This window comes from Pelmatolapia mariae, linkage group LG3_W (genome assembly GCF_036321145.2).
Source record: "Pelmatolapia mariae isolate MD_Pm_ZW linkage group LG3_W, Pm_UMD_F_2, whole genome shotgun sequence".
Lineage (NCBI taxonomy): Eukaryota > Metazoa > Chordata > Actinopteri > Cichliformes > Cichlidae > Pelmatolapia > Pelmatolapia mariae.
In genome coordinates this window covers 54,230,524-54,295,445 of record NC_086229.1, presented here as the reverse complement: position 1 = coordinate 54,295,445, position 64,922 = coordinate 54,230,524, and the positions used below count along the sequence as shown (strand labels likewise).

The 64,922-nt window shown below is 39.5% G+C and overlaps 3 protein-coding genes and 1 long non-coding RNA gene across 4 annotated transcripts; 2 read left to right on the top strand and 2 right to left on the bottom strand.

Annotated features, from left to right (window-relative positions):
* Nucleotides 1–4,343: 4,343 nt before the first annotated feature.
* On the bottom strand, nt 4,344–14,330 carry LOC134623763 (butyrophilin subfamily 1 member A1-like). The gene is made up of 4 exons (XM_063468784.1): nt 14,240–14,330; nt 13,564–13,902; nt 6,900–7,181; nt 4,344–4,570 (listed from the first exon to the last, which is right to left on the bottom strand). Exons 1-4 carry the CDS (start codon nt 14,328–14,330, stop codon nt 4,344–4,346), a joined length of 939 nt encoding a protein of 312 aa, XP_063324854.1.
* Nucleotides 14,331–15,003: 673 nt separating this feature from the next.
* LOC134623762 (butyrophilin-like protein 2) lies at nt 15,004–36,441 on the top strand. Its single transcript, XM_063468783.2, has 9 exons — nt 15,004–15,026; nt 16,727–16,966; nt 27,601–27,647; nt 31,867–32,217; nt 33,858–34,139; nt 34,223–34,561; nt 34,657–34,932; nt 35,546–36,128; nt 36,423–36,441. Exons 1-9 carry the CDS (start codon nt 15,004–15,006, stop codon nt 36,439–36,441), a joined length of 2,160 nt encoding a protein of 719 aa, XP_063324853.2.
* Nucleotides 36,442–51,173: 14,732 nt separating this feature from the next.
* LOC134617069 (uncharacterized) lies at nt 51,174–52,767 on the bottom strand. Its single transcript, XR_010091496.1, has 3 exons — nt 52,581–52,767; nt 51,600–51,768; nt 51,174–51,269 (listed from the first exon to the last, which is right to left on the bottom strand). It is a non-coding gene; the product is annotated as an uncharacterized LOC134617069 (long non-coding RNA).
* A 1,876-nt stretch (nt 52,768–54,643) lies between these two features.
* LOC134617058 (tripartite motif-containing protein 16-like) lies at nt 54,644–56,498 on the top strand. The gene has a single exon (XM_063462227.1). It carries the CDS (start codon nt 54,694–54,696, stop codon nt 56,383–56,385), a length of 1,692 nt encoding a protein of 563 aa, XP_063318297.1. The 5' UTR covers nt 54,644–54,693; the 3' UTR covers nt 56,386–56,498.
* Nucleotides 56,499–64,922: the final 8,424 nt, after the last annotated feature.

The following is a 64,922-nucleotide window of genomic DNA, read 5'->3' as shown; positions in this document are numbered from 1 at the left end:
ACTGGATATTTCCAACCCACAGCCTTGGAAAGACATTTCCAGTGGGAACAGTTCAGTCACACATCATGTGGAAGGATTGAAGTAGAAACTGAGTTGAAAAACATGTTGGAGACACTGAAGACTGGAAGGATACCAAAGACCTCTGAAGTAACAAAAAACATAATTTATGGAGACTCTATTAAAAGATTATACATTTGAATTAAAATTTTAATTAAAAATAGCTCAGTGATCATGAATCTAATTCAAATTTGGTCTCATTTTATTCTATCTGATTAAGAGAGCAGAAACAGCTGCTGAACAAAAACCTTTTCTTGCCACAAAGCCAAACACTGAAGCAATGACTTGAACTAATATCAATGTAATTTTCACAGCAACCAGAAAAAACCCCTTATCACTGTATTTCTTACATTTGTGGATTTCATTGATTTTCTTCTTGTTTTAACTTTTAATAACTTTCCTGTAAAATTTATTTTATCAAATTTTATTTTGCTTGTCATCTCAAAAAATATTTTTTATCTGACTTCTACTATAAAAGTATTATATTATTATTTAATTATTGCCACTTTTGTGCTTTTTAATTTATTTCAAAGAATGTTCCTGTTTAATCTCAGAGCTGACTCTTTCTGCTGTTGTGCCAAATTAAAGTTGTGCATGTTTGTGTTCTTTGTATTTCTGTTCTGTTGTGTATCTTTCAGATGACCTCAGACTGCTGTTTCATGCCCCCCAGTTATTACGGCTTCATACATGACATTAATAATGCCCACAACCCTAAAAGGCTAGCAAAATGCAGCATGATGAGACTGAGGAACCAAACATTTATCCAGCATAGACAAGAGCACTCAGTGTGATAAACTATGCTGTGAGGACATCTCCACTCCCATTAATATCACCTGAATCAGCAGAGCTTAAACACCGATACTCCACGGGCACCCAAAGAGAGGGGCCCATAGCAACTGCACAAGCTGAGGGACAAACAGACCTGAAACCCAAGAGGGACACCAGACTTGTGTGCCGCAGCACACCCCCATTGGCACATGACAATCAGTTCCCCAAGGTGTCCACCTGAGCACCAGAGAGCCAGGCAAAGGACAGGGGAGTGGACTCAAAGGGAGGACCCCAGGACTGTACCACACAGGTCCGCACAAAGCAAGGGGGAGATCAAGGCTAAGGGAAGGGAAAGAGAAAATAAGGAAGAAAAAAAAAAAGAGCATCACAGAGCCAAGTCAGAAAGTCTGAAAGGACCAGCAGCCTCCACTCCTCCCAGGTCCTCCCCAGAGTCAAGAGACAACATGTCTGTGTTGTTTCTGTTCTAAACTAACGTTTTCTTTTATTACAAAACCTCGATTAGTCAGTTTGACAGACATAAAATAATATTTTTGTACAAACAGGCTGAGTCCCAAAGGGACTATTAGCCTAAAACTTGGCATGTCTAGGTGGGTTGTGCAGTTTATGCTTAAAAAGGAAACACTCCACACCCAGCCGAGTTGGAAGAAACTGGCCAAGGTGGAGGATGAAAGAAGTAGTGGCAGGCCTAAAAATATCTACAGCAGACTGACCTGAAATAGGACCTGAGACGCAACTGTCTGTTGATCCAGCTACTGTTTCCTGAAGCCCTCATCAGATATGGTCTCAGTGGCTGTCAAGAAGCCAAGAAACAAGCAGAAAAAGCTGAACCATGGCAAATTACACAAGAACTGGACAAAAATACAGTTTCAATACATCTTATGGAGTGATGACACCAAATTTGAAATGTTTGGTTTAAATAATTGTCAATATGCATGGAGGACTGTCTGCAGCTATCTGTGAAACACGGTAGAGGCTCTGCCATGGTTTGAAACTGCATTTCAGCCGGTGGTGTTGGAGACAGAGAAGTACCATCAGATTTAGATCCACAATGTAAGACCACCTGGAAAGCATCTGACTGGTGCTGACAATTGACTATTAGTCATGGATTGATATAAAAAAAAAAAAAAAGTCATGGATTGGCCCAAGAAAAATATCCCTCAAAAAGCCCAGAGAACAATTCCTGAAACTACTTAAAAAAAATAAAAGTGGCCCAGATTTCTTACTTTCCTCCAAAATATAAAAAAATGAAGGGTGACTCAGAACTTTTGAACAGTACTGTAGCAACTGCTTCCATGTGGAGTCGATTCTGCTTCCTTTCTTGCAGTACATGTCTCTTCCCAAAGTCCTCTGTGGAAAAACCTTGTATGATTACTAAGAATTACAGTTTATATCTGCTATAAACTATCATTACCCACGAGAGTGGTGCTTTTCCCATGCAACCTGATTCTGCAGTGTGTATTCAGTAAAGACTGTGTTTAGTGTGAGACACAGCCTGTGAGGTTTTCACATGGGTTGCTATAAATACAAAACTTTCTGTCACAGTGGATCAAATTTAATCTCTGACCCTGTTCTTTAGGGCTTTAAAAATTGACTCCATGTTTCATTTAGTATGACCTTAAATGAGAGACTGAGCCCATAAACTTACCAGGACAACATTTACAAAGCTCACTTCATGCTTCGTCACAGCTGACAGCCAGGTGTTGGAGGCGTGATGATTCAGGCACCTTACAGCTATTGAGTTGAACATCAACTTCTCTGTACACCAAAGTATTATATTAAAGCTTGGCTGAAACTGGATCATCAGGGAAAGTGATCCCAAGCACAGCAGCAAATCTACACCACTGAAAGTGAAAAGAACCAAAGTGCAGCAATGAGCCGGGCAAAGTCCAAACCTGGGCCTGACTCAAATACTGTTGTGGGACCTTCAGAGAGCCGTGCATGAACAAATACTTGCATGTCAGGATGTAAAGATGACCCATAAAATCATACCAAACTATTACATCAAGTAAATCCTGCTGTGCGTGGTACTGAATAAGAGTCTGTGCTCAGTTTTTCACAGGACTGCTTCTGTAGTTTGACTTATTTTCTATTAAATAAACAACAACAAGGCATAATATGTGCTTTTGTTCATTTGAGGTTTTATATAAACAATTTTAAGAGCTTTTTTATTTTTCATTTTTTGTATGTCCTGTTATGTAAACCCTCAGAATGGACAGCGTATGTACTCTCTGTTCAGTGGGTGTATTTAGTCAGACATAAATACTGTCACAGCTCGACTGTGGAGGCAGGATAAGGGAGGAACTTAGAAACTTTATTTACAAAAAACAGAAATCATATACAAAACCAACAGAAACAACACACTCCTGCACAACACAAAAACAAACATAGTGCCTGGATGGCCCATAAATGTGGCTTTAAACAGGAGACAATGACACACATTAGAGAAAACAGATGAAAACATGTGTGCACACTGTACCATTAAACAGTAAATGAACTTTCTAATCCACACTGACTCATTTAAAAACACTCTCTGGTGCCTTTGGGATCATCTGATTGTGTTGGTATCAACAAATCAACAATCATGACCCTCTAACCATCCATTAGCTTTGACAGAGATACAGTCGACGCCCAAAGAAGAACCACAAAACCAAATGCACGAGAGGAAGGTCACATCAACAGGAAGTTCCACATTTTATATTTCTGAACATCTTTTTATGTCCTCTGGCTTGTTTCTGTGCTGTAAAAACAACCTGCTTTATCCTGGAATCATAGCAGCAGATTGCTACATAGCTCCCTCTAGTGGTAATACAGAATGTAACGTGTTAACCTAACTGGAAGTTAACTGCTGATGTGATTTGGTGCTGCATAAAGAAAAGTGGAATGAATTGTCAGCCGATAATCCAAAACAAAAACAGTATCTTCTGAAAGTGAAACGCAGTTAAAAACATCACGAGTTTGGACTTTTCTATCATCCTCTGATCATCTTTGTAGGTCATTGCATCTGTAAACACCAGAGCTGGAAAAGTTTTGAATGAATTCTGACAAAACTTTGCAGGGATTCAGAGTGGGGTCATGTTTGATGGTTTACTGATGGAAAACTAACAAAAACAAGCCTTAAACCTTATGATTCTTACAAGTGTGGTGTGTATCGTTAACATATAGAAAGTACATTTAAAATATGATGTCACATTTGACCTCTGACCTCACTTTTACATTTCACATCTGTCTTTCTTTCACGTTGACCCCAAAATGTGTTAAATCTTTAAAGTATTGTCAGGGGAATGAATGAGTTAGTTATAAATAAATGTTAGTTATAAATATACTGCAGTGTAATATTACATACTAAGTTCAAGTCATTAATGCCCATTTATTTACAAATACTTATTATACTACTCCAGTGTAATGTTAAATAAAAATACACTATTCTTACTTAAAAGTAAGCACTGCACAGACAGTGAGCTGCCTGAGGTTTGTGCTCTCAGAGAGCTTCTTGTTCTTTAGTTTTCACTGCTGGTTAAGGCTGACTGTGCCGTAATCTGAGTCTCTGTTTCCTTGTTTTCCTCGCCCTCTTTGATCACCTCACTCATGTCAACAGCAGATGTGTCGTCTTCCAGCTGTTCTGATGGCGGCTCTTCTTTTATTTCTTTGGTCTCGGTGTCGTCAGCAGGAGCTCTGCTGCGTTTTTGTTTCATTGTTTTCAGCTCAGTTTCATTCACCTTGGTGTCTAAACACAGAAAGGAAAAGTGTTATTCATATACATGTGTTTGTGTGTTTGAATACAGCTTTCCTATTGTAATTTTTATGTAACCATAAAATACCTGTAACTGTGTGGGAACATTAAAATAATAGTATGCATTATCAATCAATCAATCAATCAGTCTTTATTTATAAAGCACTTTTCATACAAAACAAACTGTAGCACAAAGTGCTTTACATGGTTAAAAGCAGCCCACCCCACCCCACCCTCCCACTCATCCCCCGCACTCTCATTAACAGAAACGGTCATGGATACACCCCCCCCCCCCCCCCCCCCCCCACACACACACACACACACACATATACACACACACACACACACATATACACACACACACACTTAAAGAGTAAAATTGGGCTGGGTACGCATTAGCCAAGTGAGGAAACACTATCACAGGGAGCTGTCTGCACCGGGAGCCGGTCACAGACCGCAGCCTCCAGGCTGGGCACACAGCAGGAGGGCGGCAAAGAAGCCCCCCAGCCAGGCTGAGAGGATCCACAGAGCCCCAGCAGCCACGGTCGATCACAGCCCCGGTGCAGAGAGCCCCCTCCGAGGAAACACTGGAGATATGACCTAATAAGAATATAAACAGGATAAAAAGATAAAATAAATAAGAGTGGGATACAATATAAATATAAGTATAAACAGAGTAAGAAGATAAAAAATGAATAAGAATACAATCAATAGATATTAGGTAAAACTAATTAATAATATAAATAGAATAACAGGATAGAATAAATAAGCATAAAATAAATAAGCGTTAGTTAAAAGCTAAATTAAAAAGGTGGGTCTTGAGCCTGTTCTTAAAAACATGAATGTTCTCTGCAGCCCTGAGCTCCTCCGGCAGGCTGTTCCACAGTCGAGGACCATACCACTGAAAAGCTGCCTCTCCGTGAGTATGTGTCCTGACTTTAGGGACAATCAAAAGGCCAGTACCAGAGGACCTCAGGGTCCGTGAGGGTTCATATGGTAAAAGCAGATCTGAAAGATAAGAAGGCCCAAGACCATTAAGACATTTAAAAACCAATAAAAGAACTTTAAAATCGATCCTGAAACACACGGGGAGCCAATGCAGCGATTGTAAAACCGGTGTAATGTGGGCCCGCCCTCTGGTCTTCGTCAGCACACGAGCTGCAGAGTTTTGCAAAAGTTGCAAAGGTGAAATATTCTTTTTGGGGAGACCAGAGAGCAGGGCATTACAATAATCAATGCGACTGGTAATAAAAGCATGCATCAGCATCTCCGTGTTAAAAAGTACAGGGCCTAAAACCGACCCTTGAGGCACACCACACCACAACATGTCATTTTATGGATCTTAGAGGAGCATGTATCCATACACACCATAAAAGTTCTGTCTGAGAGATAGGAAGTGAACCAGTTGTGTACAGCACCAGAGAGGCCCACCATGTGTTTCAATCTGTTTAAAAGTATAGCGTGGTCTACTGTATCAAAAGCTGCGCTTAGATCCAGTAGCACCAGGACTGTGAGCTTTTGGGAGTCCCAGTTACATCTAAGATCATTTAAAACCTTTAGGAGAGCGGTCTCTGTGCTGTGGTTCACCCGAAATCCAGACTGAAATATTTCTAGGATCTGTTTATCATTCAGAAAATCATTAATCTGAGTAAAAACAAGTTTTTCTAAAATTTTACTTAAAAATGGTAAGTTGGATACAGGTCTGCAGTTATTAAAGCAGATTAAAGCATTAGTCATGCATTTGTAGATTTATATTCCTGTTCAACCCCGCTGACACTCCCTCTGATCCCTCCTGCTGATTAAGATCCTGTAGTGTTACATTTATCCCTGCACCACAGTGTAAAAATATTTAGCAATCATAAACTGTAAACTGAGCATAAGTGTGAGAATAAAATATTCATTCAGGTAAGATAATGCTGAAATAATCACTTGTTAATTTCCAAAATCCAGAGCAGCATTACTGTCCGTGAATGAATGTATGCAGACTTCTATAGAGGGAAGCAAAGCTAACACTGTGCTGAATTTAGTCTCAGAAATTCAGCCTTTCATACTCCAGGAAATATAGAGAAGGGAAACAAACGTGTGACGCACCAGGTTTTTTTGATAGTATGAAATTCCAAACAAGAGCGATAACAGCACCAACGTACAGCAGGCAAACGATCACGATCATGAAAGTGGCCGATGGTTGTTTTGTGACAGCAGAACCTTAAAAGATAAAGAAATAAAAGTTTGTCCTGTAAAACTAGTTCTGATTTGGTTCAAACTGCACATGATGAGGGTGAAATAATAAAATAGTTTGTTTCTGAATGTGAGTCATTATTACCTGGAACATGTATGTGTGTCTCTCTGCTCTGGTTGGTGTTCCTCTGTTGGACTCTGCAGGTGATGTTGTTGCTGTGTCTCTTCTCCACAGTCACTCTGCTGCTGACAGTATAGAGGTCATCAGGACCTCTGACGGTCTCTGTAGGTCCAGCAGAGAGGAGGTTTCCCTCACCGTCCAACCACAGCAGCTCAGGCTCTGGATACCAGCCTGCAGACTCACACTGTAACACCACCCTGCTGCTGTCATTTGACATCACCTTTATGATGGGTGTAGAAGTTGACCCTAATGAAGGGAGACAGGAGACAGGACTGAACCATTGCATGCAGGGTAATTGGATAGACCTTATTCAAAGCTTTTTCTTCATGTTCACCTCTTTCGTCACAGTAAAAAAAGAGTTTGATGTCTCTAGATGCTTCTATAATTAGTAAAATACATTTTTAAAAATAAAAATATTACCAGTGTTACCTTGTGTTACGCCACCAGCAGAATTGGTCTTTTAGGATTCATATGCAAAAAAGCCAGTTTTTGTCTCACACATTGAAACTTCTCCACTCCGTAGAGCTTTACAAGACGGGTCCTGGATGAATATGATGAAGAGCAAGATGTTCATGACTGAGGTTCTAGAAACTGCCAAACAACTGCTCACAGGTCTGTTCACTCATTTGAGGCTGAAGAAATATGCCAGAGAAGCAGAGGCCTGGAGAGTAAATGGGCTCTCCAAATATTAATCCAAGGTATACTCTCAGCTTCAAGAGAAGACTAGAACAAGGCCTGCAAGAACATCTGGGAGAAAGGCACATCAAACAACACTAACAGCAAGTGTGTGACCTAAGAGTAGACCACAGACAGTCAGTCAACATCAGAAATGCAGATAACTAACAACGAGTCTCCAGAATGAAGAGCTGGACAGCATCAGGACCTGACATGATCCATGCCTACTGCCTGAGAAAGCTAATGGCATGCTGTGATTGCAGCACAAATAAGCAGGTTACCAACAGCAGGTACTCATCCAGAATGACTAACACAGTGAAAACCAATGCTGATTATTAAGGATCCCAGCACTATCGTATCACACCATCAACAACAGGCCGATTAGCTGCCTCTCTACAACACAGAAGCTCCTCTCAGGCATTGTAGCAACCAAGCTGAGTAGACACGAGTCAATACATGAATAAACCAGCAGGCCCCAGCTCCTGGGTGACCGAGTAGTACAGCTGGACCTCAAGACCAGGTAGACCAAGCTGAGCACTGCCTGGATTGGCTTCAAGAAAGACTATGACTCAGAGCCTCACACATGGATGCTGCCTCGGTGCATAGCACCGTACAAGGATAATAGTGCACTTTTATACATACTATTTCATAAGAGTCATAAGATACTCAGCTGGAGTAACAAACCTGTCACATTAGAAGATAGATGTGACTGATGTAAAGACAGATACAGATCATTATGCGTGCAGGATTCCACCCAAAGTCCAGTATCCTGATGCTCTATGAGCAACAGAGAAATAGAGGGTGAAAATTCATGTGACAGAACCACAATCCAGGATTAAACACGAAGCATCCATGAATACATCAGGAAAATGCCCCCCTGAGATCAGCTGCTTCAAGACTCCATCAACAAGACAGACAATAAGGAGGAACAGGACAGAAACTGTCATGGATGACCAAACACCTGCACTGTATGTACCATCGACAGATTGAGAAAATGGCTGATATCAAGAAATCCTACGAGTGGTTGGAAAAGACCACCTTACAAGACTGTACAGAGGCTCTGATCATGGCACCACAAGAAGAGGCCCTAAGCATCAGATCTATAGAGCTAGGACTCTACCACAGCCAACAGGACCAGAGCTACAGGCTGCGCAAAGGTGTCCCAGAGACTCTCTTACACATAGCAACATGAGGTAAGGTACAAGCTGGGAATGAGCACAACCAAGTGTCTGAGATAGTGTACAGGAACATCAGAAGTTTGCCATGATATGGATCTGCCCAAACTGTAGCTCTGCTAAGTTGCAGGTATCTGCTGTATATATTTACCTCTGCAGAAGAGAAGTGTTAGAAGCACCAAAACAGCAGTGACGGCTGAGGGTCTCCAGAAGATCCCCTGAAGAGACATCCTTCACTTCTTATCTGAAAGTCAAAACAAAAGGCTTTTTACTCTCTTCATCTCTCAGTGCATGCTAACGGTCTGATATCATGAAACTGTTTCAGTAATATAGTTATTTCTAGAAAAAACACTTCCCTTTTAGGTCCATTCTAAATTTGTTTTCTGTTTTTTAATGAGTGATGTTCAGTCTTTATAAAAAAAACACAAAATAAAGGTCATTAAAAAGATCATCATTACTGCATTTAATGAAAAGATATGATCAAAATTATTCATCAGAGATTTGGGAAATTGTTTTGTCAGAGTTCAAATAAAATGATTAAAGTAAACACAAGAACAAGTGTCTGAACTTTCTCTAAGTGAGCGCTCAAACACATTTTAAAGTTTGTTTGTTTCTGTAATGTCACTCCTATCACTTTGGGTGAGGTTAGGAATGTTGACCGACCAGTAAACCAACAGCTTACAGTTTTCTCTTTAACACAACAGAGCGGTACAGAGGCCACATCTCTGCAGACACTGCACGAGTCTGCCAATCTCCCGATCCACTCTCACTGCGCTGCTATAAACAGAACCTTGAGATACTTGAACTTGTCCACTTAGGTGTTAATTTTCATTCCTCTCTCTGAACACTGAACTGCAAACTGCCGCAGAATGAAGGCTGAAGATCTTCACTTGAAAAGCCAACAAAAACACGTGAGCCACAGAAATGAAAAACCTCGGCTGTGTGCAGAAACTCTGTCTGTAAAGATTATAATCAGAACTGTGACATATTTCCAGCAATGGAAGCCAGACCCTCGCTTAGACATCAACACTGGGCCTGAAACCCCACAGTCCCTGAAATCAGAGGTTACTCATCACATGATGTACAAACCCTGTTTCATTTTAGATTCAGGATCAATATGGACTTAAGTTCATATGAATATAAGTTCAAAATGAAGTTCAACATGGACTGAAGAGAACATATTTTATGTCTTCCTTTAGTCATAAAATATGACTAAAATAAAATATCTTTGGTCGTCCCTCCCCGAGCCTGCTTCTACCACAGGTTTTCTTCTCTCCCTGTCACCAAGTGCTTGCCCATAGTGGATCGCCAGGGTTTCTTTGTATTATTGTAGAGTCTTTACCTCACAAAATAAGTGCATTGAGGCGACTGCTTAAATCAATTAATAAATGAATGAAATTAAATTAGACGCACATCTTTCATGCTTTTATTCTTTGACATAGAACATTAGCATCTGTCTTTCACCACTTGTCCTCATGCTTCGCTTTCATCACAGACAGAACAAAAATAACAACATAAGCGTGGGAATCTGACTCCACCCCAGGACGCTCTGTAAAGCAACAGGGTGGTTTTATAGGGTAGGTTTGTGTCTTATTCACGAAAAAGAAAAACATCTGAAAAAAGAAACACAGTTCTGTGTTTTGTGTCTTTTTGACAAATTACTTCTAGTAAAAATTAAAGTAATGTGGACAGAAAGTCTGCCTTTATAAGAGAAAATTTGTTAAGACCATAATTCATCTTTAAACATCATTTTAGAACATGTTTGTTTATGACGCTGCTAACGCTGAAACATGTCCGTTGTGTTCACCTGTTCATCGGTCTGCTAAGGCTGGATGTGCACCATCGCACTCACCAGGAACTCTACAGCCTATCAGTGAAACAAAGACACACGCTTACACAGACACACAGATACATTATTATATATTAAAAAAAAAAGGCTTACCGCAGATAAAGACTCAGTGTAACAACACAGTGGTGCAGACTGTAACTCCTGTTGTCCTGAGTTTTACAGTAAATCAGTCGTTATATAGTCGTTATGAGAGCTCAGCAGAGATAAAAACCAGCAGAAAGGCAGTCTTTGGGCTCTGCTGTGGTCAAACTGGATGCTCCGGTAAGTTGGCATCAGATTCTGAATGAAACGAGTTTTTACTTGTCTTAACTGCACAATCTGGCTTCAGATTACACAAACTGTGAAGCGTTACTAACAGAGACTGCTGCAGGTCATAAATCTCACAGATGACACACTTACAGTGTGTTATGTGTCGCAGAGTTAGAAAGACAGCAGATTTCATTCTAAGCTGATAATAAAACCATTAAATCCAGTGATCGCCGTCTCTGTCTTACAGTGTGAGTCTGTAACCTGTGAGAGAAACCCAGCGTGCGTCACACTCTGATCGCCCTCGCTGTAATCACATCAAAGTTTCAGATCCAGCTGAACATTGTGCTAAACTAAAAGTAAAACTGCAAAACTAAAGCCCTGTACACATAGACATCATACACACACCGCGTATTTTTATATTGCATGCAAATACTGTACATCTTGTAATTGGTGTGTGTATGTGTGTATATTGTATATACAAATATATACACTTTTCAAAGACACTATATGAATCTAATCTAATTCAGGCTGTTGCTCTTCACTCTGAGAAAGGTTATAAGGTCACTTCCAAACAATCTGAAGTCCATTTTTCTCCAGTGAGAAACATCTTTCACAAGTGGAAGCTTGCTGCCAACCCCTCACACCTCAGTTATAAGCTGTGACACTCGTTTGTGCACAAACTTAAATAAATGTGATTCTGAACTTCATCAGTTGTGCAGCACAAAGCACAACTTGAAACTGGATGGTCTATAAACATGGCTGTAAACAGAAGGCAATGACACACATGAGGAAAATAACACACTAGAAAAGCTGAAAGCACGTCCGTCTGTTCAGTCTCAACAATCATTAACTTCCTAACATCCACCAGATAATGTGGAGGTAGCTGACAGACTCAAAGAAGCAAACGCATAAGGAAGGTCACATGACTCATTTTACATTTCTGAACTTCCTCTTTAAAAGTGATCCACAGGCTGACGTGCACTCTGCTTTATTACAACAGTTAGATCTGTGGCTCCCTCCAGTGGGTAAAGCCTTTACCACACTATGCAGTGTGTAAGTCTGGAAGTGAAACAAACTGCAGGGTTTTTAGTTTTTTCTGTGAAGTCACTGCAGTTCCCTCATAGATGAAAACTCCTGAACACATCACAAGTTTGATGTTTTCCGTGATGTGATGATGAAGTGACGATGAGCAAAGAAACAGAGTCTCAAACATGTTTGATGTCTTCTGTGTCTCACGTCATGCACGTTACGGCGTCAGCTCCTCGAAACTTTGGATGCAGCATGAGAGCTAAAGTTTAAGACAAACGGTCATCAAATTTTAGCTTTTTTGTTTGAACCACTTATTCTGTACTTCTGTTTCTTCTATTTCTTTTCCTTCTTGGCTTCTTTGATCTCCTCAGCAGCAGATGTGTCGTCTTCCAGCTGTTCTGATGGCGGCTCTGCTTTCATTGCTATGATCTCGGTGTTGTCAGCAGGAGCTCTGGTGCATTTTTGTTTTGTTGTTTTCTTCTCAGTTTCAGTCTCTTTGGGGTCTACACACAAAAATGACAAAACAATATAAACATGTGCCTGGCTGCCTGGTTCTACTGCAGGATTCTTCCTATTAAAAGGGAGTTTTTCCTCCCACTGTCACCAAAGCACTCTCACTCATAGGGGTCATATGACTGTTGTGTTTTTCTCTGTATGTATTATTGTAGGGTCTACCTTTCAATATAAAGTGCCTTGAGGCGACTGTTGTTGTGATTTGGTGCAATATAAATAAAATTGAATTGAATGTGTTTGTTTGAATACAGATTAACATTATATCAAAGACATCTATAGAGTGGAACAAAGGTGACACTCTGCTTTATTTATTTCTGCTGAGTATCATAAATCAGGAGTGTCAAAAATCATTGTCTGATTATTGAAGAGAGGGGAAACAAACGTGTGACGCACCAGGTTTTTTTGATGGCATGAAATTCCACACGACAGTGACAACTGTACAAATCCACAGCAGGCAAACGATCACAATGATGAAAGTGGCCGATGGTTCCTTCCTGACAGCAGAGCCTTAAAAGATAAAGAAATTGAAGTTATTTTTGTAAAACTAGTTCTGATTTGGTTCAAACTGCACATGATGAGGGTGAAATAATGAAATAGTTTCTGAATGTGAGTCATTATTACCTGGAACATGGATGTGTGTCTCTCTGCTCTGGTTGGTGTTCCTCTGTTGGACTCTGCAGGTGATGTTGTTGCTGTGTCTCTTCTCCACAGTCACTCTGCTGCTGACAGTATAGAGGTCATCAGGACCTCTGAGGGTCTCTGTAGGTCCAGCAGAGAGGAGGTTTCCCTCACCGTCCAACCACAGCAGCTCAGGCTCTGGATACCAGCCTGCAGACTCACACTGTAACACCACCCTGCTGCTGACATTTGATATCACCTCTATGACGGGTGTAGATGCTGACCCTGATGAAGGGAGATGGGAGAAATTACAGTAATCTGCTGCACACGTTACAAGAGAACATTTGGATATTTACTAACTGTGTGTGAGATTATTAATATCATTACTTTGAATTATTTATTTACACTGGAAAAGACAAATAATGTCACATATTCCAGAAAATTTTTAAAAGATTCTTTTGTGCTAATAAACTTTGACAGTAGGAATTAGTCATAACAAAATTAAATAAAATAATCTTACCAACAATGAGATGAACATATGACCTTTGACCCAGCTGTGGAATGAAACATCTGTACAGTCCTTCATCAGACAGCTGTACTTTGGAGAGAATCAGTGAGATGTCTCCATGATTCAGATTATCAAAGGACAGTGAGGTTCTTCCAGCGTACGACGGCTCTTTCAACTCCACATTTTCTTCATTTTTGTCCCACATGTAGATAAACCCTGGTGTCAGGTCAGTTCTGGCCCACTCCAGCTGCAAGTTTGAAGCATCCACAGGATGCTCCAGAGAACAGGGTAAAACAACATCATCACCCAGCAGAGCCACTATTTGCTTTGTTGGAGCTTCCTGAGAATAACCTGAAAGAAACACATCAGATTTGATTTACTGCTGTAGGATTCAGATGAAAGGCTGATAGAAGCAACACCTCAGACATGGATGGATCTCTGCACAGACCTCAGAGTCTAAAAGATTCTGTTCTTTATTTAAACTCAGAGAGTAAATAACACAAAGAGCAACAACAATGCAAATAAATGACATTTGTACCATTATGGTAGTTATTTGATCCCATTTTTCTGTGTTTTTTATTGTGTAAAGAGGCTCTCTGTGTATGTGACCAGGGCTCCACCTCTTCACAATCTGAACATAAACATGTTTTTTCCAGTCTGTAATTCTATTTGATGCCTCTAAACTTACCTCTGCAGAAGAGAAGAGTTAGAGACAGGGCAGCATTAATGAAGGAGGAGAGTCGAAGTGTAAACTGTCCAGAAATCTGATAAAGAGCCATGATTCACCTCTGAAAATTAACAAAAATGCTCTTTATCTCTGTCTTACAGGAAGCAACAGTACAATCCTTTGAAACATTAAACATTACAGTCTTAAATATGAATGCTGAAATTAGGAAAAAAAATACTTCAACGAAACACTTTTAGAGACACTGGAAAGAATTTCTTCTTTGTTCAAAGACTTTCTGTACAGATTTCCTCTCTGGTGCTCTTCTTCACCTGCTTCCTGTTCCCACAGCAGCAGAGACGGTGTGTGTGAAGATCAGACTGAGCTCCTGAAGAGCATTACTCATTACTGTGAAAATGAAAAAGCAAAACAAGCTTCCTGTTACTATTTTGTCTGTCACAGAAACCAAGACAACAATGTGTTTTGTAACGTAGCTTTTTCTAAACCCTTTAAAATATCAGAAAGTACTGGGGACAGCTCCTACGCCTCTACATGTACTTCTGGGTTTTCATGGCTGCTTGGATTTGAGGATTGGCTTATTTACACTCATTTGGTTAAATGAGATCGTTCAGATTTTTGTAAGTTTTGATGCTTTTCAGATTTTCTTTTGTCTGTTTGGGTCTAAAAGAGCAATACTGAGCAACAACTGTCTCTCACTGCAGTTTTCTAGTAACTCCTCAGAAGGAGAGTCAACAACTCTTCAGTCTAACAATGTGGACACAAACAAAATGGTACAGAAGAATCCATTGCGGTAAATTCTACAAAATGGTGCGAAATTCAAAACCTGGTAAAAACTGGAGTCTCTCTCCCAACACTGACTGACTTCATCCGTAGTCTTCATACAGACTCCAGTGGTGGGTGTTTACTCACTCAAGCTAAGTGGCATTAGACAACAGTGAAAACTCATGAATGTGATCTTGAGCTTGAACCACTTTCTGTCACACTGAAACTGATTCTCTGATAAAACATGCAAGAAGGAACAGCCGATTATATTGTTGGTTTGTGGCAGGGATGTGACGATGCAGAAAATAAGAAATCCTACCTCGAACAAATGTTTTTCAAAGCACAGGAATAGCAGCCTCTGTGTCTCCTGCTTCTTCTAAGTATTGTTGTTGGACTTTGAACAATCATAGCTTTTGCTGCTCAACCCTGGATTGACTCATACATTTGTACAAAGGTTCCTGAATCATTAATCATTACAAAGTTATGAACTCAGAGATTTGTTTTCTTTTTTTATATCATTTTATTTAACACACACACATAGCCACACACACCCACACACACACACAAAGTTGTCTTTTCATATCTTTGTGGGGACATCTAATTGACATAATGCCTTCCCTAGCTGCTTACCCTAACCATAACCACAATCATAACCTAACTCTAACCCTGATACTAAAACTGCATTTTGAGTCTCAAAAATTCCTTCAGACTTATGGGGACGGGGATTTTGTCCCTATAAGGGCTGCTTGTCCCCAATAGCACAGTAAAATTCCAACTTTTGGTCCCCACAAAGATATTTAGCCATGGTACACACACAAACCAATTCAAAACTACATACTGCATATTTTGGAATGTTTCAATGCAAATTTCAGAAATGTTATGAACTCTTTATTGCTGCTCTGATAAGAGCAGAATTCCAGACTGCAGATAAGATCTGTGCACTACTGACAAGTGAGTTTACGCCCTGTAACAGTGGCATAAATAAGTTATTAAAGGTCAGAAGTAACAGAGTCAGAGTGATACTGTGTGATTCTGAGTTTAACCAGTTTTGAATGTGTTTGTGTGGTTGTTGTTTGTTTGTTTTTTTGTAGAGTATTTGTGTTTAAAGTTTAGGCAAAAGGCCGGAAGACTTCAAGAAGTGTTTCTTAGGAAGTGTGGAAAACTGTAATATAATAGGTGTAAAGTTTAGGTTGCACAGTGTGCAGTAGTATAGTCTTGTATTGCACTACAGAGACCACTTCAACATGATTAAGACTACAAGTGGTCGAGTATTTCACCTTTTAACCTTTTCTGACTTCAGCTTTTTTCTTGTGCTTTTCTCATGTTACCACACCATCCTGCTGGGCCCTGCTTACACCCCAGTCATCAAGAGGATTAGAAAGGTCACCAAAAACATCAAGCAGTGGACAGAGGAAAGTATCCTCACCCTACAAGGATGTTTCGAAGCCACTGACTAGGACAGCCTTCTTTCTCCCTCTGATGACATCGGCGAACAAGTCAGCACGGTGACATCATACATCTCCTTCTGTGTTGACAACATTATCCCCTCAAAAACAGTCTCCATGTATCCCAACAACAAACCCTGGATCACCAAGGAACTCAAGGAAATCCTTAATAAAAAAGAGGATTTTCTTCACCGGCTCTGCTATGGATAAAAAAGGAAGTCAACAGGGAGGTCAAGAGGGCCATAAAAGTGGCCTCTGTGAATACTGTGGTCACCACCCGCAGAACCATCCAGGTGGAGGGCAGCAACCCCTCCTCCCTCCCTGACGACCTCAACGCTTTCTACACCAGGTTTGAGATGGTGGTAAGAGATGGTGGTGACCTTCTCCAGAGGGATCTGGCTGCTTCAGTCACCACCACCATCCATGGGAAGCCAGTGGAGGTAGTTGAGGAGTACAAATACCTGGGAACCATCTTTGACAACCTCCTGATATTCTCTGCCAACACAGAGGAGATTCTCAGGAGGTGCCACCAACGGCTATACCTCCTTAGGAAACTCAACTCCTTTGGAGTCAGCACACCCATCATGATGACTTTTTTACTATGCCTTCCTGGAAAGCATGACCTTCTCCATCACCTGCTGGTTCCACTCCCTCAGCCTTCAGAACAAGAACAGACTGCAGCACACTGCATCAGTGTGCTCTAAAATCATTGGCCTGCCTGTCAGAACTCTGGCACATGTTTTCAGGCAACAGGCCCTTAGACAGGCAGCCAAAATCATCAATGACCCCTCTCACATGCTTCACCCCGCATTTCAATGGCTCCCCTCTGGGCGACGCCTCCGCTGCATTTCCTGCAGGACTGAAAGGAGGAGAGCCACCTTTGTCCCCAAAGCCACCCTGCTTTTTAACTCCAGCCGATAAGAACATTTCCCACACCAGAAACATAAATTACTCTATACTCGTCTTATACTACCGACAATTTATTCACTCTTAGAGTTATTTATTCACCTTTCAGTCACTTTAATTTTAAACTGTCATTTTAAAACTGTACATTCTGTGTATTCTGTTCTTATTATTCTTATCTTCAACGTTATCTGCTCTGTCGTATGTTAATTGCCCCTTGGGGATAAATAAAGTCTTTCTGATTCTGATTCTCATGTTTTAAAATTCCTAAATGGTGTCCAGTCCATGTATTTTATGTCATTTTCACTTCTGAGATTTACATTTTGGACTGTTTGTAGAGACGAGGATGTCAACATGTCTCACATGCTTCCTCTTTTTTAAATTACACTCTAGTCATTAGGTTAACAACATATCACCACACAAACAGGGCCCTGAAGGCCTTGGGAGGTACATTAGTCAGTGGCTGGTGGGTGCAGCTGCTGCAGTAGCCTCATTCACCCCATTACTGCTACCTGCCCCTCAATTTTATCTGCAGGTTAGACATTAAGGGTCTTGGGGGTGATCCCTACGTGTTAACAACATTCTAGTTTTCACACACTCATACTTACCCAAAGCAGTTTGAATATTTCTTTTTAAAGATGTCGTTCATTTTAAAACATAGCAGGTGTTAAAGTAAATATGAGTCAAATAAGAATGTAGACAGGGGACTTCAGCATTAACTACATAACTAAAAAACACAACGTAGAATTAATTGGTGGGATTACATGAATGAATGACCAATTTTAAATTATGAACCAAAATATGCCTTTTAAAATGGTAAGGCGGAACGTGGCTATTCTAAAACAACAAATGAGGACGTAAACGTAAAACTAGGAAATAACGCTTCTGCGTTTTGACGCAAGTGAAGTTCTAAGCGTGTTGTTTGTTTTCGGGAATCAGAATAGAAATATGCACTTCTAGTGCACATTTTTTTTTTTTTTTTACATATTATTATTTGTTTCTGTTGCTGTTTCATCACAGTTGGTGGCGGAAGAGTAGGGTTGGGTACCACATCGCAGCTGTCGGGATTTGTTGCTTATTCTTAAAGTGACAACTCGGTTTCGACCAAATTCACCAAACTCTAAAAGTGTCAGAGCATCGCGTCATCCACCACACCATGGAAGCACCAAACCAGCATATTAGAATAAAAATACAATAAACGTGTTTACAATAAAACAAAAGGGGTTTTTTTTTAATTGTGATACAGCACACAGTGCCTACTGCTGCAAATGTAAATTATTAACATACTGTACATAAATATACACACACACACACATAAAATAGAATACACACTTTTAATTTCAGACACACACATCTGGCTCAGAGGCATCTGCTGGTTTAACACGTGGCTAAAACACAGCTGCACCTTCAGTGCTTCACTGGTGCTCTGGTGGATGTTAACAGCTTTTAATCACACACAAGCTTCTACATTTTTGAAGTGTGTGACACATTTCTAGATCATCTTTAATTTTGTTCCACAGACTGAAACACATCGTGTTCACTTCAGGGTCTTTCATTTCCTCTGGCTCTTTGCTGCTGGATGACAACATTTTGATCTGTGGCTCCCTCTAAAGGTAAAACCAGTATTACACAAATTCAAACCTATCAGAGACTTTTAGCAGACGGACCTGTGGCACTAATCTGAAAATCCTACGTCACCTTGTTCTCAAGTTATGATGTTCACACCGCGTGCACGCTGGGGTGATGATATAATGCAGACACTACAGCTGTTGCACCAGAATGTCTGACTAAGGAAGGTGGTTCTGTAGATACAAGGGGGAGCAGGTGACTCAGAAACCCAAGGCACAGAGATGATGTAGGTCTGATCAGAAAGATTTTACTCCCAGGCCAGGGAGCAGGAACATAACAAACGCTTCACAGATCTACAAAGTACAAAATCAACAACAATAATCTGATGAAGTTCTGCTGTGACAAACATGGAAACAATGATTTTTCCTCAGCATGAAGGAAATAATGAAACCATCAGAGAGCTGTGCTGCAGGACGCCTTTATTAAGGCCGTGCCATTAATAGAGTTCATTATTAGTTACTAATTGAAACAAGACCAACTAAATAAAATTATTATTGTGTCTCATTGTTCTGAGATCAGTTTCTGGTTTTGTTTTCCAACTTAAACTTGAATAAATCCACTTTGTTTCCACATTCAGTGAAATGAAGGTGATCTCAGTACTGACCAAGACCACTGTGATGATGATTTTGTTTCCATGACTTTCATCATGAATCTGTTGATCAGACTTATTCAGTATCTCTGCAGTCAGCACAGTTAAGCAGCCACAGTTTGATCATCCACCAAAATCTAAAGTCAATTTAAACAGCTCACAGAAAACTTGATTCACTGAAAGGTTTTGAAATCATGAAGAAGAAACTGGATGGTTGTAATTTACATGTGAGCTCTAAAAAAACGTGTCACATTAGAAGGATTTCAGCCTGTAAACATCCACAGCAAACATCCACTCCCACTGAGATCTGCTACATGATCAGTGTGAGAAAAAACTGATGACATTTTAACTGTGTCCCTCCTGCAGATGGAGCTCAACATCAACTAATAACACAGATGTTACTTTAAACATTTATCAGCTCAGTTTGGAAACACAGAGACTCTGAAACAGTTTCAGGATTGTCCTGCTGGAGAAACAAAGCAAAACCTGAAAAATGATGAAACACTAACTACTGCTGTGTTTAACATAGTCATTAGGTATTTACTGACATCTGTGGTTTGAACTCAACACGGGAAGTGAGCCTTGTATGTTATGCTGCGGTCTGACTGTGTATTTCCTTGGTCGTTAACCTGTCAACGTCTACTTGGCTACTTGATTTTGAAAAGTGGATGGTTGTTAAATTCCATGTGAGCATTAGAAAAATAATTCTTGAAAAATATCTCTCAGCATTACTTACCACTTAAATATAAAATGTATAATGTATAATATAACAAAGTAGAGTCTGATAGAAAGAGATTTAATTACCTTTAAGAAAACTGAGTGCAGGTCTTGTCTGAGAAACACCGTGTTTAAGTTTTCCAGTGTCAAAGTCACTGACAGCTGTCATCACCTACAACATGAAGGCATCTCAACATAAACCTGTTTACTTTGAAGCATCCAAACTATGAAAGCCGAGAACAAGAGACAGTCCAAACTGTGACTGGAAACTAGTGATGGGTCGTTCGCGAACGAAATGGCTCTTAGAGCCGGATCTTTGACGTGAATGACGCGAGCCGGCTCCTTATCGCGAGCTGTGGTTTTTTTTTTTTTTCTCTCACCCTCTCTCTCGCACTTTTTTTCCGCTTCACTCCGCACACGAGCCTTGTGCTTTGCGCTGGGAAGGGGGAGGGGCGGTAGTTACACTCGCAGTAGCACAGGAATAGAGCGGGAGGGAGAGAGAGAGAAAGAGAACCAGGGACAACAACGTCACATTAGAAAGGTATAGTAATCATCCACAACTATTTTCAGTTGCAGATGATAAAGGATACAGAAAGTTTATTCATGCAGGCCCATATGACAGAGAATGTGGATCTTCTTTTTGTTTTCATATTTTAATTTATATTTAATTGTGTTGTGGTTTATAGTGTTTTGTGTTGTTTCACTTTAAATTTGTTTAAAAGGAAAAAGCTGAAAATTTAAATACTTAAAAGTTGAAATGTGAATAGTTGTTTTTTGTATTATATGATTTATTTATTACATTTTATGTGGAGTGAATAAATTAAAGTATATTTACGGTGGCCCCTAGAGACAAAGCACGTACAAACTTCAAAACATGTCCGAACTCTGAAGCACGTACAAACTCCAAAACACGTAAAAACTCCAAAACACGTACAAACTCCAAAACACGTACAAACTCCAAAGCACGTACAAACTCCAGAACACGTAAAAACTCAGAAGCACGTAAAAACTCCAAAACACGTAAAAACTCCAAAACACGTACAAAAGACAACAGAAGTGTCCAGGATGCTAGGCGCAGTGTTGAGCTTTTGTTACCTAGAGGCTACACAAGCCAGCAAGTACCAACGACCGGATTTGGTGTGTGGTAGTAACAGGTAAATGAACATTTTTTTTAAATTATTTGAATATATATGAGTGCTTGTGTATAAATACACAAACAATATACATATGCTTTCAACTGTGTAATTTAAGTGATCTAGGTAGCTCTGGTTTGCAAGTTCAGTTAACGCTAGAAATGTGGTTTGGAGTTTGTACGTGCTTTTTGAAGTTTGTACGTGCTTTGTCTCTAGGGGCCACCGCATATATTTATATATAAACATATATAAATAAAACCACTTTTTTTTTACATTAGTAATTCCTTTTGTGCCTAATTTTATATTATTGTTAATAATAAATTAATTAAAGCAACAAAACAACCTAAAGAGCCGGTTCGGAGCCGAAAGATCCGACTCTTTTTAGTGAGTTGAGCCGAAAGAGCTGGTTCTCTAAAAAGAGCCGGAAATCTCATCACTACTGGAAACCACGATGGCAAATTTCCCGCACCCACGTGAATAGTACCGCCCCCTCGATGTAACCAGCTCTGATTGACTAAAACTTCCAAGCTCTCACTGGTTAGCCAATAGGCTGAGCGCTTTATGTTTATTTGGGCAAAATGCCAAATGTTGGTTTTTTTTAGCTCCGTTTCTTTTCTTACATGTCATTCGACAATAAAAACTATTCTATTCTAGTCCCGCCCCTTCATCGAGGTCTCGAGCCGATTGGCTAAGAAAATAATTTTGGCATTTTCCATACTGGCTATAACCACTGAGCGGTTGGATGACACGAGCCAATCAGCTGGGTAGTATCCACGTCAATGCGGAACTTGGTCGTCATGGACTCGCGTGAGAAACGACTTCTTCATTCAGTGCTGAAGACTCAAACATGTTATGTGTCTGCAGCAAAGCAGCAGGAAAGATTCAGTGCTGTTTAAAATGTTGTAATGATGGATTCACTGGTTAACAAACACCTGTGCAACTGATTCAGACCCTAAAATATGAATCAAAGTGAGATGTTTAACCAGTCACCTCCTCTACCTTCCAGTATAAAGGCTTCTACATTTCAGTATAGTCCTCAGAGAACAATGGAAGCTCTGCTGATTAAAATTATTTTGGTAGCACTGTACTCCTTAGTATGCCATTATTAAATACATATATTTGTATTTGTATGCACTATGTACATCTATCACTGTTTTTACATCGCTGCTAATAATAACCATAATCATAGTCATAAATATATATCTGCATTTATAAATGACACACTAAAGAGGAGTAATAATATATAAATGATGAATTAACACGTTTTAATACCTTATTTATGTTAGTGTGGCATTAATATAAAGTGCAACCATTATTTTTAATATATCTAAAAGAAAGTCAGGACTCGTACTTCTGAGTTTCTGTGCCGTTAATTATATGGATGAATTCCCAATGACAACATCAATTAGCTCAACAGAAGCTCAAATAATATGAACATCCAGTTTCTGCAGCTGTTTAGAGTCTGCGCTTCACTAGAAGCAGAAGACGTATGCTAGCAACAGCAAAGTAGTTAGAAACGTGGGTTACTTCCTCTTAACACACACCACATACTCTTAACTACAGACCAAATGAGGCTGGTGTGACCACAAGGGTTCCTGCTTAAGACAAAATGTTTTCAGTTTATATAAAATAAAGACACGTGCTTCTTTTCTAATCAGTTCAGCAGCTTTTTTTTTTTTTTAACAGGAACATATCTGATTTAAAACAGACAGATTTAAAGATTTGATTGATTTAAAGGAGGAAGGAGTGGGCGTTGCTGAATAAATTCAAAGGTGTGCCCAACTCCTATTTTAAAGTCATTAAAGATGAACGAAAGAAATTAAAAAGCCCTAATGCCTCATTTTCACAGTAATGAGTAATGCTCTTCAGGAGCTCAGTCTGATCTTCACACAGACCTTCTCTGCTGCTGTCGGAACAGGAAGCAGGTGAAGAAGAGCACCAGAGAGGAAATCTGTACAGAAAGTCTTTGAATGAAAAAGAAATTATTTCCAGTGTCTCTAAAAGTGTTTCTTTGAGGTAATTCTTTTTCTAATTTGAGGTTTCATATTTAAGACTGTAATGTTTAATGTTTCAAAGGATTGTACTGTTGCTTCCTGTAAGAATGAAATAAAGAACATTTGTTAGAGGTGAATCATGGCTCTTTATCAGATTTTTGGATATTTTACACTTTGACTCTCATCCTTCATTAATGCTGCCCTGTCTCTAACTCTTCTCTTCTGCAGAGGTAAGTTTAGAGGCATCAAATAGAATTACAGGCTGGAAAAAACATGTTTATGTTCAGATTGTGAAGAGTCGAGCCCTGGTCACATACACAGAGATCCTCTTTACACAATAAAAAAACACAGAAAAATGGGATCAAATAACTACCATAATGGTACAAATGTCATGTATTTGCATTGTTGTTGCTCTTTGTGTTATTTACTCTCCGAGTTTAAATAAAGAACAGAATCTTTTAGACTCTGAGGTCTGTGCAGAGATCCATCCATGTCTGAGGTGTTGCTTCAATCAACTTTTCATCTGAATCCTACAGCAGTAAATCAAATCTGATGTGTTTCTTTCAGGTTATTCTCAGGAAGCTCCAACAAAGCAAATAGTGGCTCTGCTGGGTGATGATGTTGTTTTACCCTGTTCTCTGGAGCATCCTGTGGATGCTTCAAACTTGCAGCTGGAGTGGGCCAGAACAGACCTGACACCAGGATTTACCTATGTGTGGGACAAAAATGAAGAAAATGTGGAGTTGAAAAAGCTGTCGTACATTGGAAGAACCTCACTGTCCTTTTATAATCTGAATCATGGAGACGTCTCACTGACTCTCTCCAAAGTACAGCTGTCTGATGAAGGACCGTACAGATGTTTCATTCCACAGCTGGGTCAAAGGTCATATGTTCATCTCACTCATTCCTCTTTTTCACATTGTCATCATTGTTGGGCTCTATTGTTCCCTGGCTGTGTGGAATGTTTGCTTTCAATTACTAAAAGCTAAAACTGGTAGGTTTTAAATCTGTTTTCATCTCTTTACGTGTAGAAGATGCACTAAGTGTTACAGGCTCCAGTGGTGCCACTACACAGATGAAGTTCAGGAGCAATGAAGACACAGTGCACCCAGTTTGCCTTCCGGCGGGACAAAAGCATTGTCTCACAAGACATCCAGGAGATTGGAGAAAAGAGCCAGCACCCATCAGCTAGTTTTCCTTCAAAAACTCGTTGTGTTGTGCTAAAAAGAAGCACTTTCCTCCGTTGCTTTGTTATGTTTTCATGTTTGTGCTGATAATGAATAAAAACTGTTAAATCAAGAAAGAAAAACGCGCTTCAATGACCACATCAATATCCCAGACATGATGCTACACTCTGATTAAAAAGTATTCTTTAATTATTTTTAACAGTGCATGACAACAACCTAACCTGAATTAATACAGTTTCAGCATTTGAAAATCAAAACCAGCTGCAGGGCAAAAAGGTGAAATAAAGCAGGTGAATGACTTTATAGTCTTTAGAGAAACAAGAGAAAATAAAGAAAAAAAAAACAGAGAAAACTAATTGTTAATAGTTATAAAGCATACAATGCCAACCGTAACGTATTTATGCATTAACATAGTGCACATGAACAAATACAAAATAGATATAAGTACCTTAAATACTTCACTGGTGTCCTGGTGGATGTTAACAGGCTCATCACATACAAACTTCTACATTTCTGAAGTGTGGGACACATTTGTAGCTCATCTTTAACTTTGTTCCACAGACTGAAACACATCGTGTTCACTTCAGGGTCTTTCATTTGCTCTGGCTCTTTGCTGCACAGTAAAAACTGGAGCTGAATAGAGTTTGTCTGCTACGTCAGCGGTCCCCAACCTTTTTTGCGCCACGGACCGGTTTATGCCCGACAATATTTTCACGGACCGGCCTTTAAGTTGTCGCGGATAAATACAACAAAATAAAACTAGTACCGGTACCGAACAAAAGAAGATTTATTCATAACATACGTGAAAAGACCCAGGAAAACCGAGTTAACGATAAAAACGATAACAAAATAACGCTGAAAACCGATAAAAACCCTGAAAACCATACATTTCACACCTGAGCCTCAACTCTCGCGGCCCGGTACCAAACGACTCACGGACCGGTACTGGTCCGAGGCCCGGGGGTTGGGGACCGCTGTGCTACGTGATATTGTAACATTTTCATCTGTGGCTCCCTCTAGTGGTAAAAGCAATATTACATAATAGTGTGTGAACCCGGCTGGAAGAAAAGCTTGACGCTATTTTTTCAATATTTTGTTCTGAATATTCAGAGCCTGCAGCTTATTTCTTGACTAACGGTTTAATATTTAGGCGGAGGTTTTTGTTCCATCAGCCTCGAAAAGAAAACTTTAAACGAGTCATCATACTCACAAAACTTCTCTTTTTCTCTTCTCATGGAGTCCAAAAATGTTTCATCATCTGCCTCTCATGACAACAACATTTTTATGAGGTCCATGTGTTGATGAACTGAACACAACAATATTGTTCACTGCACAGTTTTAGAAACATTTACAGTCTGTGCTGAGGTAGAAAACTAGGGTGTGTCAGCCAGTCGACAGGTAACCTGGTCAGTAAACTGTTTGTACTTTTGTGTTTTCATCTGTTTGCTTCTTGTTTCACAGGTTCAGGCGCTAAATGAAAGGCTGGCAAAGCAGACAGAAAAGGTTTCAGTTCTCAGTTTGGAGATTTTATCATTCATAGTGTAGAGATGAGAATATTATTTTACTGTTACTATTCATAACCAGTATTATTACTGTTGCATCACTTATCATTATCATTTTCATCAAAGCATTTATTACCTTAAAGTTTGTATTTCAGGTGTGAGCGTAATTGCATAGTGATCTTTCATTGCGGGTGCAACTGTATTCATGTTATCTATATCTCTTATAGATAGTTGCAACTTATTACTCAAATACGAACCATGACAATAGAAATAACAGAAAAATAGTGCTGCAGGGTCTCTATCTGAAGAAATACCTCAAATCCATTTGTCTTTTCACCTCCTCATTCTGCTCGTTCTGTTTGATTGGTTCACTTTTCATCAGTAACAGATGAATATTTTTCCATCTGATCTGATGTTGAGTTTTCTTTTATTTCTTCATGCTGTATTCTGTAATGTCCACATAAACCAGGATGTGGTTTTGTTCCTTCAGTTTAGTCCCAATGTTTCTGTCATCTACAGAAATGACATAAAAATTTGTTACTGCACACAAAGTCATGTGACGTTTTTACTTTATTGTTACTTTGCAACCAGTTATTTACCCTGAAAATAATTCTTTTACAAAACAAACAGATAGTGAACTGACAGTGTGAATTATAAAAGTGTGACGCTGACAGTGAGGAGGTCCACCAAAGAGGACAGAGCCCAGTTTCCATTCAGTGACACACCGATGAAGATCTCTCACTACATTTACCCAAACTGTACCCACAGAGTAATCACAAACTGTAAAATGAGGATGGCATCAGCAGTTCATATGATAACTTATAAGAAAAATAACTGCACTTTTAATTTCCACAAACAGAGCATCAGTACTGAGCAGCTAGTGATCCATCTGAAAACCCAGCACAAGCTTCAGACTTCGACAAAGCAGAACAAGGCAAATAATTACTGAGACAGTAAAATGTGACTGAAGCCTAACACTCTCATCCACCTCAGTACAGGTATGGACATATACGTATGTGACACATAAATTCTTATTTTTTTGCAGATAACACCCATAATAAAAAGAATGAATTTCTGAATTCACCACTTTGCTTTTGATTTAGTTCTTATCTAACAAACATAATAAACACCAAGAAAGCTGCTCCAACAATCATACTGATAGTTGACCTCTGACCTCTGATGTCTTCACCTAAATGACAAAACAAACCAAACGCATAATGGACAAGAGGAAGATGTGTGTAATCTTACCACAAAAGGGAATGCTAGACAGCTAGGTGAAAAAGAGGGACCCTGGCCAGCGTGACACAGCGACCCAGTTCCGACAGTGGAAGACGCTGCGTGTAATCGACCGCCGGGCAGAGGTGTACCTCTGCTGGCATATGTGAGTGACACTTTCTCCACTGTCGTATGCCGGATGCAGCCGTGTTGGGAAAGGGTTGCGATGGCTGTAAGCCAGGGTCTCTTCCAGGACGAGTTTTCTGGCCCCTATTTGTGTATTTGCAGGGTGCTGACGCGAGGGGAGCCATGGTGGCATCGCGTGGAGGATTGCGGTGCGGAATGAAAGCTGGACTGGGATGTGGTGGGCCCAGTGAGGGGACAAGAGGGGGATAGGAGGCTCCTCCTCGTTGGCCTAAGACAGGGCTGGCATGGACCCCACTCATGCAAAGGAATTTCTGGCCTGCTGGCGGACCCATCCAGGGTGTGGGACATTGCATCAAAGGATTTTAGTGTATGTGTAAAATTGTATTTTTATGGGTTTTAGAATAGTTTTTTATTTAGTCTCCATGGGGATTTTAGTATATAGATAACATTTTATTGTGGATGTTTTTTAAGTGTGTTTTTAATTTGTGCTCCCTGACCTGGGAATGAACTGTTTCTGATCAGACCTGTTTCATCTCTGTGCCTTTGGTATCTGACTCGCTTGCTCCCGCGTGTATTTTAACGAATCATTCTGTTTTTAGCATGACATTCTGGCGCGACAATCTTTACAGATGAGCGAAATGCTCGAACCACTTTCTGTCACACTGAAACTGATTCTCTGATAAAACATCCAAGAAGGAACAATTATATTGTTGGTTTGTGGCAGGGATGTGGCGATGCAGAAAATAAGAAATCCTACCTCGAACAAATGTTTTTCAAAGCACTGGAATAGCAGCCTCTGTGTCTCCTGCTTTTTCTAAGTATTGTTGTTGGACTTTGAACAATCATAGGTTTTTCTGCTCAAGCCTGGATTGACTCATACATTTGTACAAAGGTTCCTGAATCATTAATCATTACAAAGTTATGAACTCAGAGATTTGTTCTCTTTTTATATCATTTTACTATACACACAACCACACACAGTCGTGTTTTCATATCTTCGTGGGGACATCTAATTGACATTCCCTAGCTGCTTACCATAACCATAACCATAACCATAACCATAACCTAACTCTAACCCTGACATTAAAACCACATTTTCAGTCTCAAAAAATCCTTCAGATTTATGGGGACGGGGATTTTTTCCCCACAAGGGCTGTTGGTCCCCACAAGTACAGTAAAATTCCAACTTTTGGTCCTCAGAAAGATATTTAACCATGGTACACACACACACCCACACACACACATATATATTTTAAACTAATTGAAAACTACATATTGTATATTTTGGAATCTTTTAATGCAAATTTTATAAGTTTTACGAACTCTTTATTGCTGCTCTGATAAGAGCAGAATTCCAGACTGCAGATAAGATCTGTGCACTATTGACAAGCGAGTTTACGCCCTGTAACAGTGACATAATATTGTGTTATTCTGAGTTTAAACAGTTTTTAATGTGTTTGTGTGGTTGTTGTTTGGGTTTTTTTGTAGTGGATTTGTGTTTAAAGTTTAGGCGAAATGGTGGAGAGAGGACGATGTCAACATGTCTCACATGCTTCCTCTTTTTTTATTTACACTCTAGTCATTACGCTTTACAAAATATCACTACACAAACAGGGCCTTGGGGGGAGGTGCATTAGTCAGAGGCTGGTGGGTGCAGCTGCTGCAGTGGCTCCATTCACCCCATTACTGCTACCTGTCCCTCAATTTAATCTGCAAGTTAGACATTAAGGGTCTTGAGGGTGATTCCTACGTGCTAACAACATTCTAGTTTTCACACGTTCATACTCACCCAGTAAACTCCACAACACACAAACCTAACATAACAGTTTCGACACTGAGTGGGGAGGCGGTGTGGGCGAACATCTTCCTACACCCCTGTTTCACACACCCTGCCTGGGACAGGGCTCCACAGGTTTGTGGTGCACTTTGGCTTCGTCCTGATTTGCTGATGGTTCGGGGTGCACTTGCTTTCTGACACTACAGGAGAGAGAGGGTCAGTGTGTGCACATGTGTCTTTGTCTTTCTGTGGGTCACTAGGGTGAGTGAAAGAATAGTGCATGTGTGTATAATAGAGTATGTGTTTGTATATTTGTGTGTGTGTGTGTGTGTGTGTGTGTGTGTAAAATTTGTATATATTGATTAGACTCTTGAAGGCAAGCAGAAGACGTTTCATACTAAAAAAGTAGTTTGAATATTTCTTTTTAAAGATTTTGTTCATTTCAAAATATAGCAGAAGGTGTTGAAGCAAGCATTAACTACAAACACAAAGTGGAATTAATTGGTGGGATTACATGAATGAATTACTAATTTTTAATTATGAATCAAAAATATACCTTTAAAAAAGGCACGGCGGAACGTAGCTATTCTAAAACAACAATAAAAATATAAATTACCACTGTAATTTTATATATACTCAATAAGAGTGAAGCTTAGACACACATTTAATGTCCTCGGACCAGATGGCCTGAAGGTAGCCAATAAAAATTAAATGAGGAAATAACGCTTCTGCGTTTTGCCGCAGGTCAAGTTCTAAGCGTGTTGTTTGGTTATCGGGAATCAGAATAGAAGATATGCACTTCCAGCCTACTAGCACGTGCTGCAGAGCCTGTCAGAACCACGCCCAGTAAACGGATCGATAACATTGGAAGTGGAAGGTCACGCACGCAAACTTTACATGGACCATAAAAGCAGTGATGGGAATTCCAGGTCTTTTTAGAGAACCGGCTCCTTTGGCTTGCCTCACTGAAAAGAGCCGGCTCTTTTGGCTCCCAACCGGCTCTTCAGATTGTTTTGTTGCTTTAATTAGTTTATTATTAACAACAATATAAAATTATGAATTACTAATGTAAAAAAATGTGTTTTTTATTTATATATGTTTATTATATATATGTGCTTTTATTTATTCACTCCACATAAAATGTAATAAATAAATTATAAAATACAAAAATCAACTATTTACAATTCTACTTTTAACTATTTAAATTCTCAGCTTTTTCCTTTTAAACAAATTGAAAGTGAAACAGCACAAAACACTGCAAACCACAGGACAATAAAATATAAATTAATATGCAAAAGAAAAAGAAGATGCACGTCCTCTGTCATATAGGCATGGGATGATTTTTTGGGAGAGTGTTTTCCTGCTTGGAATTGCATACATAGGATTCAGTGCATGAATAAACTTTCTGAATACTTTATCATCCGCAACTGAAAATAGTTGGAAATCAAGTGAAATCATTTTTTCTTTATCCATTGAGTTCTGTCATGCTGGGGTCACAGACTTCTCCAAAAACTGTCTAATAGAGCTCTGGGTTGGTATAGGTGGTTGTGGAGCCGGCTCTATATGATATCCTTTTCTTGCAGACTGTACGCTCTGCCTTTGTATTGTCAATAAAATTGAAATGGTTTCAGATTTTGCTTCTTTTCTTGGTGTCTCTTGTTGTTGCCACTGGCTCTCTTTCTCTCTCTTTCCCTCCTGCTATGTTCCTGTGCTACTGCGAGTGTTACTACCGCCCCTCCCCCCTCTGCTCAGCGCAAACACAAGGCTTACATGCAGCTTGAAGTGAAAAAAAGTGTGTGTGAGAGAGAGAGAGCTAGGGTGAGAGAAAGAAAAAAAAATACGGCTCCCCTCGTTCACTTCAAAGAGTCGGCTCTAAGAGCCGTTTCGTTCGCGACCGACACATCACTACATAAAAGTCTGCTGACTCATCTCTTCTGCACAACATTGTTCTCTTCTATTATGGATTTATAACGCGTTTAACATGGACACCTTAAGCACTTTCTCACTGTGGACTTTTGTCCTCTGCGTAGATTTTGTTAAAGGTAAATACATTTGTTCTTTTTACAGATTCTTCTTTGTTTCCGTTGCGGTTTAACCACAGTTGGTGGAGGACGGGTGGGGTTGGGTACCGCATCGCAGCTGTGTAACTTTCTTGCATGAAATTGTTTATTCTTAAAGTGAAAACTCGGTTTCGACCAATTCAACAAACTCTGAAATGTCAGAGCATTGCGTCACCCACTACACCATAGACGCACCAAACCAGCATATTAGAATAAAAATACAAAAGAAACGAGCATCCATTTTAAAAATCACCTACAGATACAGGATAGGCAAAAAAAAGAGAAAGTTTTGACAGCGGGAACTGGGAAACTAATCAGGTTCCAAAAAAGATGAATGCTGCAAAGTAAAGAGACATGTAATATTATTACTTATTATTTATTCTTACTTTTTAAAGTTAGTAAAATGGTGCTCCAAAAAAGTTGTAGAAGGATACAGACGACAATTCAGAACGGTCTTTACACAAATAAATTTAGTGATTATTTTGGATACAAAGTAAACAGTTTTAATCGTGGGCACAGCCATTCAGATGGCTCCCAATGCAATAATTAAAAACATATGTCTCTTCGTAGGTGATTCTCAGGGTTATTCTCAGGAAGCTCCAACAAAGCAAATAGTGGCTCTGCTGGGTGATGATGTTGTTTTACCCTGTTTCCTGAAAACTCCCGTGGACACTTCAAACCTGCACCTAGAGTGGGCGAGAACTGACCTGACACCTGGATTTATATATGTGAGGGGAAAACTTGAAGAAAATGTGGAGTTGAAACAGCCGTCGTACGTGGGAAGAACCTCACTGTCCTTTGATAAACTAAAGCATGGAGACGTCTCACTGACTCTCTTCAAAGTACAGCTGTCTGATCAAGGACTGTACAGGTGCCTCATTCCACAGCTGGGTCAAAGGTCATTTGTTTACCTTATTGTAGGTAAGTGCAGTTTTCTCTTATTTTGTTTTCTCTTTTTTCTTTATTTTTATAATTGTGGTTTTCTGGATACAAACTAAACAAAAATAGTGCATTTCAAGAGTCTTCTGATGAAACAACCAATCCGTCCAGCAGCAGCCTAAGCAGAGAAGCACAGATATCCCTCTTCCTGGCCACCACCTCCAGCTTATTGGTGGGAACACCAGAGCGTTCCCTGGCTAGGCAAGAGACTTAATCTCTCCAACATGTCCTGGGTAAATCCTGGGGCCTCCTCCTGGCAGGACCTGCCCGGAACACTTCACCCAAGGAACCGCCTCAACTGACTCCTTTCAGTATGGAGAAGTAGCAGCTCTACTCTGAGCCCCTCTGTAATGACTGAACTCCTCACCCTGTCTCTATGGAAGAGGGCAGCCGCCTTTTGGATAAAGCTCATTTTCATCTTATTTTTTAATCACTACAAAAGCTCGAGACCACAGATCAGGGTAGGGATGCAGATTAACTGGTAAATCAAGAGCTTTGGTTTTATGCACACCTCTCTTTACCATGCCAGACAAAAGGCAGCGTCCACATTACTGCAGCTGTAGCCCCAATCCATCTATCGATCTCCCATTCTCCTCTCCCCTCACTGGTGAACAAGGGGCAGAGACACAAACTCCTCCACTCTGGGCTGATTTCATTCTTGCCCCTCACTGAAATGCAGCCTCTGGATGTTTGGTCCATTACAAACATCACGTTGGTGCTTAAAGATGTTCATAATGCACCAGCACTAGTTGCATCAGGTGGAATTCAGACTGGCTTGGCAGACTTAAAGATGGATACGCCTGCCAAGCCATGGATGGATTGATAATTTTCTCACATTACTGAACGCATGTTTGTTTGCCTTTGTGTACACGTCTGACACAGATTTAAGTTCCCAAATATACATTAAAATGTCAAATCTGATGAAAAATGTGTAAGCACTTTGACAAATCTTTCTGAGTTCATCCCCAGGTCTCCAAAGCACATGATAACAGTTGTGATGATATAAATCTAGCATCTGCTGGGGTGAAAAATGATACTGTGGCAGAGCTTGATATGAATATGTTTTCACTTGCTGCTGAATTTTAATCATATGCTTAACAATTATCAGTTTATTTGTTTTTTTCACTGTGTCAGAGTATAAATATGCAGGAAGATGTACTTTGAGGCCATGTGTGTTGAGTGACGAATATTATGTGTTCAAAAATAAGCGTGCATATCATTTATGAAACAATAGTTTTGAACACTGACAAGTGTAAAAGAGCCTGGCTTTTCTGTTTTCCAAATGAATTCCATTTTTGGTACTTCAAGGAGAAAAAGACAGAAGAAGACTGTGTGCAGTAGCAGAGGAATGGTTTAAAAGCAAAATAAAGTAACCTTGGTAACACATTTATCAAACAAATATAGATTTTCTTTTATCAGTTACTGAAGCAAGTAGAGACCTCCATGTGTAAAAACAAAACATAATTCTTCTATTGCAGAAATTATGTTAACAACATCTTTCCAAATACTTTATTTCATACTGCTACAAAGGTCTATTGAAACATTTATTTATACTGTACACTGTTTTTATGGTCACTTTTTGTTCTGTTTTTCGTTTTTCCTCCTCTTGTCTCGTTCATCAGGGTCAGCATCTACACCCGTCATAAAGGTGATATCAAATGTAAGCAGCAGGGTGGTGTTACAGTGTGAGTCTGCAGGCTGGTATCCAGAGCCTGAGCTGCTGTGGTTGGACGGTGAGGGAAACCTCCTCTCTGCTGAACCTACAGAGACCCTCAGAGGTCCTGATGACCTCTATACTGTCAGCAGCAGAGTGACTGTGGAGAAGAGACACAGCAACAACATCACCTGCAGAGTCCAACAGAGGAACACCAACCAGAGCAGAGAGACACACATACATGTTCCAGGTAATAATGACTCACATTCAGAAACAAACTATTTCATTATTTCACTATCTTCATGTTGAGTTACTTCTACTGTTTCCTTCCAGGAAAATCTCATCTGGTGTGTCCATCTCAGGTTGTAGCCATGATGGGTGATGATGTTGTTCTTCCATGTCAGCTTAAACTTGCTGTTGATACTAACGCTGAGACTGTGAACTGGATCAAACCTGGTCTGGACCCAAATGTTGTCCACCTTCATTTTGATGGACAGCTGGTGTTTGAGAACCAAAACCCATCTTATCACTTTCGTACTCGAGTCTTTGAGGATGAACTGATCAAAGGGAACGTCTCGCTCAAAATATCCAAAGTGAAACTCTCTGATGAAGGAACGTACAGATGCTCCATTCCCTGGATACGTGAAGAAGCTTCCATTGTTCTCACTGTTGGTGAGTCAAAACATTTAAACAAACCTGATTTAAAGTATAACGACACTGTATGATGATTGGAAAAGAGTTTACAATGCCTTCTTTGCCCTTATCAGCTTCAGCATCTACACCCGTCATAAAGGTGATATCAAATGTCAGCAGCAGGGTGGTGTTACAGTGTGAGTCTGCAGGCTGGTATCCAGAGCCTGAGCTGCTGTGGTTGGACGGTGAGGGAAACCTCCTCTCTGCTGGACCTACAGAGACCCTCAGAGGTCCTGATGACCTCTATACTGTCAGCAGCAGAGTGACTGTGGAGAAGAGACACAGCAACAACATCACCTGCAGAGTCCAACAGAGGAACACCAACCAGAGCAGAGAGACACACGTGCACGGTACAAATCACTAACAACATATTTTATTTATCACTTTTTTGGAACAAGTAAGAACTACTTTTCTGTTAATCCCATGTATGTTTTTTTCTGTTAAGGTGTCATCCTGGACTCATTCATTCCTCTTCTTCACATTGTCATCATTATGGGTTTTTTTGGTTTGCTGGCTGTGTGGATTGTTTGCTTTCAATTACTAAAAACTAAAACTAGCAGGTTTTAAATTTATTTTTTATTTCTTTACATGTAGAAGATGCATTAAGTGTTACAGGCTGCAGTGGTGCCACAATACAGATGAAGGTCAGGAGCAATGAAGACAGTGCACTCAGTTTGCCTTCCAGCTTGTATCTCTTATTCAACTTTTAACAATATTGATGTGTGTATTGCTCTTGCTCAGTCCCAGTGTCCTTACAGTTCACATATGTCATTCTTTCAAAGTCATAAGCTGAAAAATTAATGTGTTCACACATCAACGTTCCACCATTTTACATGTACTTCATGTGGTCTCACAGTGCAAGCATATTAAAAGTACAAATTCACTCTTGTATAAGTGATTCAAAGCTACTATAAATCTACAGTGGATCTTAGAGCAATACCCAACCACCTCTAACCACCACAGTGCTCGGACTCATATCCAACAACGATGAGACAAACTACAGGACAGAGGTGCAACAACTAGAGTCATGGTGCCGCGACAATAACTTGGTCTTAAACACCAAAAAGACCAAGGAGATTATTGTAGATTTCCGGAGGAAAGGTCATAACAACTACCGGCCTCTCTTCATTGGCAGTGAGGCGGTGGAGAGGGTGAGCAGTTTTAAATTCTTGGGGGTAACTGTGACTGAGGACTTGTCCTGGGGCAACCACATCACCTCAGCTGTACGGAAGGCCCAACAGCGCCTCTACTACCTGAGGAGACTGCGGAGCGCACACATTCCCAGACCTCTGATGTTGAACTTCTACAACTGTGCCATCAGCAGCGTTCTGACGTATGGATTTCTAGTGTGGTTCCCCAGCTGCACCAAGGCCGACCAGCAAGCACTCCAGCGGGTGGTGAAAGAAGCTGGCAGAATTATTGGAACGATTCTGCCAGAGATTAGCAACATCTTCCCCACTCGCTGTCTGAGGAGGGTGCACAGTATCCTGCGGGACCAACATCACCCTGCGCACCACCTTTTCCACCTGCTGCCCTCAGGGAGAAGGTACAGGTCCATACAGGCCAGAACGTCCAGATTGGCCAACAGCCTGTATCCACAGGCTGTGAGGCTCCTGAACTCTGCCCCCCCCCCCCCCCCCCTCTGCCCCCCCTCTCACGGACAATAACCATATCCAACTTATTAATAGCAGTGAACTGGTCTGAAAAAGAGACAATTATCATATCTCACAGTACAATAATTGAATGGGTTGCACTGTTGCACTTTGTCATATTTCTCAGGTCTTTGTCTGAATGTCCCATGAACACTACCTGTCATATTTTCATGTTTTTTTTTCCTAAGGATCGTCTCATTACACTGAAGTCACATTGGGTTAAATGGTTACACTTGGGTCTAAGGGGAATTTAGTATTTATTATTATTTGTTGTAGAAGCTCCAAACACAATTTCATTGTTCTTGACAATGACAATAAATAAATACTTGATACTTGAACTTGAACCTGGTTGGAATTACAGTGGATACATGTACCTGCTCTGAATACTGAAATTTTTGGACAAATGTGACCATTAGTTTAGATTCATTTAGAACACAAAACAGCAAGATCAACAACTGAGCAAAGAATTTTTACATCTTGTTTCTGTAATTGAAGAAAGACAACATTGCTTTAATGTAGTTTCCATCCTTTTAAAAAAGGAATGTTTCTTGTTATACATCAAGTTAAATAAGTTTGGGTGTAAAATATACATTATTGTACTTAGAAAATAAAAAAAAATGGTCAAATTGGTCAGAAGGCAAAATTTCAGTTTTCATGTGATGCTCTCATGACCACAGTGGAAAAGCTATTTAAGATGTAATCCCCCTGTACAATAAACAGTACAGAAATGTGACAAATATGAAATACATTTTAACACTTTATTATTTGTTCATGTGTGTTTAGCCTGCAGAGATTATTGTCACCAACTCAGACAAGAAGGAAACTGCACCACAGCTAAATACAGGAACAGAGAAAGGTCATCATCAGATCTGCCTGAAAAAACCCAAACATACTGCCAGCAATCTGATAGACGTTAAGAGTTTAATGTTTATTACTTTTTGTCATTGCTACTGATCCATTGCTTCACTTTCTATCTCATTTATTTAAGCGTTATGCTGCAGTCATGTTTGTTCTGAGCTGATTAGAAAAAGTTCTACCCAGCATTTGATAATTTTAGTATCACCTAAAGTCAGTGAGCTAAACCTGTGGAGGGTTATTCTTTTAGAAGGAATATTTTTCTTGTTTTTTATGAGTTATAGAATAATTCAGATTCCAGTGATGAGATTCTATTTTTTACCTATTTTTTAACATTATTGACTAATAGTTCTTCAGAATTTCTGAAGGTTTTTTAAAGCTTTGTTGGCTGCTTTTCAGTTCTTGTACCTGACCATTTTCAGAAGAATGTAGTTTGTTTGCTTGTTAAACCACATAAATGGTAGTAACTAGACCGAAAAGCAGAGCACATTTCGGTGCTTTATTTCGGTGCTTTTTTCCCCCTGAGATGTCGTACATTTGGGTTCTAGCCAATCATTTTACCTTTCCAAGGATAGTAGCCAGGCCCAGGTACGTACGTTCTTTTAGAGCAGAGCTACAGATTAAAAGCCGTTCTTCTCTGGGTGAGTAGCTTAATGTTGTTTGTGTGTAATTTACGTTGAGTAGGTTAATCACGTTATTACATTAATGCATGTAAGGTGAACTAGCAAACACCGTCGTAGTTACATGCGGCTGTCTGTTTAAGCACTAGTTCCAACCAAAGGAGGTATGTTGTATCAACAGAAAAGGCTAACTTGGTTATCATTTTGCAGAAAAAAAGAGATTGCTAAAAATAAAAACATAAGAGGTTTTTGGACAAAGTTTGTGTTCTCCATTCTTTAAGCACTGGTTCGAGCACCGTTTAAGCACCAGCACCGTTTCAAAAGTACCGGTATCGGATAAAACGTAAATGATACCCATCCCTACCTGTGACTCACTCAAGCATAAAGTCCTTACTCAAGAGATTAACAGCAGTTTTTATCCATCATACGTTTTTTTTTTATTGTTGCTTTGTTGTGTAGGTGTCAGAGACCAAGAAGTTTCTTTTTTTTTACCTTTTCACATTGGTTCAGTCAATACTCTAATACTGTTTTTAAAAATTTGATAAAAAAAAGGGCTGTTTAAATAAAGCTTGATTAACGACTGATTATTGTGTGCAGCAGACCAAACACAGGAAGAGATGGACTACTTATTGTCTTTGTGGTCTTTAGAAGTTCTTTTGGCACATACCTGTGAGAATATTTAATTCCACATTATCTCAGTGACGAGCTACTTCATAGTATATGTGAGGAAAAAGCCAAGAAATCTGAGAAGTCCCCATGTTAATAAAGAAGAAGGAGCAAGGTGATGAGTTTTTCCCATGAAGACGTTGATTCAAGATTCAACAAGTTTATTGTCATATACACTGCAAAACACAAGTGGTTACACATGGCAATGAAATTTTTACTTTGCATGTTCCTTTCACACAACTAAATAATCAACTAACTACAATAAAGAATAAACTTAACTCTGAGAATAGAAAATAATAAATAAAACAAGTGTAGTTTATGTGTGGGTGTAGTCAGAGTTTAAAGTGCAAGTAGTTGCAACACTGTCATAGTGGTAATATATAATAATAATAATATAATATAATCAGAATATGCAATAATAAAATAGTTTATGTTGTATTATGTTGTATATAAATGTACAAAATTGCAGATTTACAGGTCAAAGATAATCACAGTTTGACAATAAGTCAGTGATTCAGTAGCCTGATGGCCTGTAAATAGAAGTTGTTTTTTAGTCTGGTTGTCGTTGCTTTCACACTCCTGTGGTGTTTGCCAGATGATAAGAGAGTGAACAGTGTGTGCTGTGGGTGGGCGCAGTCCTTGCCCAGATAGCAAATATCCATTGAAACAATGTTAAATCAATATCAGGCAAGTCTATTGAATCAGCGTTGAAATCTGATATTGATGTAACGTCAGATCTTCAAACACTGTTAATGTTGAAACAGTGTTAGAGTCTGATATTGAATCACTGAACTCTGATGTCGATTTTGCATCACTTTTGCACCCTTGGTTACTATTGAAACAACAATAAAATCATGATTAAAAATCAAAAGTACTTCATGGGCATTTCTATCAATACTAAACTGCTGCAAATTACCAGCAATACTTAAACCTGCAAAAAAGACAATTGTGTACGATCCACAAATAGGAAACCCATTATATGCTAGACATAGTCTTACAATTTGCTATGTCCATAATAATATCCCTATAATATGAAGCATCTGGCATTATGTAATAAAAAAAATGAGAGACACCTCTGTATCAATAACAAAGTAATTTATTATATTAAAAAAGTTTCTTTGTTACATGTATTGGTTACAGGTCACTTTTTTTTTTTTAGTTTACTCGGGGATCAAGCTGGATATCGGGCATTCTGCACCAGCCATGTGATCTGGAGCGTAGCGGAGACATTTCTGCACTGCTTGGGCAAAGGCAAACTCAGAAACAGTGTTTACCCCCACCTGCTGAGTCAGGCCATCTAGGACACAAACAAACACAAAAAGAAGAAAAAGAAGGCCAAATTAGAGCTTAAATATGAATAACCTCTTGTCAATTGTCTTCAGCAGAGAGAAAGCATCTAAACTACTAGGCTGATTAATATGAAAGTCACAAGGCAGAAATCAGCAAACTGCTGCCTCACTTTAATTCTCAAAGAGCCATTAGCTGAAAAGCTCAAAGCCTAATTTTCTAGAGATAAAATAAATAAGCCAAACTATTTGCAGTGACATGTATATCTATTCCTATTTGTTGGATCTTCCAACGATAGCCTGCTGTTGTATATTCAAGCAGAACATACAGGAGAAAGCCATTTTTAAGCAGTTTAACTGAATTTGACAATTTTTAAAGTTCTGGGTTACAAAAGTCACATAACCTTTAAGAACTTACCATTGCTTCATTTGCCTCCGGTCATTGCAGAGTTGCCTCTGCATTGTTCATCTCATCTATGTTGTGCAAAGGCTAATCCAGAGGCAATGCCCCAGCATCAACAGGTTCAGTGCTACAGGATTAACGGAGGGCTCTGAACTCCTCACGGAGGGCTCCGACTTCTCTGATCAGCTCTGTTATCATGATTAAGTTTTTGGAAGGCTGCATCTGTAGAAAAGAACAATAACACAAAGAACACTGCCTTGTAATAAACTGGATAAGCATTGTGATGAGAAAAACAACGATATCCATAAGCGATGGCTTCACATTTTGCATTCGGGTTCAAGTAGCTCAATCTGTTAAAACTGTTTACAAGTTTAGCCTTTTAACATATAAATGAAATCCTATGTAAAATGTCAAAGTACAACATTTTAGAACTTGCCTCAGACTCTCTGGAATCTAAAAAAAGCAAAATAAGATGATATTCAACAGTATAAATTAGTGTTTTGAAGTTAAGATTACAATGAAATTGTGTTTCAAAATTACAGCTCATTGTTTCAAAGCATACCGTTGTTAGAGAAGGCACTGAACGCAGACTATTTGCTGGGGAGGTTGCATAGCTGTGTAGGTTGGCGAAAGGAGCCGGTAGATGGCCGGGGCATCATGATGGTTGCTAGTAGTGAGTTGGGGGTGGAGCCTGTTTAGCAAAATGTTTAAAAAATTAAAGATTACATACAACTTTTCTACAACGGTTCCTTTTCTCACACACACACACACACACACACACTAAACATTACATTATTACCTGGTACTTTCACACATGGGGCCTGGAGGTTGCTCATCATCAGAGTCTGTAACTGTATAAGGGATTTGATCTAAAAGAAAAAACAAACAAAACATTAGTATTGAACTGCATTGTTTTTTGCTTATTTTGCCTTAAGTTACAGTAACTTTTAAAACATCACACAAAAATGGTTAAACACTAACAATAATTTGAAGACACGAGTATCTTACTTGTTAATGGATGGACTGTACTTTACTGATCTGAAATGAGAAAATATAAAAAAAAGGCACAATGTTAATAAAAAGAGGAAAAATATGATATTCAAAATAAGTTCAAGAGAAGTTCCAGGTAGGAAACATTCATTATTTAAGTCACGGAAACGGAAAGTCACGTGGGCATGCCACGTGATTGTTAGGTCTTAGGCGATTCTTTCACGTGTTTATAAATGGAAGCGGGTGCGGTCAAATCTTCAAATGTAACACACTCGTACACATTTGTAGAGGTAACTTTACGTTTCTGGATCATATGGCACACATTTGTAAGTCTTTCGAGGCAATTTACTCTGCATACAGCAGCCATAGAACGAGAGTCGGGGTACACGGTGGGCAAGCCGACCGCAGGGCTAACAAAAGCATCCTTATAGCTTTATAACGGAAAAGACATATGACACGAAAATGTTTTCTTTGTTCAGAGTTGGTATTGTCTGTGAAATTTATACTTTTCTCCTTCTGTTTAAGTTAGCTTTAGCGATACCATGCATACGTCGACCTTCAAATAACAAATAACTAAATTCTTAAGAATTAAGAACATTCTTACCTAATACAGCCGAAAGTGCTGTGCAGGAGTCCTACTGCTGTCCGGTCAACTCTGCTGAGCTTTAGTGGTGTGTGGATCGATATTGAAATATCGATTCTCCCGATACCAGTAATTTATGTTCTAGAATCGATTCTCCTCTTAAAATATCGATATTTTAGTACTTTGGGGTAAATTTGTAGTTTATCATGAACAGGAACACAGTGGAAAGAAACTATATCATTCGGACCATCTAAATTTGAAGGAACTACTTCCTCTTACGCCTTTCATAGTCATATGCGAAATGCGGCTGTATAAATGTGTTACAGCTCCTGGTGTGCACACTCACAACAATGGCTGAGCGTAAACGGAGTCATGTGTGGACGTATTTTACCTCCGCAAACAGCCAAGACACGGTTTGCGAGTAATGTGGCAAGACAGTGAGGTGTTGTGGCAACACCACTGACCTCGTCAAACACCTCAGAGTAAATCATATCACAGAATATGATGAGCTTATGTTGAGGCGAACTGAAGAGGAGGAGAGGGACAGGTGCTGCTAGGGTGAGACAGATGTCTCTCGCGGAGTCCTTTAGTGCTGCAGGCAGGCAAGGTGTTCAAATAGCGCACAACTTCAGGTTTTTATTTCTATATGGTTATTCTGCATTATTAAGCAATGAGAACAAGTAGTCTGATTTCCTGTAATCATTATGAAGCTATATTATTATATTACTATTACAATTACAAAATACAATCATATATTGTATTATGAAATGCAATGAAGCATCAGGTTTTTGTACAGAGTATCGGTATCGGATCAGTATCGTCGATACCACCCTGAATTTTACTTCGGATCAGATCGGAAAGGAAATCAGTGGTATCGCACATCACTACTGAGCTTAAATGTAATCTCCCGCCGCCTGATGGGATGTACCACTGTGAGAGGGGTGCTATGGAATAGTCCAAGTGGTAGCAGCTTTAATTTCCTGCTCAACTTTAAATCAATGATTTTTCAACTTGATTGTTGTCACTTGGTCAACTATAAACAGATCAACAATCAACGATAACAGAACAACAGTGAATCAATGTTATTTCAATGTCAATTTCAGGTTTCATTAGTATTTTAATGTTGTTTCAACATTGATTTTGCATTGACATTTCAATCCTGACCATAATGACGGATCAGATGAAAAATTAACATCAGTTCAATGTCTCCTTGCTATCTGGGTGATGATGTTGTGTGCCCTTTTCCTGACCCGAGTGTTGTAAATATCCTGTAGTAGTGGGAGGGGTACTCCACAGATGAGTTGTGCTGTTTTAATTAGAGATGGACCGATCCGATATTACGTATCGGACCGATACTGACCTAAATTACTGGATCGGATATCGGAGAGAAATAAAAAATGTAATCTGATCCATTAAATATCACAAAAGCACTTCACAAAACTTGCAACATGGCATAACTCAGCTCATAACCTTAGCACGTCGGGGCAGTATGCGTCACGTGATAGAGCTGCCTTGGCGTGCGAGACCTCTCGGCGGTGTGGTTCAGCATTTGGAGCCTCGCTACCAAACCGGAATTTCATCTCCGAGAAAGCTATCCCAGAGAGAAGTAAAGCAAGTGTGTAAGTTCATCTCTGAATGTTTGTAAAACATTCTCACCTTAAGCCTCTGGGGTCGACGGACGCGCCGGCGCATCAAAATGATGTAGGCGATTAAAGATGACATAGCAGCGAGACGGAGCCTCACTGAGATTACGTTTCAATTTGTGTTGAAAGTGCAAACTTCAAACTACATACCAGTTTTTAAATTGTGTCGATAGGCCAAGAAAAACCTGAGTTATGATTAATTATATTCGGCATACTTTTTCCCAAGCACTGCTGTCACATTTACTGCAAGACGAGCCAATAAATTCTTATTTTCAAGGTGTGAGAGGATGGTAAGAAAACTATTGTTGTAGTGTCTGCATGAAAAAAACAGACTTAAACCCCAAGACACCTGAGGCATAAACAACACCCTAATTTTGCACAAAATACCTCTGATTGGATCTTCTGGAGAGATCTCTCTCTGCTCTGCCAGCTGAGTCCACCGCTGGGACAGTCTGTACAAAGTCACATACAGAGGAGGAAGCATCAGTTTCAGTTTCACCTGACTCAAGCACCCTCTCCTCCATATCGTCCTGGTTTGTAATACAGCCCAGCATTGTGATTACTTGAGGAAGTCAGAGTCTGTTACCATTGTAACTGACTCAAAGTTTAAGTTAATTTAGTTTATGGAATAGAAAACCTGAGTTTCTCCCAACTCAGTCTTAAAAAACGTCCTGGAACCTGCGCAGGTTCCAGGACGCAGGTTCAGCTAACAACTTCGAGTCATATGTCCCTTACACATCCAGTATTTGCTGAGTGCTATTAAAAAAAAGACCAAGTTAAGGGGAAATTAACCCGTCTGTGGTCATGGGAACATTCCTGTAATCTGAAATGTTGTGTTCGAAGATTTTAAGAAAACAACGGATTTATTTACCTCTAATGAAAACCAAGCAGAGGATAAAAATCCACAGAAAAACAGAGCAAGATGACTCCAAGAAGGCCGCGATGCTCACAGATGATGGATGAGAACAAAACCACAGTCTGAAGAGTGAAAAGTCTTTTACGTCTCCTCTTCACACTCAGCCTGCAGACATAATAACTCGATTAAATCTCAACACAAACATGAAACTCATGTTTTACATTAGACTGGACTTTGATTATATGATCATACTTGATTTTTACTGTAAATAAACCTCAATAAAAGCGCTAAACTTAACAGAAAGAAGTCATTCATAATGAAGCAGAACCTACCTGAGAAACATCACATTTTTAAGCTACAACATCAAGCAGGAAAGAAGAAATGTTCATGTTGGGTCTGTTCCCACAAACCCCGCTAGTTCTAGAGACTTATTTATCATGAAAGAAAACAAGGCAACAGCGTTCGATCGATTACTTGCGCAAGGGAGGCCTTTGGTCAAGAACCAGCTCTTGGAGCTCACGCTCCTAACCTGTCTCCAGCCCAAAGTCCTTCAAAGAGCAGCTTCCCTCGCAGCTATTTATTGACAAACTGTTACAGTTCACACAATAGTTTACAACACGTACCTCCCCTCTTAACCCCCCTTGGTTACAAAGACGAGGCACTGTGTGTGTGTGTGTGTGTGTGTGTGTGTGTGTGTGTGTGTGTGTGTGTGTGTGAGACCTCCTGCTGGGCAGGAAGCTTACATCAAACAGACCTTCCAGATAGGATGTGTCTGTAATCAAACCTACAGCCCCTCACCCAAAAACTCAAGAATCTGGGGAGGGGGACTGTGGAATTGCTTTACAATGTAGAAATGGATGGTAAGCATAAAAATGACAAACATTTAACAATTCACTCTAACAGTTCACAGTGAACTTAATTAATTTACCAACATGTGAATCAAATCTAGTTGATCAGCTGTGATAGTCTATAATCTCCACAGCTGCTAATGTGTGTGAGTGATTCTAAATAAAAGCTGTTTACCTTGAAAGCAGAAGAGCGAGTTTAAAGACACGACACAGATCAGTACAAGAACATAATGACTGTAGGACGGAGCTTTGACTCTGGTACCAACCTGCAGCTTGTTGTTGAGCTACTCCACCCACATTACTGCAACTGGGATTTTAGTGGTTTGAATGTAAGATTGGACGGAGTCTGCATTTCCTCTATCTTTCATCAACTCATGTATAATGACATGAAAAACATTCCAGTAAAAACAGGAACTAATGACCACTTGATTTTGCTTTTTTTTTTTTTTTTTAAAATACTGCTTTTATGGTGCGGTGCTGAAAACACTCTTCGGTAACGTAAACTGAACACAGGGCGACTTGTTGATAACGTTTTTATTGTGTCTGAAAACCTGAACATATTTGATTCACAGCACTTTAAAAAAAAACGTTAGTGTTGGATTAACTTGCTCAGAGTTCTGCATGTATGATGTTTTTTTTTCATCATCATCACTGTGTTCTAGATTATTGAAGGAAATAAAAGTTTAATCCTCAAAACATTTGATCCTAAATGAAACAAACTGTAGTTAAATGACCTTAATGGCACCAATAATCTCCTCCTGTTCACAGATGTGAGGCTGTCATTGGGCGAGAGGCCAGTTCATTATGTGACTTTGGGGTTTTTCCTCAGTTCCGATTTTCTGCTTCCTGTTTGTCTGTAAGAAGATCAGTCACATGATAAATGGAAGTTGCTGCTAACATAAATTATTTAGATCAGGATCACAGCCATTAAATAAATTCACTGTCAGCACTTTGAAGTTGTGACAGAATGAGAGTTTAAGGTTTCAGATATAATTTTATAATCAAAGTCAAATCATATGTGAGAATATGATCATCGTGTTTGTGAGCAGAGATTTAACAAAGTTATTGTTGAACACAGCTGTTTAAACTGCAGCTGCTTTATTACAGAAAGCCTCACTGTTCAGCAAATGATACACTTTGTTTTATTATTCACATATTTTATGTTCATTGCAACAGATTAAAGGTTAAAATTAAAGAGTAGATACTTTGGTTCATTTACGAGTGATAACAGAACCACAAAACAATAAAACAAAATAACAAAAAGGTCATGTTGAAGCAGAGATTAAAAGATTCATACATTTTTACTGCCTGAAAACATAAAATGTAACATTTGTTCATTTCTTTCTTTAAAGAAAATTATGATGTTTGATAATTAGTGAAAATAAAATAATATCATCCAGGATGAAGCTGCAGATGTCTTTATGATAAACCTGAGCTCTATAATATGAAGCAAGTGCACTTAACCTGACATCAGTCATGATGACGAGAGCTGACATGAAGCTGGTTACTGATGTGAATGTAGCTGCAGGGGCGGATCTAGAGAAATTTTCTTAGGGTGGCATGAGGGTGGCAAAGAAATCAAATGGGGTGGCAAAATCAAAGCCTTTTTTTTCCCCAAACACATATGCAGGTGGTTACATACATTCAAATGCAGTAAGTATACACGTTTTTCATATAAATATAGTCTATAACTTAATTATTGTCTGTAGCCCACATAATTACACACTTTAGTTATACAGGCTATGTACTGTATAGCCTGTATAATAAATAAATATGTAGCCCAATAAGTATAAAATCCAGAAAGCTACACAACATGGGGCGGTTCATTTACAAACACAAGTCTAACTTAAGTTTCACAGTTTTTTGTTAGAAAACAATCACAGTGTTACAGCTTAAATTACACAAAATGTCCGAAATCTGCACTGTCATGAACAAATATTTAAACCTTATTTTTCATGATTTGTTGGATCAACCCACTGAGGTCTGAAATACAACCGGCCATTTGTGACTCCTTTTGAGTTTACGTTTGTATTTCACCCTCAAATTGTTTCATTTTATTTTTCCCCTTGCCTTGTTTGGTATCATTCTTTTCAGCTCAGCTGAATTTAGTTGTTTTTTTTCCACTGACATACTGCATTAGTATTACTGATCTGAAATCACACAAAGAACTTCAAATCCTAGCAGTATTTTTTTACTGTAAAAAAACCACAGACATGTTGAGTAAATTTTTATAACTTGAAATGCAAACAAATATAAAATGTACATTTTGTAAACATATACAACTATTTATCTAAAAATGCAGCCAATACACCTGCCGTTTTTTTCATTTTCTACAACCATTTAAAAATATTACTAAAACTAAAATGAGAGAACAATCAGGTGTCGCAATAAGATGCCCCACAAATGATGTGTGCCAGTAAAAATAAGTTTGTCCACTAAAAGACAGAGAACAGCACAGGGATAAACCTGCAGGCCTGACAACAGGAGGTGTATCACTCCGCTGGTTTTCTACTTAGTGACATGTTTACACTGCAATGTGCCTTTGTGACATTCATTAGTGCCCTCACTGACACACAAAACAAAACGACTACACAACAGAACAGCTACATAAGACAACACAATACACTAAGTATGCACTCCACACTAAACGTCACAAATCTCCCACATCTAAAAACTCTCTCTCTCTCTCACTCACTCGCTCGCTCTGTCTCGCTGCCGTTGCCGTCACTCCCAAAACTTTTCCCTCTTCCTAAACAACCAAATCCCACGTGTTGACTTTTTTTTTAAATTGGTCGACATGGTGCATTTTTCCACCGATAGGAAAGAGGTGGCTTTTTTTCCCTCTTTCTTTACTGTTTTCGTGCTGTCCTTAGAAAACGCTTAAAACACACACACACACAAACGTGACGACAGTATTTAGAAAAAAGTGTGGCTTATATATATTATCATAACTCTGGATTTACTGGCCTGTAATTAAAATTTAAAAACTTTGAAGTCCGAACTTTCAGTGTGGGCTGAAATAGAGACTCAGCGTGGCTGCAGCTTGTTGCTGTATCAGCTTAAAATAGTCATGTGATCATGTGCAGCGTGTCTGTGGACCACAGAGGGTTAATAACACTCACCTTCCTTCCATTTCCAGACTGTAACATCCAACCACCTGTGTAAAATCCGAAATTCCCATGGTGTTGTTCAAAATGTGCTCTGGCACAATCATAAGCATCGCTTGCTACTGAAAACAAGAAAAAAGCCGGTCCTGCTATGGGCTGAACCATTTGTTAATGGTGGAGGTATGGAGGACCAGAAGAGCCACGCGCATCGAAATAAAAATTTCTGTGCTTTAATAATGAATTGTAGAATAAATTCTGCAATTGTAAATTCATTTTTGAATTCCAATTTAATAAACTGCATTTCAAAATCCTTTTTCCAATTGCATTTCAAAATCCTTTTTCCAATTGCACTTTAATAAACTGCATTTTAAAATCCTTTTTTCAGTTGCACTTTAATAAACTGCAGTTCAAAATCCTTTTTCCACTTGCAATTTAATAAACTGCAGTTCAAAATCCTTTTTCCACCTGCAATTTAATAAACTGCAGTTCAAAATCCTTTTTCCACCTGCAATTTAATAAACTGCAGTTCAAAATCCCTTTTCCACTTGCAATTTAATGAACTGCAGTTCAAAATCCTTTTTCCACTTGCAATTTAATAAACTGCAGTTCAAAATCCCTTTTCCACTTGCAATTTAATAAACTGCAGTTCAAAATCCTTTTTTCCACTTGCAATTTAATAAACTGCAGTTCAAAATCCTTTTTTCAACTTGCAATTTAATAAAATGCAGTTCAAAATCCATTTCCCTTTCCTGTTCGGTCCTGGATTAGCTGCTGGATTAGCTCCTGGATTAGCTGCTGGATTAGCTCTTCGATTAACAACTTGCTGGAGGCTATTCAAATTAGCCACACCGTGGGATGTAAGGAGCTCTCTGATTGGTTGGTCAGACACAGGCTGTCTGCCAGCCTGGATTTTTCTAGCTCATAGCTTCTCCCTGCTACGAAGCGTGTGTGCTTGTACAAAGGCCGTTCAGTGTCGGGATTTACACTCGGCTCGACTCGGATATGTGAAGAATGAAGGGACCCTGCAGCGAAACGGAGAGCCAACCTCTGACTGAGTACTTGTTTACGCAGTCTGACCACCTGTTGAAGGTAAGGTGCTAACGTGGCTAACGCTAGCATCACCGCACGTAGCTCCGTTATTTTAAGATCATCTTAGCTAATGAAAGTTTTACGTCGCAGCTGTACGAGCTCGCTGCGTGTTTTGTAAGCTGCTGTGCTCTTCACAAATAAAGCTGGAAGCAGCTCAGACTGTTAGAACCAGCACTGAGGCCTGTTACATTTATACAGTGTTAGAGCAACGGCTGCAACCTACAGCCTTAAACTAGCGATTAAAATGCTGACAGTAAACTCGTCAGTCCAGATGTTACCACATTACTTTGTGATACTTAGAGTTAAAACAACTGAGACAGGCTGATTAAAATAACAGCTGTCAGTTCTCTCATTCCTTATATCAAGACTGGAGATCACACTACTGATTTCAGTTCATTTAATATGTGAGTGCACAGATTCATTCTCAACTGGACATAAATGATGATCAAAGGTTGTATATATGATGAAGTCATCAAATCCCAGCCTCTAACACAGTGCGCTGAATCTTAGCTTTGAATGTCCAGTATATTCTAATCAGTGCAATGTAAGCATTCACTGAACCTACAGTATCTACAGCTGTGTGGCAAATGTGTGGTAAAGATACAGATAATGAAATTTAATTATTAATATAATATACATCATGAAAAATGAAAGCTGAAATTGATTCAGTTTAGTACTTTTCTCTGTATGTTCTGTGATTATAAAGGCCTTATATTCTGTGATATATACTGTAAATGATTTTCACAGAAGTCTTAAAGTACTTAAATCACTGCTGATAGTCTGGTTGTTTATATTTTCACATGTTTTTTGTGTCTGTAGGGCTGTTTGATGACGATTTGGACTCCTCTGGGAGATGAGGACACACCCACATCTGTTCCATACTGCAGCCATGGATGGTGTTACAGCTCTGAGTCAGCTTTGGGCCATCAGACGCACACACTGGAAAACCAGCACCTGGACTTCATGCAGGAGAGACGGCCTCAGTGATGGACTCTGCATCCTCTACTTTACCTCCTAATCTCTTTCTCTTTAACACACAATTACAATCACTCCAAAAGAGTGTAAACTTACTGAGGAAGTCTCTAACTTGTACACATTTGTACTTTTACTTGTTTTATGAGTTATTTTTAACAAGAGTAAAGTTATTCACATAAAGTTGTTATTCTTCTGTATTTATTCTTTTGTATCATGTACCACAGTCGTACTGAACTTTACAGACCTGGTGAATTGGAGAAAACAAAGATCACACACACACACACACACACACACACACACACACACACACACACATATATATATATATATCATTCAGCTTCAGCAGTATTTCTATTCATCTTATGAATTCCAGTCCAATGTCAATTCACTGAGTTCAGTTTTGGTCTTAAACTCCAGAGAATACCACCTGGTTTAACAATCTTTTTTATCTGATTATTGGCAAAATGTTTTCTTCTTTCACAAGAAAACAGTCTTCTGAAAGAAGAAAACATTTTGGGCTCAATTTCAGCCTCAGGCGAAATTGAGCCCAAAGAAACAACAACAAAGTTTAGTTCCTCTGGATTTTCCATGGAAAATTGTTTTATCACTCATCCAGATGACTTCTCCAGTGTCACGGATGAGTGATGAATGTATCTCCCACTGGAAACCATTGTGTCCAGTTAAAGTCAGTCGACTTTTTTTTAAGGAGAGTTGTTACATGCTGTGCTCATGAGGACAATGGGTTTTAACTTGCAGCACAACACAAAGCTGCTATACTGGATCAACGATCAAAACACTAATTGAGCAGAATTAAAGCAAAATGTAATATCCTCATATGATGACACATCACACACGACCCAGCATTGTTCTAAGAATGCAAACTTTCTTATTGGACGTTTCCACAGCTGCCAGAAAGGGACAGCTTTCTGGCTGGTCTTTATGAGTGGTCGTTGCTCTCTCGTTTTCTCTGGAATTGCTGCACAGAGGATGTAACACCCATGATAAGCACTGAGGTGTGTTTCCTTGTCAGAAATCAGCAATACTCAGCTTCCAGGTAAGGAAAAGTGGAACCAGAAGATATTCAAATGCATCTCTCCGCAGCTGCTGATGAATTCTACGAAAAACAAAGTTAGTTAAAAACATTTGCAGGTGAATCACCACTGATTTATCAGTGACATCCATTTACTCAAAAATTACTGACAAGTGGATAACTAGGATATATATGTATATAATTTCAAAAATGTCCTGTACAAAATGGGACTGTATATGACAAATGTGGTGCTTGTGGAATTTTTAACAAGGACCCTACAAAACTTTACAGTACTCTACTGCCAAACTTTTGACAGCTAGGTGTGCAGTTCCTGCTTTAAATGCATCCACTTTTAAGATTAAGGAATCTAAGTGATAAGAGGCCAGAAATGTTTGAACTCGCTTATGAACCTACATCACTGAGGCCGTCTCTCCTGCATGAAGTCCAGGTGCTGGTTTTCCAGTGTGTGCATCTGATGGCCCAAAGCTGACTCAGAGCTGTAACACCATCAATGGCTGCAGTATGGAACAGATGTGGGTGTGTCCTCATCTCCCAGAGGAGTCCAAATCGTCATCAAACAGCCCTACAGACACAAAAACGTGAAAATATAAACAACCAGACTATCAGCAGTGATTTAAGTACTTTAAGACCTCTGTGAAAATCATTTACAGTGTATATCACAGAATTTAAGGCCTTTATAATCACAGAGCATACAGAGAAAAGTACTAAACTGAATCAATTTCAGCTTTCATTTTTCATGATGTATATTGTATTAATAATTAACTTTCATTATCTGTATCTTTACCACACATTTGCCACACAGGTGTAGATACTGTAGGTTCAGTGAATGCTTACATTGCACTGATTAGAATATACTGGACATTCAAAGCTAAGATTCAGCGCACTGTGTTAGAGGCTGGGATTTGATGACTTCATCATATATACAACCTTTGATCACATTATGTCCAGTTGAGAATGAATCTGTGCACTCACATATTAAATGAACTGAAATCAGTAGTGTGATCTCCAGTCTTGATATAAGGAATGAGAGAACTGACAGCTGTTATTTTAATCAGCCTGTCTCAGTTGTTTTAACTAAGTATCACAAAGTAATGTGGTAACATCTGGACTGACGAGTTTACTGTCAGCATTTTAATCGCTAGTTTAAGGCTGTAGGTTGCAGCCGTTGCTCTAACACTGTATAAATGTAACAGGCCTCAGTGCTGGTTCTAATAGTCTGAGCTGCTTCCAGCTTTATTTGTGAAGAGCACAGCAGCTTACAAAACACGTAGCGAGCTCGTACAGCTGCGACGTAAAACTTTCATTAGCTAAGATGATCTTAAAATAACGGGGCTACGTGCGGTGATGCTAGCGTTAGCCACGTTAGCACCTTACCTTCAACAGGTGGTCAGACTGCGTAAACAGGCACTCAGTCAGAGGTTGGCTCTCCGTTTCGCTGCAGAGTCCCTTCATTCTTCACATATCCGTGTCGAGCCGAGTGTAAATCCCGACGCTGAACGGCCTTTGTACAAGCACACACGCTTCTTAGCAGGGCGAAGCTATGAGCTAGAAAAATCCAGGCTGGCAGACAGCCTGTGTCTGACCAACCAATCAGAGAGCTCCTTACATCCCACGGTGTGGCTAATTTGAATAGCCTCCAGCAAGTTGTTAATCGAAGAGCTAATCCAGGAGCTAATCCAGCAGCTAATCCCGGAGCGAACAGGAAAGGGAAATGGATTTTGAACTGCAGTTTATTAAATTGCAAGTGGAAAAAGGATTTTGAACTGCAGTTTATTAAATTGCAAGTGGAAAAAGGATTTTGAACTGCAGTTTATTAAAGTGCAAATGGAAAAAGGATTTTGAACTGCAGTTTATTAAATTGCAAGTGGAAAAAGGATTTTTAACTGCAGTTTATTAAATTGCAGGTGGAAAAAGGATTTTGAACTGCAGTTTATTAAATTGCAAGTGGAAAAAGGATTTTGAACTGCAGTTTATTAAATTGCTAGTGGAAAAAGGATTTTGAACTGCAGTTTATTAAATTGCAGGTGGAAAAAGGATTTTGAACTGCAGTTTATTAAATTGCAAGTGGAAAAAGGATTTTTAACTGCAGTTTATTAAATTGCAAGTGGAAAAAGGATTTTGAACTGCCGTTTATTAAAGTGCAACTGAAAAAGGATTTTAAAATGCAGTTTATTAAAATGCAATTGGAAAAAGGATTTTGAAATGCAATTGGAAAAAGGATTTTTAACTGCAGTTTATTAAATTGGAATTCAAAAATGAATTTACAATTGCAAAATTTATTCTACAATTCATTATTAAAGCACAGAAATTTTTATTTCGATGCGCGTGGCTCTTGTGGTCCTCCATATGGAGGGGGGGGGGACACTATGCAATATATTCAGTTTTAGCATTTATATTCACTGTTGACTGTAACTACACTCAAACTGTTAATGCTATCTTATTTTAATAAACAACACTGTTATATGCAAAACTGGGGTGGCACTTGGGGTGGCAAGGGATCATTTTAGGGTGGCACTTGCCACCCCATGCCACCTTTCTAGATCCGCCCCTGGAGGGCAGGGGGGCGCCGATGATCCTTTCTGCTGCCCGTACAGTCCACTGCAGTCTGCTCCTGTCCTGTTTAGTGGCTGGTTGCACGTGTCAGGTGTACAAACAGCTGAGAAATAATATTATGAAACCATTAAAAAGCGTCAGTCGTGCAACTGCTAAATCCTTTAAGACACCAGTCAAGCTTTTTTTTTTTATAAGCTGGTACTAAATGTGATGAGTGTTAGCTAAAAAATGTACAATTTTTACCTACTGTGTAACATCATTTAAATATGAAGCTTGGTATTATATATTCCAACTTCCTAAATTTTGCATTTGTTAGATAAATGATTCTGTAAATAAAAAATATATTATATATTATAAAAAATATAATATAAAAATAATATTCTGTAAATGTTCACATTTCGCAGCATATTTAACTTGATATTCAACCATGTAAAACACAAAAATACTTGCAGTAAAGATAAAGACACTGGCTCTGTGTCTGAAAGCCAAATGTCTCATATTTGAAGGATTAATAACTGTGTAATATTTACTGATTTTTGTGTCTGAATGTGAACATTTTTGAAATGAAAAACAATCCATGGTATAATATGTGCCATGCTGTGACAGCTTTTTATTTACTTGTCATTCATATATTATAAATGTAAAAACTGATCAGCCTCCTTTGTTCATGTTCATGTTAAACAAACAGCGTCTACGTCAAACTGCTCCACTTCCTGGACTGTGTCAAAGCCTGATAACTCCTCCCTCTTCTTCCTGAAACACTGTAAATGTATTTCCTCGTTCCCTCCCCTTTAGATCTGCAGTTTGAAGATGGGCATAACAAACATGTTGTAACGTTTCAGAGCCGACAGGCTCCATTCACTACAGAAAAGTAAGTTATGAGATCAGAGGTCAGAATGCTTTCGTTTCTGCCAAAGAGAAACTGAGAGGAGAAATGGCACAGAAAGGAGTTCAGCTGGACCGAGAAACTGTTTCTTGTTCCATCTGTTTGGATCTACTGAAGGATCCGGTGACTACAGCCTGTGGACACAGCTACTGCATGAACTGTATTAAATGTTTCTGGGATGAAGAGGACAGGAAGGGAATCCACAGCTGCCCTCAGTGCAGGAAGACTTTCACACCGAGGCCTGTCCTGGAGAAAAACATCGTGTTAGCAGCTTTAGTGGAGCAGCTGAAGAAGACTGGACTCCAAGCTGCTCCAGCTGATCACTGCTATGCTGGACCTGAAGATGTGGCCTGTGATGTTTGCACTGGGAGGAAGCTGAAAGCCATCAAGTCCTGTTTATCTTGTCCAGCCTCTTACTGTGAGAAACACCTCCAACCTCACTATGATGCAGCTCCATTAAAGAAACACAAGCTGGTGGCCCCCTCCAAGAAGCTCCAGGAGAACATCTGCTCTCGTCATGATGAGGTGATGAAGATTTTCTGTCGTACTGATCAGCAGAGTATCTGTTATCTCTGCTTGATGGATGAACATAAAGGCCATGAAACAGTCCCAGCTGCAGCAGAAAGGACTGAGAAGCAGAAGGAGCTCGAGGTGAGACGACTAAACATCCAGCAGAGAATCCAGGAGCGAGAGAAAGATGTGAAGCTGCTTCAACAGGAGGTGGAGGCCATCAATGGCTCTGCTGATAAAGCAGTGGAGGACAGTGAGAAGATGTTCACTGAGCTGATCCGTCTCATCCAGAAAAGAAGCTCTGATGTGAAGCAGCAGGTCAGATCCCAGCAGGAAACTGAAGTGAGTCGAGTCAAAGAGCTTCAGGAGAAGCTGGAGCAGGAGATCGCTGAGCTGAAGAGGAAAGACGGCGAGCTGGAGCAGCTCTCACACACAGAGGATCACAACCAGTTTCTACACAACTACCCCTCACTGTCAGCACTCAGTGAGTCTACACACTCATCCAGCATCAATATTCGTCCTCTGAGCTACTTTGAGGATGTGACAGCAGCTGTGTCAGAGACCAGAGATAAACTACAGGACATTCTGAGAGAGGAATGGACAAACATCTCACTGACAGTCACTGAAGTGGATGTTTTACTGTCACCACCAGAGCCAAAGACCAGAGCTGGATTCTTAAAATATTCACGTCAAATCACACTGGATCCAAACACAGCATACGAACAGCTGTTATTATCTGAGCGGAACAGAAAAGTAACATTTAGGTTACAACAACAGTCTTATTCTGATCATCCAGACGGATTCACTTATTGGCCTCAGGTAATGAGTAGAGAGAGTCTGACTGGACGTTGTTACTGGGAGGTGGAGTGGAGCGGGAGAGAAGTTGAAGTAGCTGTCACATACAAGAATATCAGCAGAGCAGGGTGGTCAGATGAATGTCGGTTTGGATACAATGACAAATCTTGGACATTACATTTTGATATAAACCCTTCTGATTTCGAGTCAACCAGTTACATATTTAGACACAACAATGTTAACACTGTCCTCTCAGGTCCTCGGTCCTCCAGAGTAGGAGTGTACCTGGATCACACAGCAGGTATTCTGTCTTTCTACAGCGTCTCTGAAACCATGACTCTCCTCCACAGAGTCCAGACCACATTCACTCAGCCGCTCTATGCTGGACTTTATCTTGCATATGGAGACACAACAGAGCTGATTAAAGTCAAATAGACCTTTGAGCTTCCAGTTTTTTGTTCTTGTCTCTCTTTGCTGTTGAGAGCTCACTGTTGTGCTGTTTCTTCTCTGCACAGAGATCACTTTATGGCTGTGAGTTTGACATCTTATCATTGATTGTCTGTAGTTACCTGTAAATTTACCTGAAACTGTATAAAAATCAATGCTGCACTTTTTCCTCTGTTGAATCTTTGTGAACAGATCAGAGTGACATGTGAGAAATTTATTTCAAAACAGTTTCCACTGGACCCCAAAGTAAGTAAAGGAAGTAATAATCATAAACATAATCCAGCAGTAATTCAACAGTTTTAGGGCCTCAAGTTTTTTCATTGCTTAAACGACAATAACACTGGAACTTTATTTATTTTTATTTCTTAAAGATTTGGATTTTATAGGGGGCCAGTCTTATGTAGTTTAAATATAACAAACTACATATTATGTAGTTTGCTATATTTTCTGAATTGGCAGGATTTCTCCTCCTTTCTGTTGTTTATATACTTCCGTTACATAGCAGAAAATATTGTTTTAATACAAGAAAACCTGCACAAAAAGTAGTTCAATCACCAAAGTAAACTGGACCTGGGCTTGTTGCAGGGATCTGAAGTTACTAAACATTTTGTGAGCGTATGCACTCACACTTAGGACCATATAATAATAATAATATAATATAATATTATATATACATGCAATTATATTATATATTATATAATTATATTATATACATATATATACATATATATATATATATATATATATATATATATATATATATATATATATATATATACATAATAAATATGTGCGTGATGAAAGTTGGGCAGCATGATAACATCCTTACTCCACTCTGTATGCTCGTATGGGTCTGACCCTTTCACTCCTTTGATTTTTTCCTCGTCCTTTTTTTTTGCCTTTTCATCAACTCTGTCTTTGTATGAACCTGCCGTGTTCACCGTCGTTTTGTACATAACTTTTTTTGGGCAAATAAAATGCAAGTAGGGATTAAAACTGCAGAATTAATGATTACCAGTGCTGGAAATGCTAGCGCTTGATGCAGTGTTTTGATTTTGTTGCCACTCATACCCACAATGCAATGCGCAAAAGTCACGCAGTCTGTCAATCTCTATTGTGGAGGACGTCGTTCTTGTTCTCCCTGCTACGTTAGATATGGTAGGGACAATGTTGGGGAAAAAGGCAAAAAAGACGATCCAGTCCATCATCAAACAATACTGTCTCATGGCGCATCGATGCAATGTCAGAAAATGTTTTATAGCACCTACTTCGGCACGTATGTCACAGCGAATTTTACGTAATACAACTGGATGAGTCCACGGATGTGGCTGGCCTGGCGTATATGTGCGTTACATTCATCAAGGAACTATCAAGCAGGACATGCTTTTCTATAAACTGCTGGAAGAAAGGAAAACTGCAGTAGATATTTTTTCAAAAGCTGGACACATTCATGAACACACATGTACTCACGTGGGACAGATATGTTGGCATATGCACTTATGGTGCAGGGGCCATGCCTTTTTTTGTATGTGTAAGCAGTCGTGCCAGATGCTTGTTGGGTTCACTGCAGCATCCACCAAGAGGCTCGTGCTGCAAAGGTAATACCTGTCCATTTGAAACATGTTTTGGACACCACTGTACAAATGGCAAACTTTGTGAAAGCCAGGCTGCTGAACTCCCGCATATTTCCTGCGTTGTGCAATGCGATGGGCAGCAAGCATGAGACTTCATTACTCCACACAGAGGTTTGCTGGCTATCAAGAGGGAACTTAAAGTATCCACTTAACTTCAGTAACCATCCCTTTGAGATGCCGGGACATTTGCATGTTTAAGAGTACCTTACATGCTTGGCTTATCTGTGTGATATATTTTCTCATCTGAACGAGCTTAATCTCGGATTACAAGGTGTTTCTGCAACCATATTCAATGTTCACGATAAAGTTGAGGCCATGATAAAGAAGTTAAACCTTTGGAAGAACTGCATGGATGCAAACAACACAGAAGAATTTCCCTTGCTGCATGATTTTCTGTGCTCAAATGATCTCACACTATCAAACAGTGTAAAGCGTGACTGTAACATCCAACTTGAGGAGTTGGTGGCGCAGTTACGCCGATACTTTCCAGAGACGCATGGGTCAAATGATTGGATACGTCACCCATTCACCGCCGTGCCTACTTCATTATCAGCGTCTGACCAGGAGAGTCTAATTGAGATCGCCACAGATGGATAACATTTTTATGGATGTTGGTTGTTGAGTGTTGCTGGTCGAGATCTGTGATCCAAATTCATAGTTCACTTTGTTTGTAGGACTTTTTAATGTCTACAGTCTCAGATCAACACAGCCCTGACCTCCAGCACTATCAGCAGCAACCCCTCAACAGCAACATTGAACCCATCAGGTAAATCACAGGCTATGTTTGCTTTGCATTGTCCCCACCTAATGACACTGATACAGTAGGATGTGATTCCATATTAGATTATTGATGAATGTGTGTTGTTGTTATTCAGCCTGTTTCTATGTGCCTGTTTTTAACTTTGAGCAGTTAAACATGTCTGAACAGCCCTGGTTTCAGCATTTGAAAATCCTTTTATTGCACCAGCTGCAGGGCAAAATAGTGAAACGAGGAAATAAAGCAGCTGAACGACTTTCAGTATTTGTAGAAAACAAATAATAACAAAAAAGAAATTTGATTATTAATTGTGATACAGAACACACAGCCAACCATAATGTATGTTATGTGTTAACAAACTGTACATGAATGCAGACAAAAAATATACACACAGAAAAAAGAAACAGAACAGATGCTTTTAATTTACTGACACATACATCTGGCTCATCTGCTGGTTTAACACGTGGCTAAAAACACAGCTGTTGCTTCAGTACTTCACTGGTGTCCTGGTGGATGATAACAGGTTCATCACATACAAACTTCTACATTTCTGAAGTGTGGGACACATTTTCTAGTTCATCTTTAACTTTGCTCCATAGACTGAAACACAATGTGCTCACTTCAGAGTCTTTCATTTCCTCTGGCTCTTTGCTGCACAGTGAAAAATGGAGCTGAATAGAGTTTGTCTGCTACGCAACATTTCGATCTCTGGCTCCTTCTAGTGGTAAAACCGATGATACACAAAAGCGTATGAACCTGGCTGGAAGTGTTGTAGTGTATTAAAAAAATAGAATTTAAAAAAATGGAGTTCTTTTCTATCATGTTTTTGTTTCAACTACTCAGAGCCTTGTTTTCTCATTGATGTTTTAGATTTAGACTGACGTTGTTGTTCCATCAGCCTTGAAAAGCAAACTTTAAATGAGGTTATCCTAATTGGGTGTTTGTAAATAATAATAAACTTTATTTATAAAGCACACTTAAAAACCAAGGGTATGCCAAGGTGCTTAACAAGTAACATAGAGAGTAGAAGGAAGATAATAGAAATAGGACCAAAGCAAGTACTAGGTATGCAAGCAGGTAGCTGTCACTGATACATAGGAAAGCAACAGGTAAAGAGCAAACAAGAAATTAAATGAGCATAAAAGTGCATAATATAAAATCGTAAAAGAAATATTAACTAGAGGGAAAGGCAAGAACAAACTGCCTGTGCATCTGTCAGCAAAGATGCACAGAAAAGAAGATGAGACACCAGCTGGGAATGTACAAGAAAATTATATTTTTAGGACTTGTTATTTCTTCTTTAGCTTGACATTCACATGGTTAGACCGTCACCATGAGCAGTTCTCTGACCTTTTCTCTAAACAGGAAGGACCTTACAAAACTAACTGATTGTTTTCCATGTATCAAAATAACAGTACACCAATCCTGTATGCAAATAGCAAAATGTTAACATGCCCAACATAAAAATAAAACAAACAAAATAAAATGCGTTAATGAGATAATCATTACAAGAGCTTCACCTAGTGGTCAAATACTAACATTTCAACAGCTGTTACAAATATTGTGCACTGTGCAGTTTTAGACACACTCTATACTGAGGCATAAAACTCAAAGGTGAAGATCCTTCACTGCATTTACACAAACTGTGTAAAAACACAGGATGATCACGGTTGATGTGAGAATTGAATAAATATCAATCAGAGTAATGACAAACTGTAAAATGAGGATGGCAGCAGCATTTTTGGTTATGTGATAATATAGAAGAAAAATAAATGCACTTTTAATTTCGACACAACAGAGCATCAGTACTGAGCAGCTATTGATCCATCTGAAAACTGAACACATGCTTCAGATTTCAGCAGAGCAGAACAAGGCAAATAGTTACTGAGACAGTAAAAAGTGACTGAAGCCTAACACTCACGTTACATGTGAATCTGATCTCTTACTGCAGATAGTATTGACAATAAAATAAGAATGAATTTCTGACTCACCGCTTTGCTTTTGCTTCAGTTTCCATGTAACAAACACCACTATAATATACACTAACAAAGCTGCTCCGACAGTGATACAGATATTTGGGTTCAGACTGGGTTTGGTCCACTCCACAGTCTCAGAGCTTGCATCGACAGCAAGTTTAAGCTGACATGGAAGAACAACATCTTCACCCATCATGGCTACAACCTGAGATGGACACACCAGATGAGATTTTCCTGCAAGGAAAAGACAGATAAAGATATAGATGCTTTTTTGTATGAGTATTTAGTTGCTCAAGAACAAAAATAAAAGAAAAAAGAAAAAACAAGAGTTTCATTTGTCTCCATGGGGACAATGAATTGCAGTATAAATCATGAAGTAGAAACTATATGATATTTCTATACCCAAACACAAAACAAACACCCCAACATAAAAGATGCAAAATTTGATGATGCTGACACTTTCATTGAACCAGGGGTGTGTTTACAAAATTTGAGGAATAATAATGAAAATCTGTTTTCAGGGAACAAGGGGACGCAATATTGCCCGTGGCAACAGTTTAAAAGAGGAGCCAGGTGGATGGCTCTTGTTAGTCACTTTGGTGTTTGCCTTGCTCCTAACACAATCCCAACATTTTCTTAAAACATGCATTCTTTGTTGTGCATTAGTGCAGTCAGTGGAGGAGTCTCATTTCAGTCTGGGGTTAACCAAATCCCAAAGACACTCATTTTCATACAATGACTGGATCATTTAACAAAGTGGGCTGGGATTATTTTTGCCTCCTAAAAATGGTCTTTTTTCCACAAGAAAAATAGTTGTCTCAGTGGAAGAGTGGCTTTTCAGAAGCCATTCTACAGGAAGGGTACCACGTTGCGAAGAGTACCATTTTACCATGACACTGATCGCAAACACATTTCTAATGCAGGAAAAGCATACCTGCTAGAAAAACACAATCTGGAACACTATCAGTCATGGATTGGCCTCCCCAGAACCCAGACCTCAACATTAGTGAAGCAGTGTAAGACTACCTTGGCAGAGAACAGAATAACAGGCAGCAAACATCCAAAGATGAGCTTCAAGAAGCCTGGAGAATTATTCCTGAAGACTACTTGAAGAAATGAAAAGAAAGCTGGCTAAGAGAGTTCAGACTGTGCTGAACAATAACAGTGGTGATAACAAATATTGACTTTAAAGCTTGTTAGAATTGTACGAACTTTGTTTCTGCCTTATATACTGTATTTTCCAAGTGTTTGCACGAGATAAACTGATTCTATTTTTCACTTCCCCCTGAAAATGAAATATGAGGTGGGACAAGAATTCTGCACAGTACCTTAGATATAATTTGACAGCACATCAACACATACTTACTCCAGTCTATGTGACAGTAATCCAACTTATTTATGTAATCATTGGATCTCTGTGTTTTAAGTAACAGTTAATATATATTTTAGTCTTCACGATCTACAGAAAAATAATGATTAAAGTTCCTGTTTTGTTTTCTTTTAGACACTGATCTACCCATGTTTCAGTTTGTAACAAATAGAGGCGATATCAAAAACACTGATTCAGATTAATTGCAAGACATGGTCCACTGTCAGAGGCCATAAGATCAATTGTAACCTTCACTACAGCTGATTTTGTACTATGATGAGTCCGGAAGCCTGACTGAAACTGTTCCAATAAACCATTCCTTTGAATGTTTGAAGCTTGGCCTGTACTTAACCTAAGGCAGCTGAGTGAAATGATAGCCTTTTACGTAACAGTTTAACTATTACTAGGTTCAAGGCATGCCATTTCCTCTCAAGCTTACAAATAATTTTACTATGGATCTGGGTCTAAGGAGCTTGGAAAGAAAAGCGTCTGGACTTCTTTAAGTTGCTTAAAGACGTTTCACCTCTCATCCGAGAAGCTTCTTCAGTTCTAAGGTCAAATGGCCGAGAGTCCCAGATTTAAACCCAGTGGGAGTATCCCCCCAAAGAGGGACAAAGGACCCCCTGGTGATCCTCTACCTAATCACATGAGCCAAGGTGTGAAAATGGGTGTGGGACCTAATCAGCCAGGGTTTCAGGTGAGCTCATTGTTAAACCTGGTCCCACCCTATCATGTGAATTCCTGAGGTCAGATGGCCCAGAATGTGAGTGGGTGTTAAGGCGTCTGGGAAGGGAACTCAAAACTGGATTATAGATGGCAGACAATTGGTGTCGTAAACCACCGCCTCTGTTCAAAGATGGTCGCTCACAGTGGACATAGATGGCCTCTTTCACTCCTCTTTCAATCTGTCCTCTCTGTCCAATATGTGAACATTGGCATCCTCGAAGGAGTGACCTTTATCCTTAAGATGCAGATGGACTGCTGAGTCTTGTCCTGTGGAGGTGGCTCTTCTATGTTGTGCCATGCGCTTGTGAAGTGGCTGTTTGGTCTCTCCAATGTAGAGGTCTGGGCATTCCTCGCTGCACTGTACAGCATACACCACGTTGTTAAGTCTGTGTTTTGGAGTTTTGTCTTTCGGGTGAACCAGTTTCTGTCTGAGTGTGTTGCTGGGTCTGAAGTACACTGGGATGTCGTGCTTGGAGAAAACTCCTGAGTTTCTCTGATACACCGGCTACATAGGGGATGACAACGTTGTTGCGTCTGTCTTTCTTATCCTCCCTCGCTGGTGTCTGATCTTCTTTTCTGTGCATCTTTGCTGACTTTATGAATGCCCAGTTAGGATAACCGCATGTTTTGAGTGCTTCCTTTACATGTGTGTGTTCCTTCTTTTTTCCCTCAGGCTTAGAGGGAACATGTTCTGCCCGGTGGTGTAGGGTCCTAATTACTCCAAGTTTGTGTTCCAGAGGGTGATGGGAGTCAAAGAGGAGGTACTTCAAGCAACTTAAAGAAGTCCAGACGCTTTTCTTTCCAAACTCCTTAGACTACGATGACCGAGAACCTTCACAGACATATGGATCTGGGTCATTTTTGGGTCACAGACCATGACATATCTGCTTCAAGCTGTACCTTTGACAGTTATACCAGAGAGTCAAGTACTTCATATTTGAGGCTCTCTTTTTCACGGGAGCTAGAGCATCCAGAGTCATACATAGTAAACAGGTAAACAAAATTAACAAGATAATGAACCTCTGTTGAAACAGCATTCTTTGTTGGCACAAGGTATTGAGGAAAAAAACAGTTAATTATATCCTTAAATTAGTTACAGAACTTTTGTAAAGATATCTGCTGTGATGACGTCTACTCCCCACTGCTGTGTAATCAACTATTTTAAATTTAAATGTTATCAGGAAATGATCAGACCAAAGAGGGCTTTTTAATTCAATTCAATTTTATTTATATAGCGCCAAATCACAACAAAAGTCACCTCAAGGCACTTTATATTGTACAGTAGATCGCACAATAATAAATACAGAGAAAAACCCAACAATCATATGACCCCCTATGAGCAAGCACTTTGGCGACAGTGGGAAGGAAAAACTCCCTTTTAACAGGAAGAAACCTCCGGCAGAACCAGGCTCAGGGAGGGGCGGCCATCTGCTGCGACCAGTTGGGGTGAGAGAAGGAAAACAGGATAAAAGACATGCTGTGGAAGAGAGACAGATTAATAACAGATATGATTTGATGCAGAGAGGTCTATTAACACATAGTGAGTGAGAAAGGTGACTGGAAAGGAAAAACTCAATGCATCATGGGAATCCCCGGCAGCCTACGTCTATTGCAGCATAACTAAGGGAGGATTCAGGGTCACCTGGTCCAGCCCTAACTATATGCTTTAGCAAAAAGGAAAGTTTTAAGCCTGATCTTGAAAGTAGAGATAGTGTCTGTCTCCCGAATCCAAACTGGAAGCTGGTTCCACAGAAGAGGGGCCTGAAAACTGAAGGCTCTCCCTCCCATTCTACTTTTAAATACTCTAGGGACAGCAAGTAGGCCTGCAGAGCGAGAGCGAAGTGCTCTGGCACTACAAGGTCATTAAGATAAGATGGGGCCTGATTATTTAAGACCTTGTATGTGAAGAGCAGGATTCTGAATTCAATTCTGGATTTAACAGGAAGCCGATGAAGGTGTCAAGAGATGTACTCTAAGACACTTCTTCGGCTGAGAATCAGAGAGGAGAAACACACAGTTTTACTTGCATGCAAGGGCAGCCACAGAGTACCCGCACTTGGAGT

Bases quoted from the DNA above. Each gene is read 5' to 3' on its own strand.
- LOC134623763 (XM_063468784.1), bottom strand. From the start codon at position 14,330: ATGGCTCTTTATCAGATTTCTGGACAGTTTACACTTCGACTCTCCTCC. The intron at 7,182-13,563 runs GTAAGATTATTT...TCCCTTCATTAG, and splicing joins ATATGTTCATCTCATTGTTG to GGTCAACTTCTACACCCATC. The intron at 4,571-6,899 runs GTAATAATGACT...TTCTGTGTTTAG, and splicing joins GACACACATACATGTTCCAG to ACACCAAGGTGAATGAAACT.
- LOC134623762 (XM_063468783.2), top strand. From the start codon at position 15,004: ATGGTACAGAAGAATCCATTGCG. The intron at 34,562-34,656 runs GTGAGTCAAAAC...TGCCCTTATCAG, and splicing joins TTCCATTGTTCTCACTGTTG to CTTCAGCATCTACACCCGTC. The intron at 34,933-35,545 runs GTACAAATCACT...TAACCACCACAG, and splicing joins CAGAGAGACACACGTGCACG to TGCTCGGACTCATATCCAAC.
- LOC134617058 (XM_063462227.1), top strand. From the start codon at position 54,694: ATGGCACAGAAAGGAGTTCAGCTGGACCGAGAAACTGTTTCTTGTTCC.